Source organism: Corapipo altera, unplaced genomic scaffold (genome assembly GCF_003945725.1).
Source record: "Corapipo altera isolate COAL_440 unplaced genomic scaffold, ASM394572v1 23, whole genome shotgun sequence".
Lineage (NCBI taxonomy): Eukaryota > Metazoa > Chordata > Aves > Passeriformes > Pipridae > Corapipo > Corapipo altera.
Genome location: NW_020884878.1, coordinates 18,867,129 through 18,937,403, shown reverse-complemented (window position 1 = coordinate 18,937,403; position 70,275 = coordinate 18,867,129). Strand labels below are relative to the sequence as shown.

General features: G+C 41.7%; 3 protein-coding genes across 10 annotated transcripts in view; 2 read left to right on the top strand and 1 right to left on the bottom strand.

Moving 5' to 3' along the window:
* AREL1 (apoptosis resistant E3 ubiquitin protein ligase 1) overlaps positions 1 to 22,666 on the bottom strand; it is a 25,229-nt gene extending 2,563 nt beyond the window's left edge. Inside the window, exons 1-20 of one of the 3 annotated variants that reach the window (XR_003526796.1) lie at positions 22,595 to 22,666; positions 15,416 to 15,676; positions 14,197 to 14,256; positions 13,317 to 13,543; positions 11,440 to 11,677; positions 10,325 to 10,494; positions 10,070 to 10,250; positions 9,119 to 9,366; positions 7,365 to 7,442; positions 6,719 to 6,860; positions 6,197 to 6,318; positions 4,169 to 4,244; positions 3,639 to 3,748; positions 2,935 to 3,114; positions 2,659 to 2,784; positions 2,333 to 2,462; positions 2,193 to 2,251; positions 1,977 to 2,066; positions 814 to 989; positions 1 to 626 (exon numbers count right to left, since the gene is read on the bottom strand). The exon at positions 1 to 626 is cut by the window's left edge and continues 1,644 nt beyond it. Coding sequence is in view for 2 of the 3 variants with exons in the window: in XM_027638300.1 (XP_027494101.1) it covers positions 524 to 626; positions 814 to 989; positions 1,977 to 2,066; positions 2,193 to 2,251; positions 2,333 to 2,462; positions 2,659 to 2,784; positions 2,935 to 3,114; positions 3,639 to 3,748; positions 4,169 to 4,244; positions 6,197 to 6,318; positions 6,719 to 6,860; positions 7,365 to 7,442; positions 9,119 to 9,366; positions 10,070 to 10,250; positions 10,325 to 10,494; positions 11,440 to 11,677; positions 13,317 to 13,543; positions 14,197 to 14,256; positions 15,416 to 15,506 (2,607 nt within the window). In the remaining variant the exon portion in view is untranslated. Of the gene's footprint in view, positions 627 to 813; positions 990 to 1,976; positions 2,067 to 2,192; positions 2,252 to 2,332; positions 2,463 to 2,658; positions 2,785 to 2,934; positions 3,115 to 3,638; positions 3,749 to 4,168; positions 4,245 to 6,196; positions 6,319 to 6,718; positions 6,861 to 7,364; positions 7,443 to 9,118; positions 9,367 to 10,069; positions 10,251 to 10,324; positions 10,495 to 11,439; positions 11,678 to 13,316; positions 13,544 to 14,196; positions 14,257 to 15,415; positions 15,677 to 22,428; positions 22,449 to 22,594 lie in introns of those variants that run through there. The other 2 variants (XM_027638302.1, XM_027638300.1) reach the window with 2 other exon arrangements.
* Positions 22,667 to 22,672: 6 nt separating this feature from the next.
* On the top strand, positions 22,673 to 28,411 carry FCF1 (FCF1, rRNA-processing protein). Its single transcript, XM_027638303.1, has 8 exons — positions 22,673 to 22,755; positions 22,841 to 22,908; positions 23,058 to 23,129; positions 23,393 to 23,541; positions 23,962 to 24,034; positions 24,895 to 24,982; positions 25,407 to 25,501; positions 27,774 to 28,411. The coding sequence occupies exons 1-8, from the start codon at positions 22,753 to 22,755 to the stop codon at positions 27,820 to 27,822; spliced, it is 597 nt and encodes a 198-aa protein (XP_027494104.1). The 5' UTR covers positions 22,673 to 22,752; the 3' UTR covers positions 27,823 to 28,411.
* A 4,799-nt stretch (positions 28,412 to 33,210) lies between these two features.
* On the top strand, positions 33,211 to 69,837 carry YLPM1 (YLP motif containing 1). Of its 6 annotated transcripts, none has more exons than XM_027637679.1 (21): positions 33,211 to 34,252; positions 39,476 to 39,718; positions 40,683 to 40,877; positions 42,078 to 42,820; positions 45,720 to 47,963; positions 50,297 to 50,402; positions 52,448 to 52,691; positions 53,819 to 53,911; positions 54,297 to 54,471; positions 54,621 to 54,766; positions 55,112 to 55,299; positions 55,902 to 55,964; positions 56,255 to 56,374; positions 56,656 to 56,832; positions 57,051 to 57,134; positions 57,362 to 57,445; positions 58,831 to 58,917; positions 61,931 to 61,982; positions 67,038 to 67,168; positions 68,892 to 69,071; positions 69,434 to 69,837. In XM_027637679.1, the coding sequence occupies exons 1-20, from the start codon at positions 33,215 to 33,217 to the stop codon at positions 69,036 to 69,038; spliced, it is 6,360 nt and encodes a 2,119-aa protein (XP_027493480.1). In that variant the 5' UTR covers positions 33,211 to 33,214; the 3' UTR covers positions 69,039 to 69,071; positions 69,434 to 69,837. The 6 variants fall into 6 exon arrangements, 5 of the variants coding, with proteins under 5 accessions (XP_027493480.1, XP_027493477.1, XP_027493476.1 ...); XM_027637676.1 differs by having other exon boundaries at positions 52,211 to 52,691; positions 55,145 to 55,299; XM_027637675.1 differs by having other exon boundaries at positions 52,211 to 52,691.
* The last annotated feature ends 438 nt before the right edge of the window (positions 69,838 to 70,275 follow it).

The following is a 70,275-nucleotide window of genomic DNA, read 5'->3' as shown; positions in this document are numbered from 1 at the left end:
ACACTCCTTACCAGTCACAGTGAGATGAACTATCAGGGAGCATCACTGGGGGAGTTGAGCCAAGACATGGGAAGTTACTAAGGCTTCCCATGAGCCAGATTTCCAGCAGAGCTCCATGCTGGTCTTCCCTCTTCCTCCTAGAGAGCTACGATAAAGGCAGCTCAGCAGATCTCCTGCACCTCCCTGTAACTTCTGCTTATGAACTTCATCTTCCCACAGAAGGAGGGGTGTACAGGGTACATGGAAATCAAGTGCAATATCTCCTTGATGAATGCACTGTAGTCCTTTTGCTGTTTCACATTGAACCAAATGGAGAATGAGGAAAAGGGAAAAGATGAGCTCTTGATGACATATTTGGGATACAGAAAGGCCACATGACATCTTCTGAATGACAAATTCCTTTACATAGAGTCTTTGCTCTGCCTCCATTGCCCGTATGAAGGGAAGGAGAACAAGCAGAGGACTGAACCTGGGTCTTGCCACGAAGAGCCAAGAGGCTAAGTGGTCTCCTGGAAAGGGGAAATCACAGCATGCCAAAACCCTCACAACCCTCGCTGATAGCTAGCTGCAGCATCCTGTGCACTTCTTCATAGGAGTCATAAGTAGGGAGGCACAGCTGGTTAAAACTGTAAAACAAAAGAAAAATTCCATTCAGACTAGATCTGAGAGGGAACCATCCCCATCAGCTGCTTTTAGATGGGTTGACACAAGCATCAAATACATTACATGACATACACTGCTTGCCCACCACAACTGGCTGGTGTTGCTCCAAAAAGCACAATGCAGAAAGTCCTACCACCCCAGGATACTTGCCAAGTGTGGGCTGTCGGCAAAGTACTGTGAGTTGGAGCTGCAATGATCTGGAAAGATGGACAGAGTGCAGCAAACCCTCCTGGGGGCAGTTGGGAGGAACCAGTTGTGAACTGCAAAAGCCTGGCCAGCTCTTCCTGTGTGAAACTGGACACCACAGTCCAAAACCACCTCATGACCTGTTAAGAAACAGAGAACATAAAGACAGGTCAGCCAAGGAAATTAAGTAAGCACATTAGCAACTTGCAAGAAGATCAGTCAATTGCCCTTGCAAGCAAGCACTCTACTAATAGTTAGAATTGTTTTGTTTTACCAGAGTGACACATAGAGGCAAGTATTACATAGTTTCTAATCAGTTAAGAGATGTCCCATGCTCCTATCTCCCACCAATCCTTTCCCTTAAAAAAGAAAGGCTGCTTCTGCTTCTGCTCTCCCCACAGAGATTTTTAGAAATACCTGCATAGGCAATGAGATAGGTTTACAATGCAGAAAAGTCATTTGCTTCTTGCACTATGCTAGTCTATGTTTTTTCACATTGTCTGGTACTTCTGCAGAAAGATGGAACCATCCAGTGTTTACAGACAGAAACTTGTAATCCCATTCTATCTTCGTCTTGGGTGTTTTGGCAGCTTCCATTATTTTTCTAAATGAAGCTGCTACTATTCCCATAACCCTCTCATTGGGAAATGCAGGGAGGGATGGGAACCATCAGAGGGTACAAATTTAAGCTACTACATCAGTAGTCTTCATCACAGCACTGAATTCCAAACACTACATGTGGGCTGCAAACATGTTTTTCAAGCATCTCTTAGATATAAGTATATCACCATGAACATCTTCAGTAGCAATAATTCCCACCAACTCGTCCTGATTCCCGGCTGAACTGTTCTTTAGTGCTTTGTTGAATTTTTTTTAAAGAGACCACTGCTGATGGTTGTTACTTGCTGGTATCTGATTAAGCATCACCCCTAGTCAGCCAAGCTGAAGGATCACTCTAGGGAGAAACATTATTTCATAATGTGTGCAGTCCTATCTGACCCCTGAATTGCTCAGTTTGTCCTTCTGAAATCCTAAATTCCAACCAAAACATCTGTTCCCAGTTTATCTTCTGCTGTAGTTGGGATAACTGGTTTCAACAAGTAGAAGAGAGGAACCCTTTCACTTACCTTCTCACGGAAGTGCCAAGATCCTCCCACCACTACAGCATGTGCCTTGAAGTCACAGACACTGATATCTCCAGTACCGCACATAAGCAACTGAAAGGTAAGAGACTGAAGTCAGAAAGCCAGGAGCCAAGGAAACAAGGCAACAGCTACTGTGCAAGTTATGAACATTTAAAATGGGGAAGTAAAGGTAGAGATGCTTAGGAAGGCAGCAATTACCTCAAGCTCATTCTCATCAAAAATAGCCAGCAGGTTCTCAGGAACTAATTCGTTAAGACCTGGAAGAGAAGAGAAGAGCAGCATGTGCTATGCCCTGGGACATAAAGGCAGAGAGGAGCAGGGAGCAGGCAGCATGTTACCTTTCAGGAAGTGATCCACCTCCTCTCTAACCTGATTGGCCAGCCTGTACTGCGCAAGCAGATTTAGATACAAGATTTTGTTTTCGTTTGTCACTGGTACTTGAGCCCCTCCTGCCACCAGTTCTACCACCTGAAAACAGGAGAACACTTAACGTGTGATCAGCAGCATTCCCCAAACCTGAATGCCCAGCTAGAAAAAAAAACAAGGAAGGAGCTACTGCCCTGAGTAAGCTCAATTTTCTGGGGCATGTAGCAGAGTTCTTGGTCCCCATTACTGCAGGCATTAGGGGTTAAACTGTCCCACCTTCAGGAACTGCCTTCCTCACCTTCTCCAGCTGTCCTGTTTTGCTATACTTCTCTTCAGCAAAGACCAGATCCATCTCACTCACATCATTGTTCAGTATAAAACACACTTTGGATTTATAGAATTCTGGGTCATCCGTTTCAAAATACTGTGTGAAAGAATAAGAAAGCAGAGACATGGAGGGAAGAACAAAAAAACCCTCATACTTTGCTAACCAGGACTCTGGGTCTGCTACTACACCAGCATTCAACCTCTCCCCAGACCAACACAGGCTTCAGACAAGGCTGGGAACCTTTACCTTGTAATGCATACGAAGTCCTATGATCTGAGCCAGGAAGGATCGGGTGAAGCGAGCTCGAACCAGTTGTTTGTAAGCACCTCCCAGAGATGACTCATAAAGACACTTTCCTACCAGGCGGCCTGCAAATTCATACACTTTGAGTCGTAAATATGTGGGACGCCCTGGATTTGGATGCACCTGCAGAGAGGAAGCAAAATTAAATATCCAAGTATCGGTATCCAGTCCGACTAGCACAAATAGCAAATATGGGACCAGTTCAAGTCATGGCATCTCTCAGTCTGTCCAAGGAGCTTTATTGTAATGTCCTCAAAGCCAAGCAACAGAAATAAAATGCCTGAGCCTGCCTAGGAAGAATACAAAATGTTTCACATGCACAAGCAAGAAGCTATATGAGAGCAGAAATGGATTCTGAAACATTCAGAACCAACAGAACCTCTAGACACTCTGATGCCACCTCCTCTTGCCCAAAAATCCAGCCTTCCCTGCTGACTGTCCACCCTCTAATGTTCATCCAGCCAGTTCTTTGACATTTCAATGGGTTGAGATCATTAAGCAAAGCTTTGAGAAAGGCACTAGAAGTGACTATACAAGCAAGCTAAAGAATGGGTAAGGTTCCATACAATTTAATAGCAGCATTGTTTAACCATAAGCATGTCAGTGCTCACATTTCTGTGCATTTGGCACAGGAACTGCAGACTCACCAAGGCCTGGTTGTTATCACTAAAGCGGGTAAACAGTTGATTGGTGGTATCAAATAATGCCTTACAAATGAGCTCAAACCACTCTCTGCGTGGACCTCCCCAGTCCAGAGCTACAAGATAAAACAAGCTTGGTCATCCATGGGTCATCAATTCAAGAGTTTCTTGCGTGCTGCTCAGTATTACCTGACACGAGAGTTCATCACAGTGAACAGCTACCTAGCAAAAAGGCAGTAGACAGGGACTACAGAACTCTAGGTTCTGCTCCCAAACCTAGTCCTAGTTGGGTTTTTTTGTTAATTTGTGGGTTTTTTAGGGGGTGAGGGGTGGAGTTATACATAAGGCCTCAGGTCCCTATGTGAGTAGGTATAGAATAGCACCAGCAGAATAATTCACTAACATCTGTAAGAAAGTGAAAGAGCTGAAAAGCCACAAAGGATGGACATATTAAAAGAAAACAGCATTTCAGATTAAAACTACTGCACCATCATTCCTTTTGCTTCCTCCTCATATATATTCATAGCATAACTCACCTTCTTCATCCTGAAAAATCACTTCAAAGTTTTTGCTCCAGTCAGAAACAGAAAAATTTCGTGTTGCTTTAAAAGACTGAAAAAAAGAAAAATAAAATAGCAGCAGCCATTACTGCTTGGCACCCCATAACCAATATTCAGTCCTGCACATATGACTGGGCAATTTAAGCAACACAAAAAACCAATAAGTAGTCTAGTACTCTAAAATATAAAAGTGAGAATTAGAATGCCTAAGGTCTAATTCTTATTTGTCCAAAGCCACAGAAGCAAATTCCTCATTTTCTGAGACACATTATCTATATAAAATACAGTTCATCTTAGAACAGTGTGAGGTCTCAGCATAGAATTATCCTTCTCAAGGCTGCAGTACAGTATTGTTTAAAGTATTAAAATGCCTGTGGGAAGGAGCAATTTCTGAAAAGCACTCTCAGCCCACGAGTTAGATTTAAAATAGGATTGTTTCAAAGAGCACCAGAAAATAGCTTGAAAAGAATCACTGAGTTCATACTTAGAGCAAGTCACGATGCAAAAAAGTAATAAAATATCTCAAGTGTCTAGAACTTCCTGTGCCCCAATTCCAGATTCCAATTAAAGAAAATTTAAAAAGCTACACGGCAGTCCTCAGTCATACGGGTACTTTTGGCTTAGCTTATCTTCAAATAGGGTAGAACATCATGCTAGTCACAACTCTGGGCTAAACACATTGGTGACATTCATTGTGCCTATCAACCTTGGTCTCTAAAGCTTATATTTATTATTATTATTATTATTATTATTATTATTATTATTATTATTATGGCATTGGATTTATTTTGTCTTACTAGGCTCTAACACCAATGCTCAAGATAGTGCAGGAATTTCCAATATAATAGGACAAAACAGTCACGAAAATGCTGTTTAGAAATGAAGTAATTTTGTAGCAAGCTATTAACTGAAACATAATCTCATAAACACTGCAAGCTGGTACATGCAGAAAATATTCCAAAACACAGATTTACTGAGTGTAAATCAAGGGAAATCCCAGCCACTCCTGCTTGCCCCAGAAATGTTCTTTTCCATCTTTATAACATTACTGTTATGAGACACATGTGGAAACAATAAGTCAGGACAACTGCCTTCCCTGCATACACAGTACTGAGAATGTCATTTAAGAACCATATTATATGAATGACTAAGTTCCATTTTGGAAACGCAACAGCTCAGGTCAGAATTGGTGAAGACTTAACTCAAGGACTCAACAAAATACTTCATCCTCACTCTGAACCACTACTAGTAGCCTGTTGGTGCAAGAGTTTTATGCATGCAGCTCAGTAACACCTGACTTGACACCTTATCTCACTGAATGGCTCTGTGCCAGGAAAACAGTAGATAATGACTCAGGACTTTGTGTTATGCTCCCAAACCTGGTCCAGGTAGACAGTCTCTGCATCCATTTACAGAATCACAGAAATATTCAGATTGGAAAAGACCTCTAAGATCATTGAGTCTAACCTTTGACTGATAACCACCTTGTCAATTAGACCATGGCACTAAGTGCCATGTCCAGTTGAACACTTTCAAGGATGGCAACTACATAACCTCCCTGAGCAGTCCATTGCAATGTTCAACAACTCTTTTTACGAAGAAATTCCTCCTGATGTCCAATCTGTCCCCTGGCACAGCTTGTGGCTATAATTTACCCTAGACATCTCTCAAGGCTTGATTTATTCTGTGACAAGTTCCTTAAAAATTTATCAGAGTTGAAGTTGCCTAACTGCTTAAGAAATCAATCAGATCTTGCTACCTGTAGAGAAGGAATACAGCATTCCACCTAATAACAAACCAGAACACAGAGGAGCTACTTGGGATTTTTTTTTCTTTTTTTCATCTTTGGAAAGCTATCTGCTGGCATCTGCCTTGAAACAGAAGGACTAATCATTTTTAGTATGACTGCCCTAGCACATTCCAGTTTGAATTTCCTTAGGCACCAAGCAGAAGGAAAAGGATGGAGGAAGCACTCAAGTTAAGTAAAGTGACTTATACACTCACCGACTCCAGCAGACAGTGACGGCTGACCTTCAGCGTGACCTTCGAATGAGGTCTTTTCATGTGCACCTGACGTAGCTCTCGCTGAAAGAAGTTCACTTTGTCTTGGAAGGTTTCAGAGCCTCCTGAGAATAGTGACAATTTGAGTCAGGCCTGAGCTGTCAGCACCTCAAACATCTAGACAGCATTCCTAAGATTAGCTGCACAGGTCAGCTTAACAGCCCAAAGGTGCATTTATTACAGCAAGGTTTGGAGACAGAACTCTCAAGGCAGTTTGCAGTTAGTCTTGCTGATATTCATACCCACAGGTGCTCTTTCAAAGAGCCTGACAGAGAAGCTGAGCTGAAAAGGAACAGCTGCCAAAGTACATTCACTGGAAGCACCAACAGGAACAGAGCATGAGACTCCAGGAATCACAGTTCTCATTGGAAGTTATTCAGTGCTGGCAATCTTTATTCCCCAGGGAAACCAGCAGACTCAAGTGCTAACTTCCTGACTACTGTACCCACCTCACTGCCCCTTTACCTATGTTTTTATGCAGAGCACGAATGAAAGTGGCTGCCAAGATGTTCCTCTCCTTGCAGCTGAGCTCCACAGGGGGTTGGATCCCATCATCCACCACCAGTGTCAGTAATTTGTGCACAGGATCAGGACCAAGGTATGAAAACTAGCAGCAAAAAGATGCAAGAAAAGGTAAACCCATCATGCAGAAGGCACAGTATGTTCAGTAGACAGAGCAACATCAGCTGTGCTCTAAGACTTTTTCTGCTCACCCATGCGTATGCAGTTAACAGGAACACTATTTCAAGCATGAAGACTCCAGTTAGGAGGCTGCTTCAAACTTCACACACTAGCGTAAGGGCTTCAGTGGACACAATCACAGCATTTTAGCAAGGTTATGAGGAAAATAAAATGAAAAATGCAAGGAATCAAGATCTTGCCTAGCATTGGGATAAAAGGCAGAAAGCAGCAATAAGACTGCCTTCTATTCACAAATATTAGCAAAACTTGGGCACTGGGAGGGAATTAGAGAGTTGAATTTTATGCCATAAAATGTTGTTCTGTGGGTGGAAGCCCTTCTCTCCAAAAGAAAAAAAAAGACCATCATTCATAAGGACGACAAGCTAACAACATGGAGGGTGCCGTGGCACATACATGGAAAGAGGCTCACCTTTGTGCCAGGACACACTCTAAAGGTGAAAAGGCGCCATGGAATGATCTTCAGGTAAAATTCTTTCACTGAGAATTGCTGAGTAACCATAAGGAAAAGAAAATGTTAAATGTCACACATCTGTTAAGGATTGTCCCTGAAACATATGAGGCACAGGACAGTTCCATAAGGCTAGACCTCCCTTCAACCCCAGGGACAGGTGTCTGCAACATTTGGCACAATATATGAGTCTTTAACGCTCCACAGAACTGTAAGCAACTTGTCAGTAAGACTTCACTGTGTGCATTAATGACGCATGTGGGATGCCAGCATGACACAGATTTTACAGCAGTAAGCCATTGTGTTCAGTAGAACATCACCAGTCTAATTGGATAGTAATCTTAAGTACGCTTGAGAAGCTGAATTCAGGACATGACTGTAAGGCACCGACAAAAAGGTTTTGGTAAAAGTCACGCTAACAGACTACTAATATTAATCCCAAATTTTCACAATCATTTCAATCATCTTTTAGAAAGCACTTGCTAAATTCACAAGATTTGCAGAAGTTTCTTCTCACAATGTATTTCTGCCAGAACAAATAACTAACTGTGGAACTGCTGTCTTCTGGAGAGCAAGTTAAGATGAAATTTTAGCATCTTTATACAAAACAAAACCATTTCCTGCACAAGCCTGTTCTAGTTGCAATAACTGGAAAAACTGACAAGTAGCATTTCTCCAGAAACAAACCAAATGTGAACAACAACCTCTTAAAAGAAATAACAGCATAGTAACAGTTTTCCACTGTTTCTATTTATATAGAGATATCCAGGGAGCCATTACAAAAGCATCAATCACATTAACAACTTTGGCACCTCAAGGGAGCTTGCAACAGTACCCACTTCTGGTGATCTGCTTTACCAAGTAGAAAAGAGTAAGAAAGTCCAAAATGATACACCAAGGACGAAAGGATGCTGACCTCATGAGGACACAGCATTCATTCCCAAAGACAGTTCTTACAGCCACATGCATCAGAAATTCAGAAATGTCTAGCAGCACACTCCATCCTATAAATGTTTCGCAGCCCTCTTTCTCCCTTTGCCAGAAAAGCAATTCCTGCATTAGTCTTTCAGTTTTATATTAACCACTGCTTTTCTTAGAATGCATTTGAATAGGTAGATTAACAAAGTGAATTTGAATTCGTTAGTAGATTTAAAGGAATTTTCTTTCTAGTTTCCAAATGTTCTTAGGCAATAATAAAGCGTAATAGTTACTGTTAACATAGTGTTACTATAAGAGAATCCTTAGTTTCTCTTGACTTGCTTGAATCCTGTTTCTTCTACTTATAAAATTACCTTTTGTCCTCAAACCACTTTTTTTTCCTTTTCAGTGTAACATTCCAGAAACAGGACAAAGACATAAAATCTGAGAAGGTAAGATTCTGTTAAGTTCGAGTTTATAGGTATCAGAAACTGAGAATAGGAATTGGAGGTCTGACCTGACCAGAACAAAGGAAAGGCAAACAGAATACCTATTGAACAATCAATGAGAAAATTCCCAGTAGACTTTGGATCAGACCTAGAAAGACACAGTCCTAAAATTTCAAAATGCATTTTCACATTATTCTTAGTCATGTGCTCCATGTTTGCCTTGGGCAAGCCTTTTTTAACTAAATCTGAGGCACCTAAATCTGGAGTTAAGATACAGAGCACGAGAAATGCTTCAGTTGCAGCGTACTTTAAACGTGCACTCAATAGCAGTAACTTTATGATACCTACCTTAGGTGACACATAGCAGTACACTTTTTTAGGCTTTTTCACTTTCTCAGGCGTCTGGCTGTCAGAAGGAGAATCTTCATCTTCATCCTCAATTGCAGTAGAAGGACGGCGCTGGGAGGAGCTCAGGTGCATTGGTGGAAGTTGCCACTGAGTGTTGGTATAACTAGGAGCATCATAAAGGTAGGCTTCAAAATAAATACTGACACCTGAGGTGGACACATTGCGTTCTACAATGTTCTTTTCATTCTCTGAGGGAAATAGATATGAAAGAGTTGTGTAAATACTAATGGAGAACAGAATGAAAAAGAATACACAGGCTAGCACCAAATCAGTGACTATGATTCTAAAGAAAAGGCTATATATCCAAAGCAAAACCTGGTAAAGTGAAACTTTAATAAAGAGAACCCAGGAGTGGTATGAGAAGATTTCATGATGGCAGTTTGTCTGTCATGGTTTCAGATAGTGACTGGTTAAAGAAAAAAGGCATACAGAACCTCTCTCTCAGAGCACCAGCCTGAAGGCATAGCCACTTGACAGCCACATTGAAATCTGGCTCACTCCTGAAGAAATTATAACATCATAAAACAAAATCCCACATAGGTTACATGCAGTGTTGTTCATCCATATAAATTAACATACAATACATGAGTGGCTCAGATGCCAACTACTAGCAAGCAATAAAAATTGCCTATTTCAGAGGTAAATCTCCTGAAATAGAAGAAAAACACTTGCTTTTAACTGCTGATGGCTCAGAGAGTATCAACCCTCAGAGATCTTCCTTGTTAAGCAACAAATTCATTTATCTTAGCATTTTTAAACTAATGTGCTTTCCTTTAGCAATTAAGCATGGTCAGCCTGCAGGGAAGCCACTACTAGCTGTGCTACATGAGTGTGCAAAGCACGTTGTAAGAGGACACCCGGAGAATGAATACTGAGTAAGTCTTGACTCACCGCTTAGAACAATGATGTCAAAATCACCATTGCTTATGGGCTGGTTCTGGTAGGAGATGCAGGCATGGAAACACCCCCTAGAGTGCAAGGTGAGTCGAAAGAGCACCTCGCAAGTCTGCCGATTAGACACCACAGACTTCTCAAACACCACATCAGAGCTCTCTTCTTCTTGAGGACCCAGCTAAACAGAAAACAAATAAATTGAGCTCTCTAGCTCACCTGGAGTCAAGCAGTAAGGGAGGAGGTTGCACTCACCTCATGGATGGAGAGGCTGTAATTGTGCTCATCTATCAGTGACACAGAGTTGCTGGTGGGATTGTCGTACTCATCTCTGGGAGCTATCTGCAGAGTGTGCTGCTGCCCACAGGTCAGCACCAGAGTGGAGAAATGGCAAACAATTTTGGTTTTGGAGGGAACCACCATTCCTGAAGCAGACAACAACAATTTAGAGTGAAACAAATTCCAAGGCAAAGCTACAAAAAGCAAAACAAAAGCAACTAGGGGCACAATACCCTTGAAAACGGATCAAATCTAAACATATTTGATTCTCTGATATTCAAAACAGAGTATCTGAGCACTGAAATATATGGTGTAGTGCATAGTATTTGTCTTGGATCAGAAACTTAATACTAATAAAACAAACCCAGTTACTAGTCTTTTCCACCATTCTAACCTTCAGCTCAGGAAGTTTCTCCCACTGTACATACAAATGCAGCTTACCAAACAAACTTTAGCCTGAAGCGTATTTGAATTAAACCAGAGCTTCCTTAGCAAAGATATCTTAGCAACGTGTATCTATTCACAGTGCAGTGGAATAGAGGTCCTTTCAATGAACATGTACATGAAACATGAAAGATGTCAACTGGAGTCAAAAAACCAAAAGTAGTAGAAAACAAATTTAATACAGATAAAAAGGAAATGTTTTTAAAGAAGTGTATAATCAAAGGTATCAACTGCTCCATGAGCTTAAAGGGATAGAGTGAGGTATTCAAAGGAGACAGAGTTAAATCATGACAGCATTTCCAATTCAGATACAAATAATTCAGTACTTTCACAAAAGGCATTCTCTGACTACTAGATGGATTATGAAGAAGTTACTACAAAACAGAGAACATGACACAAGTGGTTAGGGATTGTAAGCAGCATTAATGACTTTTCTGTAAGGCAGTTTCTGTTTTGCCAGGTACTGGTAGTCACAAGTATGTTTTACTCATGGGGCTATTGCTAGGATCTACATGTGGCAGGAGGTAAATGGTGAAAGGTAACTTTTTCCCTGTCACCTACCTGTTTTAGCTGGAAACACATTTACCTAACTGCCTGCAACACCTCCAAATCTACTCTGAATCATTAGAGGGCCACTTAGACCTTACCTGGCTGGAACACCTTGTAGTAGGGGCTGTAGGCCACATTCAAGCCACCGAGTTTTACAGTAATCGCGTATCCTCCAGCTCTGCGCACAGTGAAGGCCACTTTCACCACATTGGAATTGGGCTCCTGAAGAACTTCCTGGGTTACAGGAATATCAATTGCTAACTCCATATGGCAGATGTGAACACGCAGCCCCACAGGCTGGTGAGCAGGGAAGGGTTGCCCATTTTTATAGAATAACTGCATGGGAAACAGAAGTCCAGGTCAACAAAAATATGCAGTGCACAGAGGAAGAGAAAGCAAGTTGCCTTAGGGAAGGGAAAGAACCCCAGCTCAGCAAATGAAAAATAATTAATAGACAACTTTGTCACACTGGCTGTGTTCTCCAAAATGAACAGAGCACTGTCTTTTGTGCTGGGGTTCAAATGTGTGCCCTGAAAAGAACATGACTCCAGGCATTTCCTGTCTGCACTGCTAGTGCAAAATCAGAGCAGAAATCAAGAGAACCCACTATCGAAAGGAAAAAAGTAAAGCCAGCAGATCTTGTTCATTTATATAGCTAAGCTCTGGAAAAGCTCTCACCAATTTGTTATAGAAAATAGTGTAAAAAAGATGCTGACCTAAGGAGCTGACCCAGTCTTTACTGCTAAGAAGCATCAGCACAAAAACAATGTGTTAGATAAGATCACAGACTGTTCAATCACAGAATTGATCTGCCGGACAATTTCAAAAGGTAACATACCTCGACCAATACTTCCTTACAAGTAAAGAATTACACCTTTTAAACCCTACACATGGCTCTTCAAGAGCCAGCAGCTTGTAGGCCAGAGCCTCCCTGCCATCTGCAATCAGCCTGCAGACAGCAAAAAGGTACTAATATTCCCTATTTGTAAGTAAGGGAGGTTGTAGGCCCTGAAGTATTTTGCATCTTGACTGTCAGTGAGAGAAACCAGCATATGCAACAGCTACTGTTGATGAATAAAGGGCTAAGCAAATGGGAAACAAGCATGAAGTGGAAGGGCACATTGCTGGAGCTGCCATGAGTGAGTGTCAGTAAGGTGAAGAGAATAAATTCAAAGAGCAGGTACAGAACAAGTCCCTTTCCCCTCAGCAATTTTTCACTGCCTGACCTGAAGTTAGAATTTCTCACTCACCATCAAGCAGAAGGGTTTTCGTCACCTTCCCAAGAGGGATGGGTATAGCAACCTAGCTGAACCTTTCTTCTTATTTTGATACCCTCCTGGATGGGGAAGATGGGACGGAAAGATGGGCACACAAGCCCAGCAAAACCTGTTCAAACTTTCTCCACATAGCTCCAAACTCTCTGTGTTTAGGCTCCTCACCCATCTTATTTGTGTACTTGTCCCATTCCCCTAGACTTGGGCTTTAGGGATTGTAGGGAAACAAGAGTTCTTGGCAGGCTTTTCCAGGTCAGACAGAAAAACATTCCATTTTGGAGGAATGGGGAGTGGCCATGAAGCCTTACTGCTTTTGGGTTGGTAAAATGCCCATTCCCACGCTCTCAACTTCAGCTGCACAACCAAAAGATAGCACCGAGTCTGTTAAAGGCAAGGCTCAGCCCACTCACTTCCCAGTAAAGGAAGCAGTAGTTAGGGCAAGCCTCATCTCCTCTGGCTCTTCAGAGGATTCTAGAGAGAGAGATATAAGACTTTTAAGAAGTGCAAGCCTGAAATATGCACTTACAGATTTCTGCAACACATTAATGGGGCAAAAGGCATAAACAGATAGTTTTCCTACTCCTAACTTATATCTGGCTTAGCCCCCCCCAAAAAAAACATTTGAAGAGCCCATCCCTAACTCAGACCTCTGTTCCTACCCACAAAGCTGCATGGAAATGGAAACAGAAATATTGCCTTACATGCACTCGGAAGGCCATGCTATGGCCCACCTCATAGGGGTCCTTCCAATCCCAGGAGATTTTGCAGGACCGGGGATCCAAATAGTTGCCTCGCACGTAGTCATAAATAGTTCGCTCCCCTCGGCGTTCCCGGTCCTCATGCTGAAGGAAGCTGACTATACGTGCGGCAAGCTCAAACAGGAACTTAATGGTGAAGAAGAAAGCTACAACAAATACTGTGATCCCACCTGCAGCAAGGAGAGAACAAAGGTGGTTGCAGCAGCATGGCTGAGTCAGGCACTAAAATCCCCTCTGCATCAGCCCAAGATGCCTTTTGTTAATGACATTCTACTCAACTGCAAATTAGGTGTTTAAGGCAGAAGCTATTGCATGAACATTTATGGTTTGTGTTATGCTACAAGTAAGGTTAGAGAATACCAAGTTGCTTAAAACTCTGCAAATGACTGCAAATAAAGGAAATAGGTAAAGATGGTACAGAGTCTCAGGTAAGGTTAGCAGCCATCCCAACAGAAGCATGGAATTCCATTTGAGTGGCAAATTAGAACTACAGAGATTCTTTTAAGGGAAACAGTCATAAAACCATACAACCCCTGCACATCACATTAAGAATGGATTAAGAGGCATCACAGAGGCAACAACTCTCCACCAGTTCTTGAAAGAAAAAGTAAGGGAATGGCTCAGGAATCAGGTCAATGAAAGGACTTTAGGAACAAGAATGGTGGAGAGGCAAGTCTGCCAGGTGGAGAGCACAGTGTGCGGTGACAGTAATTTCATGTTTGTTACGTAGACTCTGAACTAACATTAAATCAAAGGCTTTGAAGAAACTCACCTAAAGCCTACTGAGGTCAACAAATACAGTGGCAGCCTTTCCTTCACTTACCAATAATGTAAAACATCAGGTCCCTTCGGTGAGACACACAGCCGAGGATCACAGCTGCATCTAGAACACAAAATAGGCCAAGTCCAGTCCAGTGACTCTTCCTCACATACACTGGCCTAAATTTAATCTGTGATCCCTCAGAAAAAATGCCTGTTGATATCTGTCTTCCTGTCCAAGGACATCTCTAAAGCATTATTCCATAAGACTGTGAAATATGCAAACAGCACAGCATGCTACAGTAACAGTTCTCCCTCTGTCACAGATTCCAAATCAGATTCAGGGCTCTATAAGAAGAACAACATACTATCCTCTAAAAACAGTGAGAGTGGGCTCTGAGTACTGCAGTAAGGAGCTACGTTTTGCAGGATCACCAGCTTCAACAGCAGTGGCCAAAAGCCACTCATCCAAACTCTCACACCTACTTCCAAGTCACAAAGTTAACTTCTAGTCTGATATGAAAGCACATCACAGAACCACCACCAAAACAGATAGAAGCTGACCCTCAACCAGCAACCTTAGAAGAAAAAGCTATGGAATAAAAGAGTTGTGGACAAGACCATCCTAATTTATTCAGAACAAACAAAATCCTTCTAGGGCAGAGCTGAATCCACTTTTTGCCGTGTAAGTCCACTATAGAACGTATTAATGCAATTGGAAAACAGTTAATCTGTATTTTCCTACTCGCTTCTGCAAAGTGGAGCCTCTCAGCTGAAACTCTCACTGATCAACACGAAAGCTAAAACTTTGGGTTTGTACACCATTAAGATTACACCAATTTTTAGAGACACCAACCTAGAATCAAGTTCTCACTGAGGGGACTGCTAAACAAACATGTAGTAAAAAGACCACACCCAGAACAACAACATGCTGTTTGGTTGATAAGACATAGCTGACAGATGGAAAAAGAGCAGCAACAAGGAACATGTGTGGCAATTAGACAAAGGATTTGGCATACAGTAATGCATACAATATAGCTCACCATGTCACCACTCAGTTAGTGAGAAGCTACATTGTGTATTCAAGCTTTTTTCTTCTAAACAAACACAAAAGGGGAGTTATTGATCAGTCATCTCAACAGCAGCAACAACGGACATCAGCATGCAGAAAGCTTAAATGAGGTATTTCTCTTCAACAATAGCCATGACTTTCTAGCCCTGCAAATCCCCTTTGCTGGCCTCAGCAGACAGTCCATCCCTCCAACCAAAGAGCAATCACATACCTTTACACAAGTGCCCATGTTCTAAAAGCCGTAAGGAGGGTACCCATTCTTCAGCATCCTTTCTCTTTATGCCCAAAACTGTGACAAACATCAGCAAAAAGAGGCCATAGAGAACATTATCACAGAAAGAGGAACTCTTGGAACTTGCATCACAGAATCACTGCTGAAAGGTAAGGACCCGAGCACAACAGTTTCTTCCTCTTTGTGGAAAAGAGTTGTCCTGGAGTGCCGTTCCCTTTAGCCTGCGATTTGCTACCTTCCCTGGAAAAGTAAAAAAAGGAGAGAGAAAAGTTAGATCTCTCTACTGTTGTGGATAAATCTTGCAAGCAGAAACACGTGAGAGGTGTAGGACGCAAGAGCACAACTAGACATGAAATCTGTGAGAGGCGCTATGAAGGTATCCTTCTTGATGAGGTGCAAGGCTTCGCCCTATCCTCAACCTCCATCTGTCATAATCTAATTTCATTATATGACCCCCTCAAACAATCACGTTCAAGATTCAACAAAACACATCCTTGTCTCCATAGGTTTCATCGTGCTCATGGGTTTCACGGAGCAGCTAAGAACCTGAATGCTATTCATGAGGAGCATTAAGGATGGAAGCAAGGACTGGTAGCTTAGGAGGAATACAGAGAGATTGTCTCAGCAGCCAGGGATTGGGTTAGAAAAGCTAAAGCCCTGACAGAACTAAACCTGGACAGGGATGTCAAGGGCAACATGAAAACCTTCTATAGGTACACTGGTGATAAAGGAAGACTAGGGAGAATGTGTGCCTTCTCCAGAAGGAAACAGGAGACTTGGTTACCCAGGACAATGAGAAGACTGAGGTACTCGACAATTTTTTGCCTCAGTCTTCCCCAGCAAGTGCTCCAGCCACATCACTCAAGTTACAGATGACAAAGGCAGGGACTGAGAGAATGAAGAACTGCCCACTGTACAAGAAGATCAGGTTTGAGAACATCTAAGGAACCTGAAGGTGCACAAGCTCATGGGACCTGACGAGATGTAGCTGCAAATCCTGAGGTTACTGGCAGAACTTGCTAAGCCACTACCCATCATATTTGAGAAGTCAGGGCAGACTGATGAAGTTCCTACTGACTGCACAAGGGAAAACACAACCTCCATTTTTAAAAACAGAAAAAAAGAAGACCCTGGGAACTGTAGGCTAGTCGGTCTCACCTCAGTGCTTGGCAAGATCAAGGATCCTGGAAACTGTGCTAAGGCGTATGGAAAATAAGGAGGTGACTGGTGACAGCCAACACAGCTTCACTAAAAGCAAATCATGCCTGAAAAATTGGTAGCCTTCTATGGCAAGGTTACAGCAATGGTGGATGAGGGAAGAGCAACTGACGCTACCTACCTGGTCTTTCATTTGACACTGTCCTGCACAACATCCTTGTCTCTAAACTGGAGAGACATGGATTTGATGGGTGGACCACTTGGTGCATAAGGAATTGGATGGATGGTTGCACTCAAAGAGTTGTGTTCAATGGCTCAATGTCCAAGTGGAGACCAGTGACAGATGGCAATCCTCAGATGTCAGTATTGGGACTAGGGCTGTTTAACATCTTTGTCACTGACATGGACAGTGGGATTGAGTCCACCCTCAGCAAGTTTGCTGATGATATCAAGTTGTGTGGTGCAGTCAACAAGCTTGAGAGTTGCCATCCAGAGTGACCTTGACAGGCTTGAGAGGTAGAGGTAGACCTGTGTGAACCCCATGAAGTTCAGCATGGCCAAGTGCGAGATCCTGCACGTGAGTCTGGGCAATCCCAAACACAAATACAGGCTGGATGGAGAACGGATTGAGAGCAGACCAGAGGAGAAGAACTTGTGGATTTTGATTGATGAGAAGCTCAATGTGACCTAGGGCTGGGCAATCACCAAGAGCAGGAACTTTAAGAAAGACAAGTGCCGGATTCTGAACCTGGGATGGGCAGCCCTCGATGTTCATACAGACTGGGGAATGAGGTGCTGGAGAGCAGGATCACGTAAATGGACCTGAAGGTCCCAATTGATGCCAAGCTGAATATGAGTCAGCAGTGCCCTGGCAGCCAGGAGGGCCAATCGTGTCCTGAGGGACATCAGGCAAAGCATCGTCAGCCGGTCAAGGGAGGTGATTGTCCCGCTCTGCTCTGCACTGGGGGGGCCTCACCTTGAGTATTGTGTGCAATTTTGGGTGCCACAATATAAGAAGGACATAAAGTTATTAGAGAGCATACAAACAAAGGTATGAAGATGCCACCCAGGTGAAGGGTCTGGAGGGGAAGTTGTATGAGAAATGGCTGAGGTCATTTGGTCTGTTCAGCCTGGAGGAGACTGAGGGGAGACCTCATCACAGCCTACAATTTCCTCACAAGGGGAAGTGGAGGTGCAGGCACTGATCTCTTCTCCCTGGTGACCAAAGGAAAGACCTAAAGGAATGCAATGAAGCTGTGTCAGAGAAGGTTTAGGCTGGATATTAGGAAAAGGTTCTTAGCCCAGAGGGTGTTTGAGCACTGGAACAGGCTCCCCAGGGAAGTGGTCACCATACCAAGCCTGACAGACTTTAAGAAATGTTTGGACAACACTCTCAGGCACATGGTGTGACTCTTGGGGCTGTCTTGTGCAGGGCCAGGAGTTGGACCTCAATGATCCTTGTGGGTCCCTTTCAAGTCAGGATATTCTATGATTCCATGACCTGACAATGTATGCTTGCAGCCTGGAAAGCCAACCATATCCTGGGCTACATCAAAAGAAATGTGACCAGCAGGTCAAGGGAGGTGACTCTCCCCTCTACTCTGCTCCCATGAGATCGCACCTGGAGAACGACGTCCAATTCTGGTGCCCTCAGTACAGGGAAGACATGGACCTGTTGTAGCAGGTCCAGAGGAAGGCCATGAAGATGATCAGAGGGCTGGACCACCTCTCCTGTGAAGACAGGCTGAGAGAGCTGGGGTTGTTTAGCCTGCAGAAGAGAAGGCTGAAGAGAGCTTATACCACCTTCCAGTACCTAAAGGTGGCCTACTAGAAAGATGAAAAGGAACTTTTACAGGGGCATGTAGTGATAGGACAAGGTGGAATGGCTTCAGATTGAAAGAGGGTAGGTTTAGATTAGGAAGAAATAAGGAGGAAATTCTTCGCTATGAGTGATGAGGCACTGGATCAGGTTGCCCAGAGAAGCTGTTGCTGCCCCATCCTTGGAAGTGTTCACGGTGAGGTTGGATGGGGCTTTGAGCAACCTGATCTAGTGAAAGATGTCCCTGCCCAGGGGAGTTGGAATTAGATGTTCTTTAAGGTCCCTTCCAAGCCAAACCAGTCTATGATCAGGTAGCACTTCAAGCCTTTACACCCAACAAAATGCCATACACTATTCTCAGACTGATTTTGCTCAGATTTAAAGGGCTATTTATGGTCAAGGCTAGAAAAAAAAGTCTTTGAAAGTTCTTGGACCACAAAGCAAACTGGATATTTTTTTTTCCTGCTGTTGTTGTTTGAGGTATTCAGGAAACCAATATCCTCATAAGGGATTTCAGTTTCAGCAGCACTATTCACTAAATTACAGTTTACTGTCAGGATTGAGATAAAAAGAAATTAAAATTTAACAGCAAGGATTGACGCAGCCCACAAAAACCAGGACATACGCCAGAAGAAACACCACAGACCTTACACAGTCAGTATCTACTCATTCAGAACACAGATTACATAAAGGAGTGAGAATGAAAAGACCCAGGCTCAGCACAGCAGCTGTCTGTTAAGACAGTCCCCTCTTCTGGGGATGTAAGTGATGTGCTCCTCCCGCCTGCCATACCACCACCTCAGCTGTCACTTCCTTCTTAGTCCCCCCTCATCTGCCCTCCTCTTCATAAGTCTCTTATTTCCCTCCATCCAATAATCATACAGATCTGGCTGCCTTCGCACACTTCCACTAAGCTTTCTAATGCATATGAAAACCAACCAGTGAGTCTGTGCAGAGCTCTCTGACTGCACTGCAGAAGCAGCTAGACTTTCACTGTCTTTTCCTCACCCACATCTCACGGAAAATCCCACCCACTCAGCTGTTTTCCTCTTTCCTCTACTTAGTGAACAGTGTTGCAGTCCCCAGGCCATAAGTTTTCATTCTCCTCCTAGATGAAGCTTTAGGTTTCTAAACCCATAAATAATCTCTGTGTATTAAGAATCATAAACCTAGCAAATTTCTTGATATTTTAGTTATTTTACAGTACATATCCAAGATGTCCTACAAATGCCTGGTTGAAACCCTGCTTCAGCTTGGCCTGGCTGTCAAAGGTGTGTGGCTACTCCCCACACAGCTGAGGAATTTCACAGAAACTTATCAATATTTAGGAATCTACAAGATCTCCCTCCAGCATTTTACAGAACCAGATTTTTCATGTCACCAAAAAAACATCAACACAAAGCTGGCCCTGTAGATTCATCTACCCAAGCTATTTCTGCCTGACTCTGCAACTCCTTTCCTTCTGTAAAGCAAACCACAAGTCACACAGGCGCTCGCTCAAGTAAAAAAGAGAAAGATCCATCATTTCAGCTACAAGGGTTTTTAAGTCAATTGGAGCCTGAGTCTTGTGATCTGGGTTGCAGAATTTCTGAACTTGGAGGACACAGGGAATTAGTTATCTCCATTAATCAGCACAGCAGCTTCTCATTTATTACCCCCACATGAAGTGGTAAACAAGGCACCAAGTCCGGTGACCTCCAGAGATGAAGTGGCTGTCAGACAATCAACTTTCTTCTAGTTTACACACTGCTTGCAGTTTTAAGGATGGTCTTGCAGCTGGAATACATTGAGGTAAAGAATCTAGTTGCAAGTAGCTGGTATCCAAGACATATTGTCACTCACTTAACAGAATGCAGATGTAAACTGCAACAGTATCTGTGCTAAGAACTGTTGGGTAACAATCCGGGAGACAAATTCTGAAAATCAGCAATAGAACATGCCATCATAGCTGGGTAGAAAAAAATGCTGAATTGTCCACCAGGTCTTAATAATCTTAATCCAAGTACAGAGGAAGCAATGGTCTCCCACCACCTGCGGGAAAAATGGGGATTTGGAAAGGTTCACCTTGGTTTGACTCAAGAAGAAATACTGGCATAATCAAGGTAGACAGCATGGAATCATAAAATAAACAGTATTCATACCATTGCTTCTCTCAAGTCAGTAAGAAAAGGAAGTCCAGTAATGGGAATACATTTTGTTGTGTTATGGCTGCTGTGAAGTCAGAGGCACACAGCGCAAAGCTCCAGAAGGAAGCACAAGTGTAGCCATACATATAAAAGGAACAGTAACACAGTAATGGCACATTCATGTGGCTACAGCTACAAAGCCAGTTGGGTGCATGCTATAAAGAACTGATGTACTGAGATTCTAAGAAATCTATAATGCCTCTTGGTTTTATTTGGTGCATTGATACATTTAACTGCCTTTCCTCTGTTTTTTAACAACATGCTTTTAATTTTGTTTTAAAGCCTTTTTGCAGGTTGATACTACTTCATCCAACTAAGATAAGAGAACTATCTCTGTGCAGAATGTCCTCTCAATCCATGGGCACAAATGTCCACTACCAATGGCATGTCCATCTCATGCCATGCACAAGATGACTATTCTCTAGTGAAAGGCACAGTATTTTCTCCCACTAAGTAAATCATGCACAAGCCAACAAACAAGAATGCCCATGAGACCTTAAGTTTAAAATATATTCACAGGAAACTGAAAAGTCAGCGCAGGATCCAGTATCAGCTATCAAGAACAAAAGCCACATCAATGGCCAGTGTCTACACAAAACAGTCATTCTCTCATCAGGGCTGGAATTTGTCATATTCATTTACATACAAGCTAAAAAAACAGTGGCAACAGGGAAAAAAAAAGGAGACTTCTGCCAACTGCTTAAGTCTAAAGACTTTTCATTGCAAATGAACCACCACCAGCAGTGTCAGCTCCTTCTGTCCTCCTCAAATGCAGCAAGCCAGCCAGATGGCAACTTTCAGTCCAGCCTCATCTTGTACCAGATCTGCTTTCCAAGCCAGAACAACATTCAGCCACCTGCAACCCTACATATCAGTGGGAAAAACAGATCACCCCCTTCCTCCTCAATTATTTCCTTTCCCAAACCATTTAGGGTCACTTAAGCAGTATCATGGGAGCTCCACCAACTGGGTTTCCTCAACCAACAATTAAGCAGGGTATGATCACCCAGGCAGAAAGCTCAGCTATGGTTTCCCTAACACCCTTCTTTCAGCTTCATTTTCTTCCTCATTGTCAGAGCCTCAGTCACAGTTCTACACAGGTCACTGCTTCAGGAAAAATTCCCATGTGGTACCTCATTGGCTGCTTTTTCTGACCAGCACACCAGATAAAACCGGTTGTATTTGGAAGATACTAAAAGCTACAAGTTCTCACTAATCCCAGAAGTTTTAATGAGAAAGGTCTTTCTCTCTCCCTTTCCCGCAAAGGGCATGAGAAACCAGGTGCTCCAGACCAGTCCAAGAACTTAGAGAATATTTCCTTTCACGTGCAGAAAAAACATTTTGGGTCAGACTACACTATTACGGCTGCATAAAGCACAGCTGAAATTATGCTCATTTGCTAAGATTTCTAGTCACAAATGTAGGTAAGATCTAAAGATAATGACAGCCTACTGCTTTTCATTAAGAAGTCTACGAGCTAGACTGTGGCAAAACCAGCACTACATTAATTCTTAAAAAAAAAAAAAACAGTCCAGCAAGCTCAAGTGAGTGGGCTGAAGACCTCCGTAACCTCCCGGCTGTGCTAAACAGTGAGAATGGGGAAAGGAGAGAGATCGGTGTGCAAGGTGGGCTCGGCGGGGTCACCAAACCCCACGGCCTTCCCACAGGCGCAAGTCCCCCCACCCTACCCGACGTGCCACCGATGCACCCGCAACGCCGCGCAAGCGGCGAGGCTACACCGAAACGAAAAGGCGAGGCCGCGGCGGGGTAGGCAGAGCCGGCCCTTCCCGCCCGCCGGGAGCCCCGAGCGACCCCCGCCGCGGCTGTACCAGGCCTCCCGCGGGCGCTCCGGGCCGGCAGCGGGGCCGCCACCCCCTGGGGGACGCCCGTCGCGGCGGGGCGGCCAGGCTGGGCTGCAGCTCCCTCGCCCCGGGAGCCCCGCTCCCCGCGCCCGGGGCCGTAGCGGCTGAGGGAACGCGCCGCTCCCGCCGTTACCCTGGGCTCCGACGGCGGCCGCGACGCCGGTCCCGCTGCCCCGCGCGGCCGCTGCCCGGCGCTGGCAGCCGGAGGTGACGCGCTCCCGGGGCGGGGCCCAGTGACGCACCCGGGGCACCGACGGCAGAGGCAGGAGCGGCGGGGTCAGCGTGATCGGCATGGTGAGCCGGGAGCGGGCCGAGGGGGGACGGGCTGGGGTCGGGTCTCTCCTCGGCTCATTGCGGCTGAGTGTGCGTCTCCCTGCAGGGGAAGCAGAAGAAGGCGCGGAAGTACGCGGTGATGAAGCGCATGATCAGCCTCCGGGATGAGCGCATGTGAGTGTGGCTGCGCTCCCAGGCGGGGCCCTGCAGCGTCCTCGTGTCCCGCTCGGGAGAGGCGGGAGGGGATCCCGGCCCGAGCCTCTCCGCCGCTGGCCGCCCTTCCCTGTCACTCGTCCTAAGGAAGTGCCTGTGTTTCTTTGCAGTAAAGAGAAGGACCGGGCGAAAGCCCCCGTGAAGAAGAAAGAGGACCCGAGCGCCATCAAAGAGCGGGAGGTGTAAGTACTGCCGACACTTTGAGGAGAGAGGGATGGAGAGAGGGAAGAAGGGAGCGAGGTCCGGCCACGCTGCAGGCTGTAACCGAGGATATTTCTGAGCAAAACTATCAGAAAAGGACATGGTGTGCCAAACCAAGGGACTGTGCTTAAGAGGCAGCAGGAGTCTTTCTGCTCATTACTCCTTTTTCGTTCTCTGCAAGTTGTAGGATTGGACATGTTGTTAAATGCATTTAACTGACTTGAATTATTTGTCTTCCTGGCAGCCCCCAGCATCCCTCTTGCTTGTTCTTCCAGTATAATACACAGCTGGGCCCCCCTTACCACATCCTGGTTGACACTAACTTCATCAACTTCTCCATCAAGGCCAAGCTGGACCTAGTGCAGTCAATGATGGACTGTCTCTATGCCAAGTGTGAGTGTCCGCACCACTCGAAGCTTCTGACTAAGCAGTGCCACACTGTGCTTGGAATGTGCTTTGTCAGCCTCATGCCACTGGCTGAAAATAACAGAAATATTGAAAAAAGGATATATGCCATAATCTTGGAGCTGATTGTTCATGGCTATGGTAACCCTGGAACTGCCTCTGGTTTCAGTCAAACAGTGGTCATAAATGCTAGTCTCAACAAAGGTAGAGCATTAATACTTAAATATCTAAAATTACCATGGCATGGTCAAACTCAGTGGCTCTACATTTCATCACTTTGCAACCTTATCAGTTCTTGCAGTAAGTAATATGTTTTAGAGTTCCATGATCGTTCCTGGACATGTGGGCAATATAGAAGTCTGTGAATAAATATTGCTTTGTATTAATACAGGCTTTTTTTCCATTTAGGTATTCCATGTATCACAGACTGTGTAATGGGTGAAATTGAAAAGTTAGGACAGAAGTACCGTGTGGCGTTAAGGTAGGTGCAGGGTGCTCTCTTCTCTTTTGCCATGACATGCTCCTGCACTAGAGGGTGGTTAGGTTGTTGCAGAGTCCTGAACTTGGTTTTAGTTCTCTGGCTGTACAAGATGGGTACAATGTCTAGAGTTTTAGATTTTTTTGGTTTTTAAAACAAAATGCTATGTATGAGTGCACAGTATCAATCTGTAATCTTTCATTCTGCTAAGACTTTCAAAGTAAGCCTTTTTCTTGTTTCTCAAAAAAAATATATTTTTTTAAATTTTAGAATTTCTAAAAATGAATAAAGAAGTGATCTGAGTCTTATGGAACTTTTTACTCATACTTCATGTTACTCCTGTATGAGTAGGTACCATGTATTGATAATCTAGAGCTAGGTTATTGTGTGATCTGTACAACACTAGTCCATATCCTCCACTCAGATGTATTGTATTTTGTCCTGCTGTGTTGTAAACTATCCAAGTACATCCCCTAAGCAGCTTCGATGTTGCCCTTCAGAGAGAAGGTGCAATGTCCCTATATGCATGGTGTGAACGATCACACACCAGAAGGAGTTCTAGTTCTTCCCAGAGATAACTTATTTCAAATTACTTTGTTTGGCAATGGCCTGATATTTTACAGATTTTGAATCCAACTAACCAGTACTAAGAAATACTTAACCTATAATAATTAGACAAACTGCATTCTTTTTTGCTCCTCATTTCATTTGACTTTTATGTACCATTTACTCCATCCCTTCAGCCCTTGTTTTGAGAACAATGGTCTGTATATCACAGAAAGCAGTGTTCTTATTCCTCTGTACTGTGTTACTGTACTCTGTGGTCTGATTGCTGTGATGCTGCCTTATATTTGCCCCCACAGAATTGCCAAGGACCCTCGGTTTGAACGCTTGCCATGTATGCACAAAGGAACCTACGCAGATGACTGCTTGGTACAGAGGGTCACTCAGGTATTTCCCTCTCTGACATTTTCTGTACTGTGCTAACATACTAAAAATTCCTGAACCCTCCTAACTACTAATGACTTAAATTTCCCACAAAGTAACTACAAAATTTCACTAAGAGGCAGTTTCAGTCCCTAGAACAACTGTATTTGATGCAAGGTACTGTCTTCTCTGGGCATTCTTGAGGATGGGAAAGCTGTCAGCTTGGAAGGCTGGACAGACCTTCAGAAATTTCTGTGAGTCTATTTTGACGAGCAGAAGAATGTTACTAGTCTGCTGTGGAATTCTGTACAAGTCCTAGTAATGCCTTGCTAAGGATTCTTAGCCTTCTTGTGTTTAACGAGCTCACTGAATAGAAGCGTTTGATCAGTTATGTCTTCTTTCTGTTGGTTCGCTGGTGTTAAATCTGACCTGCCTTCTTTTTTTGCAGCACAAATGTTACATTGTGGCCACCGTAGATAAAGAGCTCAAGCGGAGAATACGAAAAATCCCTGGAGTGCCTATAATGTATATTTCCAGGCACAGGTAAGGGACCCCTGACAGAGAGAAACCTTGCCCAGTATAATCCTTGTCTGACAGGGACTCTGTCACCATGGACTTCTCTCCTGCATTGTCCGTAGTGCAGGCTGCAGTAAAGGGCCTGGTGTTAGCACAGAAGTTGAAGTACAGCTACTGCTGGGAAGAGACTGGCCACAGACCTACTTTTATTGCAGTCTACTTGTTCACTTGTCTTTACCAGGAGAGCTACTCTCCTTGAGCCCAGTGTTTCCATAGATCAGTTGTGCTCACCAGCAGCAGCAGGACTACCAGGCAATGTGTTCTGCAGATCCTTGAGGAAAAGAATATTCTTGTTCCATATTCTGTTTGGTAGCTTTGTGTACCCTCACCTAAGAGATTGAATTTTCTTCTTAGCTAAAAACTAAACAACTCAGAAGGATACTAGTGCAGCATGTTGGAAATGAGGAGGTTGATTGCTAGAAATACGTAAAGTCTTAAGTGATCTATAATTAGAATGTGGCTCAAAAGATTTTTCTTTCAAAACACCTTTGCCTCTTATTCACTATGGCCATGAACTTTTGGAACAGGATGCCCAGGAGTGTAGTGGAGTCACCATCCCTGGAGGTGTTCAAGAAATGCCTGGACACGGCACTTAGTGCCATGGTCTAGTTGACAAGGTGGTCTTTGGTCAGAGGTTGGACTTGGTGATCTTGGAAGTGTTTTCTAACCTAAATGATTCTGTGGTTCTGTGAATTATAAGTTGAATGTCAAAAGTTTTATTCTTTGTGGTGGACTACTCTTAAATTCTAAGTCTTACAGAACCACCTTTTTTTTCCTACTCTGGAGATGGTGAGTTTCTGAGATGCCTGATTTCTGAGTTTAAGGTGAAAAATAACAGCAATGTTATGAAGACTTTTTACTTTCAGAAGTAATATTTTTATTCCTGGGAGTCTGAGCTGCAGATAAAAATGCAACAAAGCTTGCTGTTCAGTCTGCCTGTAAGCCTGTTGCTGGATGGTGTCGTGAATGGGTGGTTTAGGCCACTGCAACAATCACCATTAAAGATATTAGCAAAAGCAAGTTTTAATATAAATTTGCAGAAGTGCAACTTAACAGAGTTTGATGTCAAGGTTCACTCTCTTACTACATGGATGAAAAATGCAAAGGAAAATCAGCTTAGAATAGCTTTAGGATGACTTGCATGGAGACTGGGAGTGCAAAGTGTAAGGAAGACCCTCCTATTGAGTCACAAAGTTCAGAAAGGATCTTGCTTTCTAAACTCCTGACAGAGTCTAGGTGTGGCTGAATCCAGTCCTAGTCCCAGGCTTGGTCAATGGTTTATGTCTAAAAATTCAATATAAAATCCTTCCATTGGGTCACAAGGTTCGGAATGGACTCCTTTACTTTTCAAACTCCTGATGGAGTCCAGGTGTGGCTAGATCCAAACTTAGTCCCAGATTTGGTCAATAGTTTCTGTCTAAATTAGATTTTAGCAGCACTTAATCATTGACTAACTTAACATTTATGAAGTGATTCAATAGGATTTACTACAATTATAACAATGACTTAATTATAGATTCAGGAAACAACGTTCATACTACACTTGGTAAAGAGTATTTCAGCCAATTCACACGTGTGCACATGGACACAGAGATGAATGTATCTAAATGTGTAAAGGTACCTGGTAAAAATTCCCTTCAGGTTCAGTGAAATACATTGAATGCCTCTGCATTTTTCAACAGGCAAGGGCTGAGCTACAGTCCTTCAAGTATCGCATACTTGCGAGTTCATGACCTCTGAGAGGTGTCCCGCTCAGAGGGAGGTGCTTGTACAGCACTCTGCAGCCCAGGAGAGCTCAAAGGGCCTCTCTTAAGACCACTCTTTATAGAGTCGCAAGGTGATTGGTTTTAGTTGTCCATAAATTGTACATCTAGGCCACAATCCAGATTGGTAATTACTAGAGTTTCCAAAACTCCAGTAACAATGGTACCATTCCACTCAGGCCACAATTCAGATAGGGCAGGAGATGACTGCTTAGTTACACTCACATCCTTCACCATAGCCAGGCAACAGGAGTTCCTGGTACAGTCAGTGCTATTCCATCTTAGCCATGCAAGACTTCCTGGTCTGTTCAAGGGATGCTTCACCGCCCAACTCATTACACAAAGACCAAGACCTATCAGGAATCCCTGAGATCATACAGCAGCCCCAAGGAGGAGGAGGGGGTAGATGCTCCACCACAGTGGGGAGGAGAGCAGTGTGGAGTAGGTTGTCTTCATAAGTTTTTCTTCTTTCTCAGGTACAACATCGAAAGGATGCCGGATGATTATGGAGCTCCTCGATTCTAACCTGTCCAGCCAAGCCATTGATGCCAGGACTCTGAGCCAGGATAAGGGTCCTTCTGATCCCAACCCTCCTGCTTTCTCTTTTACTCATAGGACCATGAGTGACACTGAACTGACTTCTTAGCCTTGATTTTCTAAGAAGAAGCTGTTTTGAAGAGTCTGGTTTTATTCATCCTTGTTCTGACTTGGTTTGATTAACTATAGCTGAGAGAAGCGTATGGGAAACAGAGGGTGGCAGTGCCCAGAACATACCTACCTCTGTCTTCACTGGGATCACTGGAAAAAGTGATTTCAGCATTCTGAATTAAATACTGATGATGCAACTCTGGCTGAGAATGAAACCACAGAAATTTTAGAAGTTTCTTATTGCTGCACCTGCAGTGGAACAGGTATTTCTCTGGGGAGCTCCCTCACACCTGTTTCCTCAAACAAATCAGAACTTGCATTCTGGAGAAAAGACGTCAGATCTGCACCAGTTGTTGGGCCTTCTCTGGAACAGCAGTCTAAAAGATTTTGGGAATTGATGATCTGGGAATTGGTGGGCTTTTATTCAGCTGTACAATGAATTATGTTTGGTTAAGCGTCCTGCTCAGATTGTCCTGTCTGTAGTGGGTTAGCTGGCAGTCCGGTCCTTTTGCTTACATTTAGAGTGGTGGAGACAGGGTAGGGTTGGGTTGGGACAGATCTCTCCCTCTTGTTTGCTTGGGACCTGTGCACCTCAAACCCTTATCACTTCTGTTAGGTATCAGGGAAGAGGAGGAAGGTGTCAAATGAGGAAAGGTATTAATGTGAGCTGGGAGCAGAGTCAGTGTTGGAGAATAAGAGCAATGGTTGCAGATAGTCTCCCAGCAGCATTTACTGCAGGGAAGGAAGTGGTCAGAGGAGGGATGGAAAGCAATGGTTAAGCCACATGGAGAAATGCAGGGGGAAAAGTATTTCAAAGCTATAACTCTGCATTCTCATATCTTCTCCATTACTCCTTAGTTCTTAGCAATATAATTTGCTCTTACAATCTCTGCTCTGTGGTGAGGACAGGGTCACCAGGGGCCAACATGCTAAAGTATGCTTCCTGGCCAAAATACAGGACAAGACTGAAAATTTATATTCTTGGTGAAAATAAGAAAATTTCCAAACTTTATTGAAGCTTTTATCCTGTAGTGCCTTACATTGGTTTGGCTGCAGAGGTGGCCAAGAAGGCCAATAGCATCCTTACCTGTATCAGAAATAGTGTGGCCAGCAGGACTGGGGAAGAGATCCTGCTCCTGGACTCGGCATTGGCGAGGCTGCACCTCGAGTCCTGTGTTCAGTTTTAGGCCCCTCACTACAAGAGAGACATTGAGGTGCTGGAGTGTGTCCAGAGAAGGCCAACAGAGCTGGTGAAGGGTCTAGAGCACAAGACTTATGAGGAGCAGCTGAGGGAGCTGTGGTTGTTCAGTCTGAGGAAAAGGAGGCTCAGGGGAGATGTTGTCACTCTCTATAACAACCTGAAAGGAGGTAGTATCCAGGTGGGGGTCAGTCTCCTTTCCCAGGTAACAGGTGACAGAATGAGAGGAAATGGCCTCAAGTTGTGCCAGGGGAGGTTTAGATTGGATATTTGGAAAAATTTCTTCACTGAAAGGGTGGTCAAGCATTGGAACACTGCCGAGGGAAGTGATGGAATCACTGTCCCTGGAAGTGTTAAAAATACGTGCGGATGTAGTACTTAGAGACATGGTTTAGTGGTGGATTTGGCAGTGCTGAGTTAATGGTTGGATTAGGTCTTAGAGGTCTTTTCCAATCTTAATGGTTGTATAATAGCTGAACTCAGCTGTCTGTATGCTGGACATCATACAGTGAAGATAATTGTCTCTCCTTGGGAAATGCCCTGACATCCTAATAACTTTCTTGCTAAGCACCCTGTCTCTACAGAGACTGCAGAAGAGTTTAGGAACACATCAGACCTACCTCTCCTGCTATCTCTTTGCTTGCTGCAGGCTCACCTACTAAATACCCCTGAAATAACAGCATACTGATGCTTTCAAAACTTAGACCCTTCCAGGCTATCACAGTTGAAGTTTATTTTCTCAACCTCCACCCAGGAGGAGAGTAGCCAACAACCCTGAAATTTCACTCAGTGTATAATACATGCATTTCAAAAATAATATCATTAGTTTTCTTCTCTCAGTCCAAGTTACATTTCTTTAAGCTAAATGATCAAGTATTGTCATGAACACTTGAAGCCCATGTTTAGTCAAATGAGGACTGAGAAACAGTTGTAGGATTAGATCCCTGTAACTTGGTTTTCAGAATAATTCTAGTTTTGAAAGAATTCTACAAGTAAAGAGTTAACTAAAACTGTTCCAGTGCAAATAACTTCACTTGAATTAACCTAAATGGAAGGAGACTGGAGAACAAAGAAATGGACATACATGATAATATTTGATAAAAATCTTTCTGGCACCAGATAAGAGGTCAAAGGTACAGCAACCTGATGAATTTGGGGAACATGTACCTGCCAGTATAATGCCTGTTGGAGGGATTTCATGAAAATATATGTATGTAGCTGTGGGTAGGAATCAAAGCAAATATATCCATTAACTGAAGTCTTTTATTCCTTTTACTCTGTCTTTTTTTAGTAAAAGGAGGAGGAACCTGGAATACACATAAGGCAATTGCTAAAGATGTGTTAGAAGGTTTGGAGGTTGAGCAGCAAGGAGAAAGTATTGGCAGTGAACAAACCCATCAGGAAATTTTCTTTAACTGATTATAATTGGCAAGATGAAAAACTTAAGCATTAACTCAACCTTGTCAGAAGATAAACAGGATAGGAAAGGACCACCTGAATGATCAACTGCTTGTCCTGCAGTGCCAGGGAACCTGTGTACCAAACTTAGTTCAGAGGAAAATATTTATTCCATGCATATAATGGCATCCCAACAGCATATCAAAGGAGGAAAGATCCTTGTCACAGGAAAGAGTTCGATAATCTAGAATACTTTGACATTCCCACAAAGGCAGAACTGCCAGTCCAAACCAGAGAAGTTTCTTCCTGACCCAACTCTGGCAGTTGGTTTAAACCTGCACAGGAGTTAAATATCAAACAGATGCTTGCAGTGTTTGTCAGTAACTGGAGAATTCAGCCTCCCCACTAACATCCTGTCTCTTGCTGTAGCCAGTTCCCACAGCTTCAGAAGATAGAGAACAACCAGGGCAGCCATGTAAAGAAGGTCTGGATTTATGCAAAATAATTTCCACTCCTTTCTGAAGCTACCAGAAGGCCTAAGATTACTGCAGCCTTAACACCAGATGAAGTGAAGAAATTTAAGCTGTTTATCCAAGATGTGACACAGGGTGATTGAGGGATAACTGAGAGGTAGCATAATAGCATTTAGAAGCAGGAAGAACATGAGCTTAAAAAAAAAGAACTAAAACCAACACGATGACAGCCACTAATGTAACAGACTGAATAGAATAAAAGAATAAAAATAAAATATTCTGAATAAAAGAATAAGAGGGCATAATGTGAACTCAGCAAGGTTGCTTTAGGGCAAGGTAACATTGGGTAAAGCCAGTGTCTTGTTTGGTGGAAGTCAACTCTACTGCTGTCCAAACCAGAATTGAATACTGAAAAGGCATCTGTCAAGTTATTTGAAAGTTACAGTTTGACCTCCTCGATGTAGGCTGGAAAACAGTTGCTCCTGAAGGTGGTTAAGTACATGTATTCCTTCATAAGGGAAGTAACAAGTCTCTTGACAATATTGAGTAACCACAACAAAGAGCAAGAATACCGGGAGAGACCTGCCTGCAGGAAATAACCATGAGTAAACTGATCACAAGAGGATTCACTTTGAGTGAATAGATCAGGATGTTTGCAATAGGAATTCCCTATTTGGGGAGGACAGACTTTCAAAAGCTTAGTGAGTAAACTGGCCCATAGAGCTAATGGATATAAATGCTAAGTACCTGTACAGTGAAGAGGAGATAGGGGCTAAAAGTTCAAATGCTATCTGGAAGTCATATTCACTGCAGGAGAAATCTAGACAAATCATCCTAAACAGAAAAGGATCAATAATTGCCTCTAGATGAAAAGAAAGGATACCAAATAATAGAAAAGACAGTTCTATGTGTGTTAAATGAAAACAATTTTCTTAAAGATTTGCATCTCATACTTGAGTTCACAGTCAAAGCTTTTCTTGTAGATTAATGGTATTAATATATCACGTCTGTGGATTCCCTGGAATTTAACAACAAATGAACACAAAGTCTAGCTTTTCTACCAGAGAGAACAAAGCTTTTCCTCTACCTAACAACCTGGTTTTCCTGATTTTTCTCCTGACTGAAAAGTCTTAGGACTTTTCCTCCAATACGTGCTTTTTTGCACTGGCTAGGACTCCTTGATTTGCCAGCCATGAACTAGAGATTGAACATGACAAAAATTGCTCATGTTTTCTGTGCTTGGGAAGGAGAACAAGGAGTGACACACCACAGTACTGGTGCCCTGCTGACCCATAGCCACGAGGCTTCACTGCCCAGCTACTAGGATTCAGACACACAAGCCCTCATGTCTTTAGGATGCAGTTCAGCACTTGGCATAAATCATTACTAACGGGCTACAGAACATATTTGTATGTTATACTTCAGTGTGGGAAGGGAGAAACATCTCGGTGCGGTCGCTTCTGTAGTGGATGAGGCAATTTCACACATCCACTGCTCCGTTCTCGTGTTTGTATCTCAGGTTTATCGTATTCGCTGGAAACGGGATCGTTCATGGCATTCTGGGGATGGATCATCGGGGCTGGATCACCTTGCAGGGCCCCCGTCCCCTCGAGAGCTACGCGCTGCCCTTCCCGAGGCTGCAGCACCGCTTTGCCTTCGTGCGCCGTTCCCGGGGCCCGGCTCGGGGGGACGTGTGGCCGCGCTCCTGCCACCCTCCAATCGCTACAACAATTCATCAGCTCTGCCGTGGAGCCTCCGGTCACCGGAACCGGGTGGGGCGGGACTACATCGGCACGGCGACACCGGCCGTGGACAGCGGGCGGCCACGGGAACACGGCCACCCCAAGGAACCGAGGCCACGTGAACCCCAGGGATATCAGGGCTCGCGGGAGCGCCGGGACAGCCATACACAGCCTTGCCTGTGCGGCACCTGCCGGCACGCGTGCACCCAACACAGGCCCCAGCGGCTCCTCCGAGCTGTCCCCCTGTCCCGGGCACTCCGGGCTCGCCCCCGGCCCCGCGCTGGCGGCAATGCCCGCGAGGGGGCGCTGTGCCGGCACCGCCCCCCACCAAGCAGCGCCGCTGGGCGCTCTGGCCCCGCGTTCGCGCTCCACTGCCCTGCGGGGCGGGGCCTCCCCGCGCAGGCGCTGTGCGCCGCCCGCCGCCGCCGCCGCGGCCTGTGCCTGCTCCGCGCTCCGCCATGTACCCGGCCTGGGGCTTGTACGGGGCGGCCGGGCACTACCCGCCGCCCCCCACTTCCATCCCGCCCCCGCCGCTACCCATCCCGCCCCCCAGCGTGCCGCCTCCCGCCGTGCCGCCGATGCCGCTGCCCAGCTACCCGCCGCCGGGCCCCGCGCCCCCCGCCGCCGCGCCGCCGCCCGCCGGTTCCTCGGGGTTTCTGAGCCTGCAGGAGCAGCACCTGGCCCAGCTGCAGCAGCTCCAGCAGATGCACCAGAAGCAGCTGCAGTCCGTGCTGCTGGGCCCGCCGCCGCCGCCCGGGCCGCCCCCTCCGGGGCTGCCGCCGCCGCCGCTGCCCGGCTCCTTCACCGACTGGCAGCAGCAGCCGCCGGTGCCGCCGGTGCCGCCGCCCGTCCGCAGCTATCAGAAGCAGTTCGCCCACCGGGAGCCGCCGCCCCGCAAGCCGCCCGCCGCCGCCCGGGACCGGGACGGGCAGGAGCCGCCGGGCGGGCACGGCGACTGGGGCGAGCCGGTGCCCGCCGAGCCGGTGCCCATGGACATGGAGCTGTCCTCGCCGCCGCAGTCCCCGCAGCCCGCCGCCCAGCCTTACCTGCCCCCCGCCCAGCCCTACCTGCCGCCCCCCCAGGCCGAGCCCTACCTACCCCCCGCCCAGCCGCCCCCGACCCAGTCCCCGCCGCTCCAGCCCTACCTACCCCGGGCGCAGCCCTCCCAGCCGCCCCCCTCCTTCTCCGAACCCCCGCCCTCCTACCTGGAGCCCCCGCCGGCCACCGCCTCACAGCCCTACCTGCCGCCTCCTGCCCAGGGATACATGGCACATCCCCAGCCCTACCTGCTCTCCTCCCAGGCCTCTCCCTCCCAGTCCGCGCAGCCCGCCCTGGCCCCCTCCATCCCTCCCCCGGCCAAGCCCTCGCAGGCGCATTTCCCACCGCCCCAGCCGTCCTTGCCCCCTCCCGCCGCTGCCCAGCCGGAGGCCGCGCAGGGTGCCTCCAAGGAAGGCGGTGGCACGGAGCAGCCAGACCCCTCCACCATGACCCCCCAGGTAAGGCGGCCCGGGTGGCAGCGGGGAGTCGCCAGGGCAGCGGCGGCGATGAACGGGTACGGGGCGTAGCAAAGGTCTCCGAGTAAGGGCGGTTAATAAACATACCGTATTTGCATAATACTTAGAGGGTTTGGACGCAACCCGTGGGAGTCTGGGAATGGCACGGATCGGGAAGCTGCATAAATGCTTCTTTATCCAGTGGTGGTTGCTGGGATGTAACAAATGGTCGTTTTTCAAGAGCTATTGAGTTGTTTCAGCGAAAGTGTAAATCCCGGCTGAATTTAGGGGGGTGTGCTTGTCTTTGGAGAATTGTGTTCCAAAGTATAGCATGCGAGCGACCTGCACGTAACCCCTGATGACTTCGTTCGGCCTGTTGTGAGAACAGCAGTCTGTTTGCTTGTTGCACGTTGCAGGATAAGTGTCACTTATCTTCAATGATTTCTTCATTTAGTTTTTCGAAGGTGTAGTATTTCAGTTGTTTGCGTGATCAGAGTAGAATTGTGACTGGTTTAATCCTACCACACATAGTTAAAGTTGCAAAAGTGTTTCTGTTGCAGTACATAGTTGCCATCTACTTAGATTCACGTTTTGTGCTACATGTACTTGATCTTCTAGTATGAAATTGTGTAGGGCGTTGGAGGGAAATGTTCTGAAATGCTTTTGGGGTGGAAAATATTAATGCTTTTTATGCCTACACTAGGTCCAACATGCCTGCAAAATGTTTGCATGCTTCACTTCCTAAATGAGAACAGTTCCAGCGAGCTTGATGGGACTGTTCATCTGCATTGTCAGGGACAATCCAGTGACTTGAGGTTAAGCATGCACAGGGAGACACGTGTGTTGAGGCCCTTGGCTGTGTACATGGGTCAGGCTGATCAGCGAGGCTTTTGCGTGGTTTTAGAGTTGTCTTGCAGAGATCCAACTGCAAGAACAAAGCTGAAGTGCATACTTTAGAATTACTTTATTAAAGTTTAAAAGACATCTGTTTTGGGGAAATTGATCTTAGGATTCTGAATTGAAGCTAAGTTTGCAAAAATCCCATCACATCATATTGAAGTCACTGAAACTTTAAATTTGTCAGTTGCTGGGATACCTTTTTAATTGCATTTTTACATTTGCACCATATAACAAATTACTGCCTAGCAATGTGGTGCTTTGAGTTCATTTAACTTAATTTTACGAAGGTTCTGGACAGTGCTAGTTAATCTTTTACAGTGATAACGATGAGACTTACTAAATTTTTTAATGACAAAACCAGAATCTTGAGAAATCAGATGTAGAAAGTGGTGTTAATTTGGTATTGAGGCAGCTTGCTGACTTCTTACATTATGGAGCTCAATGATAGAACAGTAAACACTCTCCAGAAGAGTTGCAAGTAATGCATTATTGTGATGCACACAGAAGCAGTAGAACACTGCTGAAGTTTACATTGTCTGGTAAATGAATATACAAACAGCTTCTATCTTGAGTAGTTTGTTTGCTCTCATGCACAATTCAGTTAATTCAAAAGGAATATATGGTACTTTTCTCGTCACAAATTTATTGTAACAGATAGATACAATTTTGGCTATCTTCGACTGTAAAATGAGTAACAAGTCCTTACACGATAGGAACAGGAAAAAGCAAAGCCTAGTGATGCTTTCTTGTTGATGACCTTAAAAGCCAAGTAGAGAAATAGTGTAATTTGTCATTTATAATACCCTATTAACTGGCAATTAAAAGCAATTCTTTCTGTTCTCATCCCACAGTAACAGTGGCTGCAGACAAATAGATCAGTGTTTTTCTCTTAACTGAAAAAATGTTATGCAATTTGCCATGAGGTAGTGTTTTATTGTTTTCCTTTCCTGTCTGAGATACTGCTCTTTTCCTCAACAATATAGTGAGTTTAGCCTAGTTTTTTGCATGGGTGTGTAGTTGGATTAAATTGCTGAATTCTTGTGTTTCTCTACAATCAGATGCATCTTTTGTCAAGTCTAGTTAAGGTACCTGTGATATTTCATTAATGCTCCATTTGATAATTGGGTACTGTATTCTGCTGTTTATTTACGGTATCATAGACTGGGTAAGGAAGGGGACCACAGTGGGTTATCTGGTCCAACCCCCCTGCTCAAGCACGATCATCCTAGACCACGTGGCACGGGATTGTGTCCAGACGGTTCTTGAATAGCTCCAGTGAGGGAGACTCCACAACCTCTCTGGCCAATCTGTTCCAGTTCATGGTCACCCTCGCAGTAAAGAAGTTCTTCTTCATGTTGAGATCAAACTTCTGTGCATCAATTTCTGCCCATTGCCTCTTGTTCTGTTGCTTGGCACCACCGAGAAGAGCCTGCATCCCTCCTTTTGACACCCTCACTTCAGATACTTGTAGACATAGATGAAGTCCCCTCTCAGTTGTCTCTTCTCAAGGCTGAACAGGCCCAGCTCCCTCAACCTTTCCTTGTAAGAGAGATGCTCCAGTCCCTTAATCATCTTTGTTGCCCTCTGCTGGGCCCACTCCAGGAGCTCTGTGGCTCTCTTGTACTGGGACTCCAGACACAGCACTCCGGATGTGGCCTCACCAGTGCTGAGTAGAGGGGCAGGATCACCTTCCTCAGCCTGCTGGCAGTGCTCTTCCTGGTGCACTCCAGTAGTAACCAAATATGTGTGGGTGCATCTGTACCCATAAATATGCATTTCTCTACATCTGTTAAAACTACCTTAGCTTTACCAGATCACCGTTCAGCAGAATGCTGCACTCTTTAAACAGCTCCTTTAGTTTTATAAAGGGCACTAAACCATTCTTTTGCTATCTATACCAGAAGAGGACCAAGTGCCCCCCAAAATAGGTGTTATGTTGTGGCCTAGGGTCAGCTAAGTTAATTTTGGAGTAGTCTTTTGGTGTGGGCTTCAGTGTTTTTGGTGGTATATCCTGTGGTCATGAGCTGATACTGCTGGTTTCAGTGTTCCTGTAAAATGCAACAGACCTAGTCTCTTGGTCAGCCGATGATGGAAAAGGGTGTATGTTAGTGCTGATGTTTTCCTTGGGCTTAAGGATTGTAATTGGACTTGAAGAATGGCAATCATTGTGAGGAGGTAAGCACTCAAATAACTGAACTCTTCATCATCAAAATTTTCTACATTAGCACTTTTGTTTTTCTCAGACTAAGCTGTAAGAATCTTCCTTTTCACTTTTCTTGTGCTTTTCAGATAGAATCTGTAATACGTGTGTCACTGACTTCATCTACTGCAAAAAATACCTAACGATATTGTCATAGCTCTTTGTGGGAACACCAGGTCATATTATGAGTTCTAGCCCTTTGTTGAGTTGGTAGAATGAAGAGGAAACGAAATGGATCTGTGGAGACAACAATTCTGTGGCAGTAGAACATGTGCTCACCAACTACAGCATCTATCACCATGATGGAAAATCACTTTATAGTACCTTTTGAGATGGATAATTTTATCAGCTTTTATATAGCTGGGAAAGTATGCTCCTTCCTCGTGTTGTAAGTTGCACTTATTTCAGCAAGTTATTGAAGATTTCTGAGAGAGTCCATGCTGGAATGTGAATGCACATCTTCCACCCAAAGCCATGGCAGCTCTTCTGAGTCATATTCTTGTTAAAAAGATTCTTGGCAGGAGTAATTTCGGGATCAACTTAAACTCTGTGGAGCATAGGCTCTCCTTTCATTGACCTCATTTCCAAGTTAGTTTTACAGAAGTATTTTTTAAAAAATACAGCTCTATATTTGTGTTTGCTACTAATAGAGAACATCATACCTGATTTGAGTATTAAGTTAGGATCTCAGAGAAAGGTTGTACTTCTTTTAGACCTGTTATAAGATGGGCTGAATGTTTCAGTTTTGAGAAATCTCATCAGACAACAGCTACCACTTTGTTGTTGTCACATTTACATTTTAAAATACCTACATCTTTTGGATTCTTTTTTATTTCTGACTGGCCTTTATATAGGTGTATTTTCTTAACTGTGCAATTTTGGGTGGAGGGAATAACAGAAGATATAAAAGATGTAGAGCACAGATTCTCAGAGGTGGTAGAGTTAAGAGCACAGGAATACTTGCACTAGGTCAGACCAAAAAATACAGTATTTTATCATTCTGTCTTTGACAGTGACTAAAAGCAGAGGCTAAGAGAACAACTTAAAAATCAAGTGTATAGCAATACTTCCCTAAAATGCAGGAGTTGCCTTATCTGCAAATGGTGTTTTCATTTTTAAAGTATGTAGATTTTTCTTCTGTGAGCTTATGGAACTATGAATTCACAAAATTTTAACCCTTGCAGTGGTCTTTGGCAGGGACTTTGGTGGCAGGTGAAGTGCTGCCTATTACATGTGTCCTGCTAGTCATTGGATGCCTGATATTTCTCATATTGGAAGACATATAGGACTGTTCCTACTCTGATCTCTTTAAGATGGACCACTACTTAAATGCTGAGACACTAATCTTTAGTCTTTTTTTCTTTATGTTGGTGGCAGCTTACTTTTCTTTGAAGCTACTGTTATCTGTCTTGAGTACTCTAATTCTACCCTGAAATATTTAAAACTGAAAACTTAATTGTATCTTAAATGGATAATTTTTGGGTGCAACCATATCTATTTATATCTTCAGCTATTGAATGAATCGAGATTAATGAGAATTCAGATGATACACAAACTTCACTATATACTGGTTCTGATTGTACTTTTTCGTTTTCATAACCTTTATTCAGACATCACCACCACAATTTCTCAACTGTCATTTTCAGTCTACTTGATGTCTGTGTTCTCTGTTCATCCTTCTCTTCTCTGTATTTCCTCCTTTTTCTCTTTACTGGTGGCTTACTCATACTTGTCCTCTATTTCTCCTTCATTTTATCTAAGTATCATACTAAGTATCTTAGATATAAAAAGCACTAAAAGTAATAAATATGGTATTTATATATGTTTGTAGTAATTTGGCTTATTATTACCTATCTTCTAGCTTTTTGTTATTATTGTTTGCTGTAGTTATAGAATAACTATTGAGGTGGGAAGTAAATTCTGCTGTGGGCTCTATACCTTACTTAGTGGTATCTGAATTTGATTTGATCTTCTGACATCCATTGCAATAATGTTGCTGAAGAAGTGAGGTTTTCCTCTGAACAATTTTAAAAACTTTTTTACAGTATGATTCTACTGACTATCATGAATTATTTTCCTTTGTTTTTCTTGTGAAAACTGTCTTAGAAAATTTACATCTGTTACAGGAACAGCAGCAATACTGGTACCAGCAGCACCTGCTTAGCCTGCAGCAGAGGGCAAAAGCCCATGCTCAGGGACAGCAGCAGATGAAAAGTCCAGTATTGAAGGATGCATCTGAGCAGAGAGCAAAGTCTGAAGAAGGGAAAATGAGTGCTTCAAATCAGCAGTCTGAACCTCCTCCACTTAATGAATCCCTGCCTCCAGCTTCCAAAGAAGATGAGTCTTCTCTTACATCCACTGAAACTCAGGTAGACTTTGTAAAGTGATGCCACTCCATTTGTAATCACAGATGGGTCAAAAACCCAGGAGAATAATGCCATCACATTCTTATGTGTACTTCATAACAGTAAGTAAATATGGTAAAGCAATCTTAAAAAAAATTGGTAACACTCTACCAATTAAAAAATAAAAATGTACTTCTTGTATATAGACTTATATAATCAGCCATACATGCACCAAGCAAGTCTGAGCTTGAGTCCCTCGCACCTTCCCCAGCATTGTCATCTTTGTCTGTGAGAAACACTTTGTGATACCTAAGTGCAAAATCAAGTACTCAGTAGATGAGTACCTGATTTACTGATGAGTAGATGCTATGTTTAAGACAGTATTTCTTAATTCTTCTCTAGTAGTTTGTGAACTTTGGTTCCCCTTCTTTCTGCGTGTTAATAGTTTGTCTGAAAGCCAAGATTTTTCGCAGAGTATTTTTGTCAGCATGCTTAATAAAAGTTACTGTATAATGGGTGAAGGTAATGATTGATATTTGAACAAATTACTGTAGGGTAGTAAATTGCCCTGCTGTATGTGCTCCACTTTAACTTACAGTGTGTGGGTTCCTACAAAGTGGAAAAAAATAATGCACTCAGAGTTACTTTACGTCATCATGAAAAACCACTGTTTTCTCATTACATTTGCTGTGAGCAACATATTTTCATTAATCTCTTTCCTTTAGGTAGTTTCTTTATGTATGAATAACTTAATTGTCTCAGCCTAACCTTTAGATTAGACTGTTCACATTAGGAAAAGATGAAATAAAAATCACCCTTCCAGAAGCTGAAAAAAAATCAGCTGTTTTGAGTGGCCAGAACACTGAAATACAGAGTAATGAAATAAGGAACAGCGTTAAAGTTCCTCTAAACTGTGTAGGGACCAAACGTGTTTTTCTTCTGACAGAAGCAACTTTCTCTTATTTATAGCATTTACCTTTTTCTCTAGCTCAATATTGAACCTCCTGATGACCCTGAGGAAGATTTGAGATTGCAGCAGTTGCAAGCAGCAGCGGCTCAGTGGCAGCAGCACCCCCATCACCGGGTTGGATTTCAGTATCAGAGAATAATGCAGAAGCATGCTCAGCTGCAGCAGATAGTACAGCAGTATCAACAGGTCATGCAACAGCCTCCACACTTAGAGGTGAGACACTAAGGACATATCACCCGGGATATACTTCCTGGGTGACCTAGCACTCATGGTCTGCTGAAAAATAAATAGTTGAATAATTTGTGATGCTTGACTCATTTGTCTAGCTACTTTTTCTGCTTGGGTAGTTTTTTATATCCCCTTTTCCTAATGTCACTCAACTTCAAAAGGAAAAAAGAATTGATTAATGGTGATGAAGCTTCAGTAGGATGAGAAGTACAAGACTTCACACTTGTCATAAGATTTTTCAGACATACCTGGGTGATAAAGGAGGAAAGCTAAACACAATATTGAATTTACTTAGCTTTGAACATTTTACTGCCAGAGAAACAATTCAGAAAGGTCAGGTAAACAGATGATTGCAAGAGTAGTTTGGTAGCTGCTCTTTTTTACAACATCGACTAGTACAAAAATAAGTATGTACAATGATAAATATAGATGCCAAAAATATGCAGTAAAATAATTAAGAAAATCACTATCTCACATTGTTTTTTACTCAAATAATCAGTGAAATAAAATGTCGTAACAAATTTGGATGATTATACTAGTGCTGCAACCTTTAAGCTTTTAAGTAGAAATTGATTACTGTATTAGAGAGTTGAGTCAGCTTTTGCTGGGTTGGTGGAGTTTGTACATTATGTATTTCTTTGTAGTTTGGGCTGTCTACTTTAAAAAAAAATCTGTTCAGGTAAACTTTAAAAATCTCAGACAAGATCAAACCATGAATATTAGGTTATCTACACATAATGAAAGACAGACCTCTTTGAAAGAAGCTTCACTGTGCAAATAAGATCTGGCAAAGGCTTAGAGAAAAATAATTGCTGACAACTGAGGCAACTCTAAGCAGGTTAATAGCAGAAGCTGAAACCTTGAGAAATAACCACATACCATGTATACATATGAAGATTAATTTGGGCTTTAACCATTGTTAGAATTAAGTAATAATGCAGCTTATTGCTTTTTTCAACTGTCCTATTAAAATCTCTTATACATAGATGTCCTCTAGTCATACAATGTATAAATTGTCACAATGACTTTAGGCATCACAGTTGGTGTTTGCTTTTGTTTCAGTGTAGTTCTTCCTCAAGCTTCTACTCAAGTCTGAAATTGTGATATTACAAGTGATACTGAAATATGTGGCTCTGAAAGTAACTAAGATTGTATTATGAAGCTATTCTTGTGTTCTCGTTTCAGACAATGTCAGTGGACATGCAGCTGCGGCATTATGAGGCACAGCAAAAACAATTCCAGCAGCTTCATAAAGATTGGGAACGATCAATGAACCAACAGTGGCAGCATCAGCTTCAAACCTACCCTCACAAAGATCAGCTTCAGGAGTATGAGAAACAGTGGAAAGCGTGGGATGAACAGATGAAGGTCACTCAGTCCCACCTGCAGGAGAAAGTGACCTCACTCCAAAATCTGAAGAATCAGTATCCTGCAAATGTTTCCCTGCCACCTCCATTTATTCCATATTCTCAAACTGGTCAAGGTGGCATTCCTATTATGCCTCCAACTTTACCTTCAACTACACCTCCACTGGTTCCCCCACCTCTCTCTTCTGTTTCTCAGTTGTCCAATTCCTCTGTCCCTTCAGGTTCCAGTTCTCAAAGCAGTCAATCTTCTGAGACACCAAGGCCAGCTCTGCTTCCCACCCCTGATACCTATGCATCCAAAATAGCTAGTTCAACTGTCTACTCACCTTATCATTCTCAAGCAAGTTCATCCTTCGGCTCATCAGACCATGGAAAGTCTCAAGTTCATCTTAGTAAACAAACTGTATCTGTTTCATCTGAGCAAGGATGTGGGGAACTGAAAGGCACTTCCTCAGTGTCTTCAACACACACATCTATTGTGCAGGATAAACCAGTGAGGTCAGGTGGATTGCTTCCAGATCCTCCTAGATCAGCACGTTTTGAAGGCCCCAGAGGCCCTAGGTAAGGATGTTTTTGTTGATTTATACTTGTTCCAGGCTACAAGACTTTCAGTGATGTATTAAGAAATGAAACATATATCCTATTCTCAAATTTTCCTGAGGTTGTGTGAAGTGTGTGTATTTATTTGGTGGAAGTTTTGTTTTTAATATATGTACACCATGTTCTCTGTATTTACCTTTTTAAAGCAAGGATATATAGATGTCTTTCACCTGAGTATTATCTAGAGTACGTTGCACTTTTTTTCTGGTAAAGTGCTTGAGGATGCTGCACCCTTTTCATTCCCGGAAACACAGTACTCCTTTTTTGAAAATAGGAAAGCTGTTTTAAATATTGGATATGTCTTTGCTGTCCTTAGTTTGAAGATGATAACTCACACTTGAAAGAGTGATCCTACATGAAAAGTGATCTATATTCCCATCATTTTATCTGTGGTACTTGGAACACAGTTTAGGAAAATCTGGAGCAGAAAACGTTGAAGGATTGTTTTTAAGGTGTTGCTATATATGGTAGCACTTTAATGTCAATGTTGTGAAAGGGATTCAGTTATGTATTCAGTTGAATATATAAACATAGCTAATTACTGACAATTTAGATGCTACTTATTTTTAGAAACGATGAAAAGTACTCTTTGTTTGTAATCCAACGCTTATTGCAGAAAGAAATGAAAATTCAAAGCTGTTCACCAGTACTTGAACTTCTAGTGTGTTTTGCAGCTATGTTAGTGTCCTATTCAGTGCACTTTTCAAAATGGCTGTTTGATAAGGAGGCAGTGCTTGTCTTAAGTACAAATCAGTGGTTTTCTACATATGTAGCATTTCTTAGCCTTCAGACAATTATAAGCAAGAGAGAGAAGGAAAGAAATGAAGATTTGAGCCTTAGGATCCTAGCATCAGGATTCTTTGTCACTTTTTCTTTTGCATTATATTGTGATGATCTTGGTTTTAAAGGTGCTGTCTTTATCTTTTGATAAGATACGGTTTTGTTAAAATGTAAATTTTCATTTTGTCAGGTGGATGGCTTACAGCTTTAATGTAAAGCTATTCTAAAATACAGTGTTCTGTGTCTTTTATGTGATTTTTTTACCTGCTATATGATTTAATCCAAGATCTTGATTTTGGAATGGTTTTCTTTAATATTTGACATGATATCAGATTGCAAAAACAACATCCATTCTGTCTGATCATTAGTTCAAGATGGGCTGATGGGATGCCTCCTGAATCAAAGAACAGTGGTGTTCTGTTCAATCATTTCTATCCTTGCATACTCTGCTAGACTTTACAATAATATCATCATTATTTCCCTTCTCTTTGAAGGGATCACTCATGAATAAGTGATCACTCATGAATAATAATTTGTGAATTGCTAGCAATATAAATTAATTTTTTATAAATTAATCATTTTCTACCTCCTGAGGGTTTTTAAAAAGTGTTGTTTCTGGTCATGGGGATTTCTTGAATGTACAGTTCTGAACAGACTGTTTTCATTACTTGCTAGTGCATGTCCTGTATGTGCATTGATTTTGAGCTCAGTGATGTGCTGTGATAGGCACAGGATGCGGTTGGCTTTCTAGGCTGAGAGAACACATTTTCTGTTCACGTCCAACTTTTCATCCACCAGCACTCTCAAGTCCTTTTCAGCAGGGCTACTCTCAATCCCTTCATCACTCAGTCTGCATTGATACCAGGGGCTGCCCTGACCCAGGTGCAGGGACTTGAACGTGGCCATGTGAGATTACCATGGGCCCACTTCTCAGACTTGTCCAGGTCCCTCTGGGTGACATTCTGTCCCTCAGGCATGTCACTTGCACCACTTAGCTTGGTTTCGTCTCCAGATTTGCTGGATGTGAACTCAATGCCACTGTCTATGTCACTGATGAAGATATTAAACAGTACTAGTCTCAGTACAGACCTCTTGAGGGACACCACTTATCTCCATCTGGACATTGAACCATTGACATCTACGCTGTAGATGTGACCATCCAGCCTATTCTTCATCTACTGAACAGTCCCACCCCTCAAATCCATATCTCTCCAATTTAGACAGAAGGATATCATGGGGAAGTCCATGTCAAAGGCCTTAAAGAAGTCCAGATAGATGACATCCACAGCTCTTCCTTTATGCCCTAGTCATCATAGAAGGCCACAGGGTTGGTCAGGCAGGACTAGCCCTTGGTGAAGCTGTGCTTGCTGTCTCCAATGATATCCCTGTCCTCTGTGTGCCTTAGCATAGCTTCTAGGAGGATCTTCCCAGGCACAGAGGGGAGATTGACAGGTCAGTAGTTCTCAGGGTCTTCTTTCTACTCTTTTTAAAAATGGATGCAATGTTTTCCTTTTCCCAGTCACCAGGGACTTTACCTGACTGCCATGATTTTTCAAATATCATGGAGAGTGACTTGGCAACTACAGTAGTCAATTCCCTCTGGCTTCTGAGATGTCTCATCAGGTCCCATAGACTTACATGTATTCAGGTTCCTCAGGTCATCGTGAACCTGATCTTCTCTTATAATCGGAGTGACTTTGCTCCCCTAGTCCGTCTTGCAGTCCATCCACTCAAGAGGTGTAGGGTTGCTGGTGAAATCTGAGGCAAAAAAAGTTGTTGAGTACTTCAGCTTTCTCCTCATCCATTGTTACTGGTTTACCAGTTGTGTTTGTCCAAGGGGTCCACTTTCTTTGACCTTCTTTTCTGGCTGACATACCTATAGAAGCCCTTCTTGTAACTCTTTGCATCCCTTGCAAAGTTCTGCTTTGGCCTTCCTGACCCATCCAGTGATGTACGAATGTGAATCCCAAACATCCAAACAACTAGACTTTGGACATGTTTGGACTTTGTATAAAATGAATCTATAGGATTTCAATATGACATGTTCATTTGAATAAAATTACTATTGTGTCATCTATAGATTTGATGGATGTCGAGGAAGAGGATATGACAAGTTTGAAGGCTCAAGACAGAGAGGACCTCGTTTTGACTCTCAGCGTTCAGAAGGATACAGGTCGCGTTTTGACAGACAGAATACAGATGGACAGTCTTCAAGTAGATGGGGGTCTATCCCGCGAGGACCAGCAGGACAATTTTATACTTCGACAAATGCTTCACATGGACATGGTTCCCGACCTAGTGGCCCACGGTGGATGGGGCCCAGGCCTCACTTGGGACAGCAGCAGCAGCAGGCACAGACAGAGTCAGAGTCAGAAAACAAAGAACCTTTTACAGACACAGCTAGTGATCAGCAGACTGTAAGCAGAACACAGTCTACTCCCGATGCACAGACTGCAGGTCCCATTGAGCCAAATGAGGACCTGACAGACACTCAACAGGAACCATCCAAACCTGAAGTCAAAGAAACTATTTCAGACCCTCCTAAAAAGTGGACATGGAGTTCACATGATCCTAACCAGCAAGTAGAAGAGTCAAAGGCACCTACTTCACCTGCTCAGAACCAGAATACTGTAACACCTGTAACAGGAAATGAGGATTTGGATTCACCAGATGGCCAATTGACTGCTTCAGATAGCACCCAGGGCTTACCTGGACCAGAAAGCAGAGGGAAAGGGCCGTTTATGCATGAAGATAGAGGCAAGGGACCAGTAAGCAGAGGAAGGGGCTGTGGCAGAGGGCAGGGGGATGGCCGTGGCTGGGGAATGGGCCGTGGCAGGGGCATGGGAAGGATGGATGGTGGCCGGGGAATGGGAAGGATGGACAGTGGTTGGGGAATGGGCAGGATGGACGATGGCTGTGGCAGAGGATATGTATACAGAGGCAGAGGGCAGGCTAGGCAGGCATCCATCCGTGGCAGGGGAATGTTCAGGAGAGCAGACAGCAGGGAGAGGATGCCAGATGGACAGTCAGGCAGCCGAGAGAGGATGCCAGATGGAAGGTCAGGCAGCCGAGAGAGGGGCCCAGGTGGACGGTCAGATAGTCATGAGAGGGTATTCTCTAGCCGAGACAGAGAACTAGCTGGACGGACAGGCAGCTGGGACAGGGGACGGGCAGGAAGCCGGGAGAGAGGCCCAGTCAGGCGGGCATGTAGCCGGGAAAGAGAGCCCATGCAGGGGGCAGGTAGCCGGGAAAGGGTCCCTGTCAGGCGTGCAGGTAGCCGGGAGAGAGTCCCCATGAGGCGGGCAGGTAGCCGTGAGAGGGGCCTGGGCAGGCGGGCTGGTAGCCGTGAGAGGTGTCCTATCAGGAGGGGAGGTAGCCATGAGAGGGAAGCAGGAAGACCTGAAACAGGCAATATGGGTAAACCCCTTCACCTAGATGACCCTGATGAATTGCCTCCATACCATCGAGATGAAACATTCAGGGGTTCTTGGGGTCATGAAGATGATAGAATGCAAGAAGAATTTCCTTTAGATAGTCAAGATGACCCTTCTTTGGAGCATGAGCAATTGGATGACTGGGAAAGAGAACAATACTGGAGAGATCACAACTCTGATTATCAGGATGATTCTGTAGATGCATATGACAGAGATGACAGGTTGCAGTCCCACCATTCACTGCCTCCGTTGTCTCCTCTGCCACCGCTACCTCCTTTATCATCTGATCATGACAGACGAGATTCATGGTGGGATGACTGGAAAAGGCCAAGAGAAAGGGAACTAGAGAGAGATCTAGATAGAACTGGAAGATCCTCAGATATTTATGATCAAGATTTAGACAGAGAATGGGATAGAGACTGGGACATGAGAGCTATGCATGACAGAGAAATGGGTAATTGTGACCTGGATATCCCTCCACTACCACCATTACCACCTCTTCCACCTCTGGACAGGTATCGTGAAGATAGGTGGAGAGAGGATAGGAACAGAGATCATTATGACAGAGATCTCCGAGACAGGGGGGAGCTTAGGATTCGAGAGTATCCAGAGAGATATGACACATGGCGGGAAAAGCAAGACTACCTTCCTGAAAGGACTGATTGGGAGAGGGAACGGTTGTCAGATAGGTGGTATCCAGATGATGGAGAGAGACTGCGGTCTCTGGATGACCACTCAGATTCATCCCTTCCTCCACCTTCACATTCCTGTGATATGCTGGGAGCAGATTCAAACCTGGACTCTGACCAGTCCTTGGGAGGAGTGATGGTCCTTAGCCAAAGACAGCATGAGATAATTCTGAAGGCTGCCCAGGAGCTCAAAATGCTTCGGTGAGTTGCCTGGTTCTGTGACTTTGAATGGGAATCCCCATTCAGTGGGATTCATTCAAATTGACACAGTAATGGCTTCATTTCTTTCACCCACAGCATGATAGTAGGAGCTCATGTGTAACAAGTTATTTGGAGTACCTCCATCACAACTTTTGTAGACGGATTTTTCTTCTTGCATAGATGGTTGTCCCTTTCCCCATGAATGTGGCATTCCCTGTTTGTTAATTTCCGGGAAGAGATCTATCCCATCACCTGACCAATGTTTTTGTTATCCTCAAATTAGCTTGTTGATAATTTCTTTTCAATCTTTTTGTTAGTGTCAGATAAGCTCAATGATAATTGCTTTTTAATACTTATATGTCAACACCTACATTAATGTGATTCCTAAAACCTATTTAATTTTTTGGATACTGCTTGCTTTTTAATTAAAGCATAAGTGTGGGGGTTTTTTATTTTTACAGTGCTCTCTTGTTTGAAATCCAGTATTGTCAGTGAATAATTTTGTCAAGTTAGGTTGATCTTAGTTCTGAGGATCAGCATAAAAGCAGTAATAACTATTAGGAGGATATGAATGTGAGAGTTCATCAAGACCACATTTTTAGAAAGCAGTTACTAGACTCCCTAAGGCTTTAATTGATGTTTATTACAAAATCAGTAATAGAAGAAACCAGGTTGGATGGGGCTTTGAGCAACCTGGTCTAGTGAGAGGTGTCCTTGCCCATAGCAGGGAAGTTGGATCGTTTCCAACCCAAACCATTTTACGGTAGACACATTTTGCACTTTTGTTCAGGCTGTTTTGTTTTCAGACTTGTAAGATTGCTAAGCATCTGTCCCATATGGAAGGTCTTAATAGCATGCCAAAATACAAGACAAATTATTTTTAAAAAGGAAGAACTTTTATTGTGAATAATTTAATCATTCACTGCAATTAAATTAATTCAACAAGTGTTAGTAACTGTGAAATCTGTGTTATAAAGTAATATTTGCCAAAAGTTTGGAGTAACAGATTATTTTCAGCTTCCTGACTTCCCTTTTGCTTCAGTTGCTGGGCACGTGTTTTGTTGTTTAATGTGACTAGCTGCAAGCTAGTGGATTTAAGCTAAGGACTGTAGTCTGGGAATCACTACCAGAGTAGATAGTTTTATTAGGACTGAAATGTTTTAAACGTAGGAACTAAAACTTATTTTATGCAAGAAAGTTGTTACATGCATATCTTTCTAAGCCAGTAAAAAGGGGGAACATAAACATGATACTGATTTTCAGTTGAATATGAGGGTAATTTTAAAACTAGTTATAGTGGTACTTCTTATTAGGTTCTTATAGGCAGGTGACCCCAGTCTGAATAGTGGGAACAACTTCAAGGAGACTGCTTATTAATTACTTTTTTTTGAGCCAAGAGTTGTACCAGAGAAGTGTGGTGCATAACTGCCTTCATTCCAGAAGTAAAGCCTTTATCTGACTTTGCTTTTATTGTGTGTAAAACAGTATACTCTCAGCTGCATGCTGTTCTGTATTAGTGATCTAGTGTAGTGCTTAGTTTACTTTTTGTGCTAATACAGCACCGGGGATCCTTTTTTGTGAGCCAAGTTCCCCTTCTGCTGGACACCGAACAGATGCATTACTATTCTGGGTGATCTCTGTTGTTTCTCCTACAGAGGGATCCCACTCTTAGTTGTTCTTTAGGAACTACTTCAATACACCAAGTTATTAGCAATTAAAAAGCCTACGTTAAAAATGCTAACAAAAACTGAAAGGAATAGAACTTTGTAATCTAGTGGTTGTAGTACTCATGTCTGGCCTTAAGTCTCTGCTCTGTAGATTATGTATTGTTGTATATTAAATAGCATTTTGATATATAAACCAAGGAAACAAAAGTTGGAATCACCATCTGGTTTTTTAATAATGGAATCTCTTGTGCTTTGGCAGTCTCAATCTTGTTAGCATGTGAACCAGGGCAAGTAACTGAGAGCATTTATGCATGCATTTCCAAGGGGTTTCTTGTTTCCAGAAGGTGTTGGCAGAAGCTAATAATCCATCTTTACTCTACTGTCCAAGTGGAGTGATTCTGGCCAAGCACAAAAGCATAACTACATGTCTCAGGAAACCTGTGATCAAAAAGCATGCAGCTAATACACTAAATACCTCCATGATTAGGTGGATGTGAAACAGGGATTTTTGAATCACAGCACTGCCCATGTTAAGCCTACTGTGTCCTTTTCTTCTTTGGACTTGGCTCCTGATTCTAGTGTAATGTGTTTTCACTACTAAACATTGATTTCTTATTTTTTATTTAACCTATAGACTGATAACATTTTCTTATGATGCATGTGCAGAGAGCAAAAAGAACAGCTACAGAAGTTGAAGGAGTATAAACCTGACATTTCCACACAGAACCCTCCAAGATCACAGAACACAAGCACAAGGCCGGGTGCCTTTCAGGTATATTTGTCTTATGTTAATAACATGCTGTTAGTTATTACAATTAATGTGTATGTCCAACACACCGATGGTTAAACTTCCCTGTGAAATGCCTCCCCAGCAACCCTTACAACCTCATCAGTCTTCTGTTGAGGCAAAGCAACTTCTTAGTTTCTTTAAATTTTCCAAAGCCTTTTCTACTCAGTCAGTCCACTATGTCTTCTGAGCATGACCTATTGGGCACAGCAGCACATGAGGTTCAACAGTCTAGATTCTGTGGGGTGATGTGCAAAAGGAGGTGAGCTCTTCCAAAACAGGGATATAAGGCTCACAAAAAGACTCTACTGTTCCTTGCCTAAGTTCTGACAATTTATACTGCTTTTCCTACTTCAACAGCTCTCTTCTCTTTGAAGTTAGAGAATTTTGAGGATAAGTCAATCAGAAACTGAGATATTTCAATGTAACATGGGCATTAGCATTAGCATTAGCATTGGGAACTCTCATTACCTTCTATAATATAAAGTGCACGGAAGCTCATGTTTGTGTACCTCCATGAGTTCATCTCCTGTTGTGATGCAAGTTACTTCTCTGCTGCCTCATCTCCTGTTTAATTCTGGGAACTCTTCTCAGATACCTGTTTTTTTGATAATTCATATCCAGTCAGAAATCAACTGAACTTCTTGCAGTCATGCTAAGTAAGGTTTATAAATCCCTCCTAGAACAAGTAAACAGTTTTGTTCAATATATATTGGAGTTGATACGGAGTCTTTATTCTTCATCACATCTTAACTCCAAAGTTACTGATACCAGTAAATTTAACCGTAATGTCTTCTGGGTCTGACATTTAGCCAGAGCAAGCTTTGTTTGTCCCTCCCTCCAGAGAAATGTTATGCAGTGAATGAGGCGCTGCAAGTTTTCTTTTTGCCTAGATGACCTCTTCCTTGTTTGCAGTGTCTGTAAAGTAAAATAATGGAAGTGATTTGCTACCAAGAACTGCAGATATGTTGATGGCTTTAGGAAGTTACAAAATATCAAAGTTGAGCAGAAGTATGGCAGACTACTTCACTCCTCTGCCTAGTGGTTTTCAAACAACTCTTGTCTTTCTAGGGGTTCCTGACTTCAAATATTTCTGCTGTGAATTTCAGCTGTTTTTACAGAGTTCAGCTTTGTATCTACAACCATTCTGCAATTTTTGTTGCATGTTGCTAATAAGGCTGGCTGCCTGTAACTTGGCATTTGCTGTAATGCTGAAAAGACTTGAGGCATGCGGGGTTCCATGAAGATGTTTGATTCATGCAGGGTTTGGTTTTGTTTGGTTTGTTTTTCTGCTGGGCAAGACCTTTCAATTTCTTTGTTCTTCTGATGTTGATTTCATTAAGGGTTTTCCAGATATTTCTGCTCTCTGTGAATTTTTCTAGTGACTTCCACAAAGAAACTTGCCTTATCAATCCTTTTACATCTCACCAAGCTGCCTTACTTTCAGACTTTTTCAACCTTCTCACAGACAGCAGGAATCTTTGCAGACAGCAGGAGTCTTTGGGAATAAAACAGTAGACACTTTAACTGAGATAGACCTACCAGACCTTAGATTGGTGAGGTTATTTTGAAGAAGAAAATAAGTAGTATTTAAACCTTCACATAGTGAACAAATGCCAAATTAAATCAGGCCACCAGTTTTTAGAAATAGTCCTCCTACCTATAGCACCTTGATGGAGGTACTAGAAAATGTGTATGATTTGATAACTGATTGCCATTGCACTAACTGACTTACAGAGGATGAGAGAAGGTTAGTTTTACAGAGCTACATTAAAAGTGCTTTCTGCATCTAGGTCTCTTCTCAGCTATCTTCAGAGGCATCAGTAGAAGCCCAAGCTATTAAACCTTCTCCTGCTGTTATTATAAAGCCTCCCGTGTTGTTCAGACAGCCCACCCCTGTGACAAGACCAAGTGCCCCCCTGGCAAGGCCTACTACACCTATGACAAGGCCACATGCTCCAGTTTCTACTCCAACTACAACCCCAAGTCATGGTCAGTCTTTAAAACCATCACATTCTGCTGTGGAACAGGAACGCTGGGATGAGGATTCTTTCCACGGACTGTGGGACACAAATGAGGATAAAGGTGCAAATATGGAGTATGAGTTACGTAAAAAGGAGTCAATGATGCCTCCACCTGTTTCCTCGCCTGTGAAAATACCTTCTGTCCACACCTCTGTTCCATCATCTGTACCAGTGTCCCTTTCTCCAGTTATTCCACCAGTTCCTAAAGCACCTGTCATTCAGCAAACTGTGGATTATGGCCACGGGCGAGGTGGGTATTACAGTGTATTTGATCTGTAACAAAGAGCTAATCAGTCCTGCTAATTTCTTGCTAAAGGAGTGTACCATGCAAAGTTTGCTTGTTCTGCAGTTGGCGTGTAGACGGCATCCATTGTGATGTGATGCTAAGCAGTGCAGTTTTAAGGAATCTGTGACCTCCAGCCCTGAGTTTAATGTTTTTCTCAATACTCATAGAAAGAGCTATTTCGTGTGAACTGAATGGTGCATAGTCATGGCTGCTTCTAATGAACACCAACTGATGTGATATCATCAACGTGTTATATTTAGATTGATATTGATACTTTCCCTTAACCCCTTTGTGGATGAGTATGGAAATAACTGTGCTAGAAGATACTTTACATGGTTACAGTTCTTTGGTGTGACTTAGTAACTTAAAGCAGAATGTGATTGGTGTTTGCATTATTTTTATACTGCTTAATGGGTGTGAGGTACCCTCTGGACAGGGAGGAAAACAAAGTCTCCTTCTGAAGGGACTGCACCCTAAGCAGGCATTTAACACATAAACAGTGAAGGGCTCCGGTTCTTAGCATTGAGCTTATCAAAGCTAAAATTCAACACTAGATTTTAAATAGAATTAAACAAAAGTGAAATCATGTCATAAAGAAGTCCTTAAATTGTGCGTTGTCATTTAAAGTGTGTTTTTTCCTCTCTCTGAGGTGCCATGGCGTGAGTTGAAGCCATATCAATTCCATTAAGTAGATGTTTTACTAAAAGCTATTAGAAAAATTGTTACTGATGTGAGACTTTCAGTTAATATTCTTGATATTACAGTAGTTCTATGAGTTAATTAAACTCTCAGAGCATTTTAGTGTTTATAGTTTTCTGACACTGCATGCTACCTGAACTCACCTTAAAAGGCAGAAGTCCCATTCTTAGAGATGAAATGGTTTACACACACACAAACCCACATCAGTCTTTCGAAGCCATAGTGTTGTTTATTTATGTGTAGCTCTTCTTGCATTATCCATTAGTAGAAATTTTGGTAAGTTATTCCAGTCACTTTTAATGCCACTGACTGATTGCTTCTCATGACAGAGGAAAGGAAATGGAAGAGAGGTATTTTAAGACATTAATTATTTTATGATTATTTTCAACCAGATATAACTACCAGTAAAGTGGAACAGATTCCATATGGGGAGAGGGTAACCCTTCGTCCAGAACCTCTACCGGAAAGGCAGACATTTCAAAAAGGTAGGGAGTGCTTGGCTAGCTCTCAGTTAGTTAGCTCTTAAGAAAAGTTTTAAGGCACTAAAGGCATATTTTAAACTAAGTAACTCTTGTTTAAGCAAGAACTACTTTATTTTTTTTCAGAGGCCCATAGGAATAACAGGTTATATTGTCAAGAGGAGTACTGCAGTCGATAACCTAGCTACTTTAAAAATTCAGTTTTGCAGCTTTAAGTAGGATTGCATGGTATGGTAGTCTGTTACAGTTTGGAAAAGAGATACAGTGTCTGATTATGTCCATCCTAGCCCACATATCATATATTTGTATACACTTTTCCTGCACTCTTGGTTGTTGCTTTATTTTTTTTTCAAAATTAGTAGTTTGGATTTCCATGGGTTTCTTTCTTCAGAGCATCCAGGTCGCTACAACAGAGAAAGAGATCGTGAGCCTTATTTTGAGCGTCAAGGTAATTCCAACACAGATCATCGGGATTTCAAGAGAGAGCGGGAATTGCACAGAGACCGTGGTTCTGTGGACTATGAACGAGAGAGATTTGAAAAAGAGAGGCATCCCAGAGATGATAGGTATGTGATTTTTGGAACATTACTGGAATCAATGCAGTTGAGGTTGTACTGTGCATCAGACTGTCCATTTTGCCTGTGAGGTGCATGTTCGTTTCGCTCTGGAATCCATAGCGGAAATTCTAGAAATACACAAAATACTCTTTTGGCAGGGTTCTTCCTACTACACCTACAAGGACTCAGTCTTACCGTGACAAGAAAGACCATCCATCCTCCAGGCGAGGTGGTTTTGAAAGACCACCATATGAACGGAAGACAGATCGCCCAGCATATGATCATGGGCCTTCCATGTTTGGAGGTACAGTTTCTCAATCTTGAAGTCATGCTAGGATATTATGAAAAATATGGATTTGCAGAGGTGAAGATTAATTGGTAGATTAATTGATTTGCAGTATTTATTTGTTCAGAATATATAATTCAGGAAAATTTATTTAGGTGGTGTCAGTTTTGTTTCTCAGGAGTGATGAGATCATGAATGAAACAGTGATATACTCTGCTAAAAGCTGTCTTTGGTTGCAATATGTTCAAAATCAGAAATTTGAATTATTTTGAGGACTTATCTTTAAATTTAAATAATGAAGGTCTGTTTAAATCAGCTCAGCTGTGTATGAACATCTTAATTTTTTTATTTTACTGAACTAAGAAAATTCTTCTGTCCAAACACTGGAATTTGAAGGTGATCGTAGAAATTACCCTGAGGAAAGGATTCCTATTTCTGCTCCATCAATACCCCGTCAACCACCACCTGCTCCAAGAATGGAAAGGAAGCCAGAATCTAAAAATGTAGATGATATTTTAAAGCCACCAGGACGGGATAGCAGACCAGAGAGAGTGAGTATGCATTCTGAAAGCAATAATTGGTTTCTACTTTGTCTGTATTCAGACAAAATGGTCATGGGTGTTGTATGTTGCAAACAAGTGTACATCTGAGGAAGTTCTGGAATTTAACTTGGTTCCTTGCAAATGCTTAGTGTTGTAGCATAACTATTAGGAGTCTACAGGAGATGTAAACTCCTTGGAATGCTAAAAGGAAATTAGTGTGTAATGTTAAGGTATTTTGGACTCTTATAAGATCTTCACTTGGGTTTTTGATGTATCAAAGGAAAGACTTGGCTTTACACAGAGTCAGAGATTTGGCATTACACCATTTAAAATAAGAAAGAACACAATTCAGGCTATAAAACTGAACCAGATCTATAATATCTTATGCAGCCTAAGCTGCTAAGATGATTAACATCAAAAACTCTGAATTATGTGGAACTACTACCATTCCTCACAACACGGTTTGTAAATAGACAGTGAACTGTGGTAGTGGCTTTGCTTGATCATATGCAGAAGTGTGAGCCCACAGCACATGATTTTCTTGAAGAAAATGTTTGCAAGAGATTCTCTTAAATATAGTCCAGTATCCTGTTACATGATCTTTGTTTCAGATTGTGATCATAATGAGAGGGTTGCCTGGCAGCGGAAAGACACATGTAGCAAAACTCATCAGGGTATGTAAACAACTGCTCACTGTGTAGTGCTGCTTGTCTTTTACATGTGCTTCCTCTGCTGCTTGTTTTCTATTTGCCTGGAATTCAAGTCTGTTGTTATTTCATGTTCCATGTCTTCATGTGGCATGTGACTCCCCTCCACTATCACCAAACAGGAGGGATACGGCTCTCTTCTTGTTTTGAATACAGAGCAGGGAACTGCTGTTGACCACAAGTGTTTTGAAGATCCTGTGTAGCAGAATGCAATTTTTACAGCAAGAGTATATGTTTTCTTTTTGCTTTCTTGCCAGGATAAAGAAGTAGAGTGTGGAGGACCTGCACCAAGAGTGCTCAGCCTGGATGACTATTTTATCACTGAAGTGGAGAAAGAAGAGAGAGACCCAGATACAGGGAAAAAAGTTAAAAAGAAGGTACTCTTAATTCAGTTGCTTTTCTTGACAAAGAAACAACATTCTGGAAAAACACAGAGGCAATCAAAATTTCAGTCTGTGGTCGGGAATAGTGCAGATGTCTATGGGCGTTTTTTCAAAACAGGTTAATATATCTTAGGGTGGTATGGCCAAATTCTTAAAAGCTGTCCTGAAATGTGCTTTTCTCATACCAGTGTGCTTTGTGGTCATGACATTCAGCTGTTGAACATTAGCATTTTTACAGATGTCCTCTTTCTTAAATGCTTTTATTCTTGATAAAGGTGATGGAGTATGAATATGAAGCTGATATGGAAGAGACCTATCGTACCAGCATGTTTAAAACTTTCAAAAAGACCTTGGATGATGGCTTCTTTCCCTTCATTATCCTTGATGCTATCAATGATAGAGTGCGACATTTTGAACAGTTTTGGAGTGCTGCAAAAACCAAGGGGTTTGAGGTAATGGAGTCTAAATAGAATTTGAACTTGCTGGTAGCTGTATGCTGATATTTCTAAACATTTGAATGCAAAGTGTCTCCCACATTCAGGAAAAAAGCTGTGGTGTACAGTTACAAGTTTACCTTTCTTAAAATGTACAACTGCGGAGTGTATCACCAGGTAGAAAAAAAGCTCTAAAAATTGTTTTACAGTATTTAATATTGTCTTTGTCTTTCTAGGTGTACTTAGCTGAAATGAGTGCAGATAACCAGACGTGTTCCAAGAGGAATATTCATGGACGCAAGCTAAAGGATATCAGCAGGGTAACTGTGTACATTTGTAGCCATAGGATTAATTATAAGTTTATTGTGCTTTTGGGCCTGCTGTTGTTTGAAAACTGTAGACTGCATAATGCTTACACATTTTATAAGAAGAACATGTAGTTATTTCATGGGATTGATTGAAATCGCTTTTCTTAAGTACAGATACATCTTGTTAGTGATCAGAAAACAAATGAATCTGTTATATTTTTTTGTTTGTGTTTTGTTAGATGTCTGAGCACTGGGAGGCAGCACCACGTCACATGATGCGCCTGGACATTCGTTCTCTATTGCAGGATGCTGCTATCGAAGAGGTGGGAACTTCTGTGCTTGTTAAAACTACAAATTATGTCAATGTGACTATACTGAAAATATAAAGCAGACAAAGATATGATCACAACAAGGCAGTTATAGTTGGTACTGTAGAAAGTCAGAATCACTGTGTTAGGTAAGTGTATTCCATTATTCTTACCAGTTACCCAAACATCACCTTTTGGAAGCAAGTTTTTATCGCCTTTTTGAGCAAGAGTCGAAGCTACTTTACTCTTAGCAACTCTTGAGTATCAATTAAAGAGAATCTTAATGCTCACTTAGATGCAACTCAGCACTTTTTGCAGACTACTGGATTTTTTGGATCGTATTTTGAGAAATTAGTTGGATAAAATAAGGAAAGAAATTTGAACTCAGTCTTTGTTTTGATAAATACAGACACATAGCAGAGAAATGAAGAAATTAATAAAAGGTAACTGTACAAGTATGCTGCCTTTTTATTCCATTTGCAGCTTGCCATGACATACATCTTTGGTGTGTCAACTTTCTGTATTGCTGCATTCTTTGGCAGTTGTGTCAGAAGCTCTGGGAATACTATATGTTAATCATATCGTCTTCGTGAAGGTACCTTAGCTGCTTGTTGCTGTTAGAACAGCTCTTGCAATGACCACAGAAACTGGTGAACTGCTGAAGTAGACAGAGAGTCTTCGTGGTCAGCAGGTTATTTTTGAATCTCCAAATTCTTTGTACTGGAAAAAAATAATCTTTAAGAGGACAGCAGACAACTCAGAGAAGGCAGATTTGGGTTTACAAGGTTTTACAAATGGTATAAGAAATGATGCATACTTGGAGACTTTTGTGTATTCTGCAGTATGCGCATGAGACCCTGTTAGAGCTGTGGACCCCAGAAGGTATTGCATTAGATGAGCAGGCTTAGCTGTATGTCTTCAAGCATCCATGTATTTTGTTAGGCTGATCTCTGTGGTTACTATTATTCTTTACTGCAATTTTAAAATATATAAAAGATAAAGCCTCAATAGAGATGCTCTATGCAGAGAGAGCCATTCCAGTGATATGTAAATGGCAAGTTTAAGATATTTTTCTGAGATTTCGAGTTTTGAAATATGATCATGTGGGAATCAAGAGAAGTATCTTGGTGTTAGAGGTACTGGTAGTGCAAGGAATGCATGTCAAGGAAGAGAATAAATGATTACTTTTCCACAGTTTGTCACTTTGTTGCTAGAAGGGAACCTGCCTCTGAAGAAAGGCAGAATGGACACAATATTCATATATGTTGCAACATCATACTTTCGAAGATGACTCCTTTCTTTTCTCTTCTATTTGAACTTGGAATCTTCTACTTTGCTAAAAAGAAAATACTTAGAAGTCAGGCAGTGCCTTGTAAGTCTGTACTTGTGCTTTGTAACAGGTGGAGATGGAGGATTTTGATGCAAATATTGAAGACCAGAAAGAAGAAGTCAAGAAGGACACAGCAGAGGAGGAAGAAAGTGAACTGGTAGGAGACACATCAACCATTTCTAACAAATTTTTCATTAATGTGTCTGAGGAAGAATCTCACGCTTACAAGCACCAACTCATTGCCATTCTTAGTAGTGCAATCTTAATACATATGTTTCTAGTCGTTTTTTCCTTAAACATTTCTAGGAGAACTTTAATGATAAATCATGTTATTTCTTCCTAATTTATTTGTAAGAATATGTGAGTATATTCCACAAACAGCATTATCAGTGGAGCATGGCAAAATGCCTCTTACAGACTTTTTAAATTGCAGTACACTATAGTGCTGTGTTCCATATAATCTAAGAATTACACTAAGTGGAGGGATGGGAACAATAGACAAAGATTAATTTATCTTATTTCCTTTCATATGTCTAAAGAACTCTCCTCAACTCTCAGAGTATTTGACAACATGTATGAAGACTGCTTTCTCTGCCACAGTTTTCTGGTTTTGTTTGTCAGGAGGTATTTCCAAGATGAGGGCTTAGGTCTCTTGGGTAAATGAAGGTTATAGAATTTCCCTGAGGGCTGGTTTTTTTAGGTATGTATTTAAAAGGCTATGGAAGGCTTCCTGCTGTAACTCCTTGGTATGTGTTGGAGCTGCAACTGTTGGGAGCTTGATGAGTTGAATGTCTCAAACCCTGGTTCCCACAACCAAGCAGTTAAAGTCCAATAAACAGGAAGTAACCAAAAGTGTCTGGGACAAGCGAAGTGCTTTTCCTTGATGGAAATTTACTATTCCTCAGGAGTGGCAGCTTAGAAAGCAGTTGAAATATAGAATTTTAAAAAGCTTTAGGAAAAGTGGATTTTAATAAACGTCTGTTTTTTGCAACATGACTCATTCTCTTTACTAAATTATTCTTTGACGCAGAGTATGAGACTTCATAAAGTGTGGTTAGAACATTTCAAAGATGCATCCATGTTAACAAGAATATGGCTGCTTGTCTCATTTCTTGGAAATGAGCTATAGCTAAAAGAGAAAGTTGTCTTTAGCTTTTGAAACATCTGTGCATAAATGTGTGTGTGTACATGTGTGTTTATGGGTTCGGGGGAGTGTCCTAATATACAGCACATATAACAATAGGCCTTTTCTTTATGAGACAAAGAAAGCTTGGTATGGAAACTGTGCAAATTATTAAATAACTAAAAGTAATCTACATATAAGAATGTGTTCTATTCAGACAGGAAAAATAACAAAGAATTATCTGCTGTATGTAGTTTCTGGTATTCAGTCAGATAGCTAATCTGAGAGAATTATATCAGACAGGTGGAACACTACACTGTATTTGGTATCTCTTACCTTCTTGAGAGCAGTTGGTAAGGGTTCTGCAATTCATTTTGCTGCGTTTAGTCCTGTGGAAAAAGAGAGGTCTGAAGTTCCTGCCATCTGGCAGATATCCTTGAAATATCCAACTGTCTTGTACCAATGGATAAAGTCTGAATCTTTGCTTATCCTATCTAAGGACTGGGATATTGTATAGATTCAGCACACAGTAGGCCATTTCACACCATCAAAGTCACTCTTCTTGCTATTATCAACTCCCATAGGGTTGTGGCATTCAGACAATTCCTGCTTTTCTGTGCTTGATGGTATGAATTATTGATGTATTTAACTTAGTGTTCTCACCAGCGTATCACACATCACTTCATTTAATGCAGGCTTCTAGCTGTGGTGTAAACTTTCTGAGCAAACTTTAATGTGCAACTTGGTTTAAAAGTATAAATATACATATATACATGAAGCTTATTTATATCTTACAAGGAAATATTGCAGCTCAAACTGGTTTGGTTTGCATTAATTTCAGATTTGATTAAAAACAAGAAAATACAGAGATCTGATAACCTGAAGTCACTGATATATGCTTGATAGAAAAAAGGTCATTCAAGGATTTTGGAAGAGCAATGCTGAGCATAATCAAATGCAGTGTAGCTCTCTGGAATATACTGGAATTTAATCTGGAATACATTGATTTAGTAACATGTAGCATTAACAAATATGTGTATGTTTACCACAGTGGAGGCGACCTATAAATAGAGCAGGAAAGAAGTCAGTGACATAAAACTGATTTGTAGATTGTTTGTTTTCTTCTTGGAATCTTCTAGAATAGTTCTTTTCCCTCTTTATTAAAAAACATTGTAAAAGTAATGGAATTCTCACAGGCCTTCCACTCACTACATTGAGCTTTTTGTGTGATTACAGAGGAACATAAGTACTTTTATACCAAATCTCAACAGCTGAAATGAGGATTGCTTAGTAAGGATTTACTTGTCAAAGAGTATAAAAAGAGAAGATAACAAGAAGATAACTAAAATAAATACCTTTTTTCTAAACTTAATATCATTGTGCGGGTTTACAAAGAATAAACTGGCTAAAAATCATTACACATGCTGACATTATTTATAGGGGAAAAGTGTTTTAAAAGAATCACTGAGCTAAGAGCATTATTTTAAAATGAAAAATAATACTTAAATCCTAGTGACTCAGCAGATACTCTCTTTTAAACAACAAAAAAATTTGTTTAATTATGAATTAACCATTCATACATGAATTTAGTATGTCCCTTCAAAAGGAGTAAGTGAAGTTTGTATGTAGTAAATCTGAGAATTCATAAAAACTTGCAGTAACTTCTTCATTTATGCTTGTAAAGCTTTGAATATTCCTTATATCTGATAAGTTGTGTTGCAATAACTTTGCCACCTGGGATGATACAATACAGGAACTGTGCACACAGCACCTTTGCTGCCTGTTAGACTCATTCTGGAGTTCTGTGTTTGCAAAGGGCAGCACTCTCGTTATGATTTGTAAAGGCTTCTAAAATCACTGAATGGGAAGTGGATGCAGAAGTTCTGAAATACTGAGTAATTGGTCTCCTTCATCTGATAACCAGAATTGTGCCTTACAAAAAGAAATACCTTAAGCTCCCTATATTATAATGCTGTTTCCAGTTCAAAAGTGATATGCATGTGTGTCTCTCTCTAATCCTCCGAGCTTCTTTCTGTGTATGATTTAGGGTTACATTCCGAAAAGCAAATGGGAGATGGACACTTCTGAGGCAAAGCTAGGTGGGTATTTTTTTTTTCCTGTTTCTTATAGTTGATATCTAATGATGTTTGCAAAACCTGAAATTTTGTTTTTACTGTGCCTCCCTACCAAAGACAAATAAATGTGTTGATTTCATACATGTGTCTGAAACAGCAAAAACATCTATACAGAAATAGAATTTGTCTTCTGCCAGAGGCAAGAGTTACTACTTTCTAATCATCACTGGTTTATATATACTCATTAATTGTTCTTCCATCTGTTCAAGGAAAGTACTTTGTCTTAAAATTTTTAAAAAGCAGTATTTTATTCTTTATTCATCTCTTCCATATTTATACTTTTAATATAAGCAAAGAGTCAACCTACATTGCACTGTGTTCTTGTTCATACTGCATACCTTTTTTCAAGCCTAAGTGTCATGAGTAACTTCTTACATTCTTGGAGACATGCCTCATACCTACCTGTATTGGAGATGTTTCTCACTTTCCAAAATTGACATCTGTAAGGACAAAGTAGTGCCATGCTTTGAAGTTGGTTCTGAATGATTAGGCGTCAGTGTATCTTTCCAACAGCTTAGGTGCTGAAAAGTTAATTATGCTTTTCAGTTCCAGAAGAGTACTAGAATTCTTCTTAGTAGTATGCAAAATGGACTTTCCAGAAGCATGTGAGCCCCATTTTTGCTGCGCTTTTTGTTCTGAATAGTGCTGATGATTGCATTAAACATAAGTGCTGACATTAGGCTTCTGTCAAAGTCAAAAGCAACTTTCAGGCAGAAATGCATTCACCATGGCTATGGTGAAAGGAGTATACATGGGAAGGGGTTTCTGGTCATTATGATCAGTTTTGTTGTTTTGGGTTTTTTTAACTGAACAATAATGGTTCTAAGTGAAGATTTTATAAGACAGTCTGCACAAAACTGCTCTTTTCTGTCATGTCTATGAGAAGTAACAAATACCTGAATGGGATACAGCATGTCTTAACATTCTGAGGTTTACTCCTGCATGTGTGGTACAACCCTGTGTGTCATTACTTTTCAGTGACCAGAATCACAATTGCACCTTAGAAATAGCATTAGAAGGTCTGGCTTACATAAAACAGTCTTTCATCTTTTGCTGTTAAATGCTTAGCTACATCATCTCTTCTGCTGCTGTGCTCTCTTTTAAGTCATGTAAATATTTGTGGAATATATTGATGTTGTGGCACCTGCAGTATAACCAGAGGTGCCTTCTACTCAATTGTTTTGAAATATCAAATAGCTAGGCAGCTAGGCAGTATTATATCAGGATTGATCTGAATTTTTGTTATAAACAATAATTTTTTTTAATAATATAAAATTATTTCTTAAGTTTATAATGAGTTTTCTCCAATTATGCATGAAATCATAGTACTGGAAACCTGTGTTGTTGAAGAATGCTCTGATACATGATGTTAAGTGTAGTTTCTAACGATGTGGCAATTGTGACTGCAGCAGAAATTTACAGATAGCTTTCAAAATACTGCTAGCAAATAGAAACTAAGAACTGTGTTGTGTTTTCTTATGCAATAAAAACTCCATAAGATAAAATGCAGGATTTTTATATGGTGACCACTTAAATTTAAAATGGGGAGCAGACAGCAGAGTCACTTTTATGCTGAAGTAAATTATTTGCAAGGCTATTGCAGTAGTCCTTTAACAGTCAAACTTCATTAACAACTGGATGTTAGCATGCTGCAAAACACAGATACAGGTGCTAAGAATGGCTTTCTATTAGATCTGTATTCACAATTTTATAACTACCCTCTAGTATGTGTTCATTTTTATATGTATATATAGGACTATAGATTAAAAGTAAATTCTGACAAAACATGCATTTTTAATAAAACAGGCATTCCTATGTAATAAATGCGGTTTCTTTGGAAAATTGCTCTGTCAGGGCAGGCAACTTTTAGCTCAAGGTATGCATTATAAACATTTGCAGTCTGTGAGTAAGAATTATTCTATTTACTAATTAGTTCACAGTAAGAGTCTGTAGATGACCAGTTATAATTATTTCTGGAGAGGCATGTAAACTGTGCTATGCATCTGTTATTCCAAATTTCAGTTATTTCCTGGGAGCTGGCCTGCCCATTAGGTTTATTGCATTAGTCCCAGAGGGCACACATTTACAGAGGTTGATGTAAGTGCAGACTCCAAAAACAGCACAAAGTCTTGTTTTGCTTTTTTGTTTTCTTTATGAGTAGATATTGTTACAGGAAAGCACAATAAAATCTTACTGATTGTAATACATGTCAGAAAAGGTCTGAAATGTTTGAGTTCTTTAGCTGCAAACACTGACTTGTGACAATTGCTGTATGCCCCAGAGCTCTTGCTTTAGCTCAGATTTATTTTGGCAGGAGTGATGCATTCCTCTTGAGTATGTGTGTGGTATATCATTGTCTTACGTGTTGTGCACAGCCACAGTTTTATTCTGAAGTCTACCACTGGTCTGTCTCGGTGCATATTGCACATGGGTTCTTCTATTGAAATTTAAAGTAATGGACTCTCACTTTTAAACTTTGACTATATACTAAGTGTTTAGTGCAATACCCCTTTTCAAGGTGCGTCTTAGTGATGATTTCTACAAACTTTCAGGAAGGGAGAAACAAGCTCTGCCATAGGTGAAGCTTTGATACCATTGTAAAATTTGGTCTAGAATACAAATAACATTTTACGTAAAACTTTGTGGCTTTTGTCTCAGAAGAGCAAAATTTAGCTGATTGATTCATTTAGTTTTTGGAGGAGCTAATTAACTCAGTTACTTTCAGAAGCTGTATTATTAAAATTCTAAAGGTGAGTTTTTAAGTTCTGTGGGTTTTCAGAAATGCTGCTACTTCATTATTAAAAATTGAAATGGTAAAATGATGTCTAGTACTTTAACACTAAATAATCATCTGCCATGAATATTCACAAGCACCAGTGTTACAAAGTGACACCTTCTCTCATTTTCAGAAAAGAATATTCTGAAATAATCCTTTGTGATAGGCTTTTGACATCTCTGTAGTGTCTACTGCATGATACATGTACCTTGAATCATGATAGTATGGATGGAAGCAGACTTCTCTGGAAAAGCAATCCAACTTCAAACATGGAGAGAGAGAACGTTTTAAAATAAATTCTGTGTAGCAGTAACAAAAAGGGACAGGGGAACTGCATACTCAGAATGCCTTCTCAACCCTTCTATTGATGCTTGAGCATTACACATTTCTTGGGAATGTTTTCGGTTTTGTGTGCAGCAGGGAGAGAGAGACTGAACTTGCTTTCATATTGGTAATGAGGTGAGCTAGCATCGTAGCATGTTGACTTCCAACAGGAATATGGCTGTCTACAGGTACATGCCAACAGAGAGCTCCTCAATTTTCAGTTTTTCGTGTTCCTAAATGCTCCTCAATGCATTTGTTGATCTCCTTTTCAATGTTAATTTTTTTCTGGAAACCCTTAACATTACGAATTATCTACGTTGATTGAAAGTAATACTGAGAAACAGTGCAAGTACACTACATGCTGAAGTACATGGAAGAACACAGGAATATTGTATAAATCAATTTTGTCTTTTAGAGAGAGTGTCACCTTTCTGTGGAGATTGAGCATCAAATTTGGCAGATTTAACTTAGAGCAAAAGAAGGACCTTAACTGAACCATGTAACAGATACAAATATTCTGAACATTTTTCTTAAATGTTGGCTTTTTAAATAAGCAGAGGGGGGTTAAAATGTTTTATTAGAAGAAATTCTGTGTCTGTTTCAGGGAATGGGGCAAAGATGAAGTCTTTAAAAATCTTAGAGCTGTATGAGGGAGAAATAACTTCCTTAGTTTATGGTGTTTGAATTATACTAGTCTACAGTGCCATTGTAGTACATACAATCACATTATCTCCATTGTTACTCTTTTCTCTCCCATATTAAGTCAAAAAACTCATCTCTGAACTAAGCTTCTTTAAATACATACCTTTGAACATCGTCTTCTGCTACCCAGAAAATAATGCTGTCTTGTATTTGGTTTATTTCTATGGCCTTTTGTGGGTGAATTTAATTACAATGGTGACTTCTGAAACAATATTTCTGACATCACTGGAAATGGTTTGCAGAATATAATTGCCAAGCTTGGTGTTCCTTCTACACATACTTGAATTGTTGGCTTATAAAATGGTAGCATACCATAACATAGAAGTAATAGAATTTACTTTGACTTGTAAAGCTGTTTTTCCTTTCATGCTTTTGTTATTTGTAATCTTGCAATGAATGCTTCATCTCCTGTCCAAAAGCAACTTGCCACATGATTTCAAGAAGGTGGGATTTTTTTACTGAGAATAAGTGTCCAAAGAGGAACAAAATTTTAGAATGTAGGAATGGTTTCTCCTCATGCTATATCGGTTCAGTAAGAAAAAAAAGAAAATTATGACTGTTGGACAAATGCCCTGCTCAAATATTCATGACTGACCTCTTACACCATGAAAGAAGAAATTCTGAGATTTTTTTTTTCCCAGTTCTGGAGGATTTTTAAAGTAGTTTGCCTTATGGGGAGAGAAAAAGAAAGGGGGAGATCAGGGTTTCCAAGGATCTTTTTGTTTAGCAGAAACAATATCTCAAAAACTTGTCTTTGCATTCAATTATGTGATTGTCACTTGTTCCCTGATACTGCACGTATGCCATGTTTGACACAGTATTAATCCCCAAATTTGGAAAAATGCTACAGCTTCAGTATTGTGTTCAAATATAGAAAGGTGAGTCTGTGGTTCCTAGCTGTTGTTGGCTATATTGTACCTGCGAGCATAGACTCCATATAATATGATCATCTGGAAAAGCAAACTTTTTCTCCCTCATACACGTAACAAGACTGAGTGTTATTGCGACACAGTTAACATGAGAGATCAATAAAGCTGGAAAACTGTGTTGAGTCTTCTCTAGTTTATTTCAAGTCTCATCATTCCACCTGTCAAGACAAGCTGGATGTACAAGTTCTGCTGCTCTTTCTTTTGAAAAATTTTCCACTCTCATCTTGTGTGTGTAAATATTAGAAAAAAAATTCTCCTTTAACGCTGAGGCTCTGTGTTTGTTCTCAGACAAGCTGGATGGTTTGCGGACTGGCACTAAAAGGAAACGTGACTGGGAAGCAATTGCCAGCAGAATGGAAGATTATTTGCAACTTCCAGATGATTATGATACACGTGCTTCTGAACCTGGAAAGAAAAGGGTAATAAATTTTCAAATGACTTACTGTCTGTATGTGATGATTTAACAGTCTCTGTGAAAGACTGTTAGTCTGTTAGTATCAAGTCATTCAACATCTATGAATATGGGAGTTTCACTGGCTCACTTTTCATTTTGCTGTTCCATTAGATTCTGTAAGAGATTATTCTTGCAAGTAGGGTTTTTCAGAGGTAAACATATTAATTATAACAAACCTAGGAATTACAGATTAACTGTGCGTGGGCATGGCTTAGAGGTTGAAAATGGAATCGTCCCATTTCTTGCTAAAGGAGATGATGCACTTTATTTCAGAGCAACCCACAGAGTCCTTTTTTATGCTGTATTGTTTTGTGGTGAGATAGTGTGATATACACTAGAGATTCCAAGAGAAGATGATTTTCTTAAGCTATTTTTTTGTTATGTTTTGTTATAAGTAGACAGAGAAACAATACACTGTTCTGGTATTCAAAAAGATTCATCTCAGGAAAGTATCAGTTATGTAGGTTTTACATCAATTATGGCTTGTAGACGTTGAGAGATAATGTGTAGTTCTGTTCTGAAAACAAAATGCCATATATTCACATGCTATTGTGAAAAAAAGGGAAAAATCACAGAAGAAGATGAAAGAAAGATAATAGAAAGAGGTAGTACTCTTTTTTTTTTTTTTCCTTCAAAATAGAAAGACTGGCTTTTGCCACTAAAAGTAATTTAACTGTCAGTGTTTTGGGGATTGTTTTGCTCTGTGATGTTAAATAGTACTGGACAGCATGCCTGAGAGAAATGGAGATACCTAAGGCATTGGCAGAGGAGGTGATGGTGGAAGAAAGCTGACACTGCTTATCAGTAGTAATGTCTGGGGAAATCCAGGTAGACTGTGGATAGGGAGGTGCTGGCAGAAAGTTGATAAGGCTATGTCCCTGAGTAACACACTGGCCTGAATGGGACTAATGAGTATGTCAGGGAAGAGCTCTTTCACTTACTGTTTTTTCTTGTCCTGCAGTGGTGTGTTACAGCTGAGTTTTTAGTGACTGCAGCCTTTTGGCATCATCTCTTTCACTCCTTCCCCACTGTTGTTCTCACTCCCAGCGGGGTCTGAGTTTGTGGGTGTCACTGTGTATGTTTGAACAGGATAAATGCAAGGGATCTGCATTACCATGAAGAGCTACAGGGGAGATGTGGAACTGTAAAGCTGTAAAGATGAGAGATAACAAATGTGTGAAGAAGTTCATTTAGTGTAAAAAATAGTGGAAATATTTAAATAGAAATATATCACACAAGATAGAGAAGAAAACTGTCCTTCATTCATTTTTCATTGCTGAGTTGCTTTTTAACACCATCTTTCTGTAGTTTCATAGCTCTCTTCTAGATGTTTGCATTGTACAATTGAAATATAGGTTGCACAGAAAATAAAGACACTAAATGAATCTTGGATAATTCTTCCTGCAGAAAGCATTGTTTTGAACAGAGAAATAATTGTAGTAATTATGCTTCAATGCTTAGAATTATGTTATTGAAATGGAAAAGGGTGATCGTCTGTACCTTTTTTCTACTCCATAGAACAGCTGGGGTGTTCAATTAAAAATAATGTAACTGATGCAATTTCCATCTTTACCTGTTGGAAAACAGGTTAATACTTACCTGTGAAGGAAAATGAGTACTTGCAGTGGAAAGCCTAGACTTGTATCAGGATTTCTTAAGGGGTTATGCTGATAAGGTGTTCTCCATAGGTGCGGTGGGCAGATCTAGAAGAAAAAAAAGATGCCGACAGGAAAAGGGCCATCGGTTTTGTCGTTGGACAAACAGACTGGGAGAAGATAACAGATGAAAGTGGTCACCTTGCTGAGAGAGCCCTCAACCGCACCAAGTATATATGAAAAAGTGGTTAAGTGGATTTTTGTGCCTTGAAGGTAAGTATCCAGTCTTCCTGTGTGTTTATAGCCTTGATGTTTTTTAAGAGTTGAGGTTGCAGTTCACATCATTGTTAGAGTTCTCTCAGACAAGACTATTTGTTTTGGAAGGTTGTGTAACAGGTGTCAGCTGTGCCTATGTTAATGTGTACCCTTCTGCACAGCATCTAACAATAAAGGGAGAAGGATTGTTAGCTATCAGTCTCCCCAACCTTATTAAGAGGAAGCTTATGGTTTCATTAAAAGAATAGTTTATTTGTATTCCTAGTCCTGTGCAGTTCAGATTTTGCATACTTTATCTTAATTCTGATGATGTTAGTTGCTGGTTTACTTGATGTAACAAACTTTTCCTTTCTTTACAGGCCATTTGCTCTGAGGAGAAGTGAACCAGGGTGTCATGAGCATCTTGCATGGGTCGTGTCACTCCCACCTTCACAGTTTTTCCTTGTTACTTTAGTTTCAGCAGTTTTCTTGAGATACTGGCAGAGAACCAGTGCCCTCAAAAACTCATTGAATCCCACTGCTCCTAAGTGAGAGAGACAGTTTACTTTTTAATATTTTTTGAGGGGTGGGGGGGAAGGGTCAGTAGTTTTAGCTACTCTTTGTGGGATAAAGTGGAAGGGTTAGACAGATGTTACTTCCACTGTACCATCACAGAATGTTTATCACCTTTGCTCTGTGGCCGTTCTCGTTTTATACTGTATGTACCTTGTAGCTTATTGTATTAGGAAGCAGAACAATAAATTTCACTATAAACTCGGTGTTCTTGGTGGACCATATAGTATGGGTTTTGTTTGACATTTTAAATGTGGTCTTTGTTGACGTGTTGGTAACCATCCTTACCTGGAAGAGGTACTGTACTCATATTCTGGAATGTGTTCCATTAAGACTTCAGGTCTTGCTGGCCTTTAGAAGTTCATGTTCCTGGAGAGCAGGAATTATTATTTTTTGGATCCTAGTTTCTCAGTTATGTCAAATTTTCATTACTACGTGAGTATAAATGCTGTTGGGTGGCTCTGTAATACTCAAGGTAGCAATGTATGAAAAACTTTTCATTAATGCTCAATGTGAAAACAGGTACTACAGAGTTCTCTGAAGGCACAGCCTAGAAAATTCATTTTGGTGTTATGTCTTTTAATCAACACTGATCCCTTTCAGGGTATTTCATTGCATTCATAAGTTTACTGTCTCACAGAGAAACATC

Excerpts from the sequence above, each read along its gene's own strand:
- FCF1 (XM_027638303.1), top strand. Across the intron at positions 22,909-23,057 it reads AGCCTCCGGGATGAGCGCAT|TAAAGAGAAGGACCGGGCGA; the intron begins GTGAGTGTGGCT and ends GTTTCTTTGCAG. Across the intron at positions 24,035-24,894 it reads AAGTACCGTGTGGCGTTAAG|AATTGCCAAGGACCCTCGGT; the intron begins GTAGGTGCAGGG and ends TTGCCCCCACAG.
- YLPM1 (XM_027637675.1), top strand. The coding sequence starts at position 33,215 with ATGTACCCGGCCTGGGGCTTGTACGGGGCGGCCGGGCACTACCCGCCG. Across the intron at positions 42,821-45,719 it reads GAAGGCCCCAGAGGCCCTAG|ATTTGATGGATGTCGAGGAA; the intron begins GTAAGGATGTTT and ends TGTCATCTATAG. Across the intron at positions 56,375-56,655 it reads GGAAAAAAGTTAAAAAGAAG|GTGATGGAGTATGAATATGA; the intron begins GTACTCTTAATT and ends TTCTTGATAAAG.